The 72,089-nt window shown below is 36.6% G+C and overlaps 4 protein-coding genes across 5 annotated transcripts; 1 reads left to right on the top strand and 3 right to left on the bottom strand.

The window, feature by feature from the left end:
- The first annotated feature begins 1,409 nt into the window (after nucleotides 1-1,409).
- LOC132631807 (uncharacterized) lies at nucleotides 1,410-5,668 on the top strand. Its single transcript, XM_060347505.1, has 5 exons — nucleotides 1,410-1,756; nucleotides 1,982-2,308; nucleotides 2,478-2,599; nucleotides 2,838-4,082; nucleotides 4,767-5,668. Exons 2-5 carry the CDS (start codon nucleotides 2,002-2,004, stop codon nucleotides 5,385-5,387), a joined length of 2,295 nt encoding a protein of 764 aa, XP_060203488.1. The 5' UTR covers nucleotides 1,410-1,756; nucleotides 1,982-2,001; the 3' UTR covers nucleotides 5,388-5,668.
- An 18,289-nt stretch (nucleotides 5,669-23,957) lies between these two features.
- Nucleotides 23,958-40,912, bottom strand: LOC132631806 (uncharacterized). Of its 2 annotated transcripts, XM_060347504.1 has the most exons (8): nucleotides 40,401-40,912; nucleotides 40,273-40,304; nucleotides 38,957-39,054; nucleotides 38,791-38,873; nucleotides 33,323-33,400; nucleotides 33,141-33,239; nucleotides 26,324-26,624; nucleotides 23,958-24,595 (listed from the first exon to the last, which is right to left on the bottom strand). In XM_060347504.1, the coding sequence occupies exons 1-7, from the start codon at nucleotides 40,512-40,514 to the stop codon at nucleotides 26,349-26,351; spliced, it is 780 nt and encodes a 259-aa protein (XP_060203487.1). In that variant the 5' UTR covers nucleotides 40,515-40,912; the 3' UTR covers nucleotides 23,958-24,595; nucleotides 26,324-26,348. The 2 variants fall into 2 exon arrangements, with proteins under 2 accessions (XP_060203487.1, XP_060203486.1); XM_060347503.1 differs by lacking the exon at nucleotides 23,958-24,595 and having other exon boundaries at nucleotides 26,196-26,624; nucleotides 40,401-40,910.
- A 746-nt stretch (nucleotides 40,913-41,658) lies between these two features.
- On the bottom strand, nucleotides 41,659-46,761 carry LOC132631805 (probable fructokinase-7). Its single transcript, XM_060347502.1, has 7 exons — nucleotides 46,422-46,761; nucleotides 45,015-45,232; nucleotides 43,812-44,024; nucleotides 43,521-43,718; nucleotides 43,295-43,435; nucleotides 42,846-42,962; nucleotides 41,659-42,209 (listed from the first exon to the last, which is right to left on the bottom strand). Exons 1-7 carry the CDS (start codon nucleotides 46,441-46,443, stop codon nucleotides 42,075-42,077), a joined length of 1,044 nt encoding a protein of 347 aa, XP_060203485.1. The 5' UTR covers nucleotides 46,444-46,761; the 3' UTR covers nucleotides 41,659-42,074.
- A 2,263-nt stretch (nucleotides 46,762-49,024) lies between these two features.
- On the bottom strand, nucleotides 49,025-54,333 carry LOC132631804 (probable fructokinase-7). Its single transcript, XM_060347501.1, has 7 exons — nucleotides 53,833-54,333; nucleotides 52,402-52,619; nucleotides 51,174-51,386; nucleotides 50,883-51,080; nucleotides 50,657-50,797; nucleotides 50,229-50,345; nucleotides 49,025-49,593 (listed from the first exon to the last, which is right to left on the bottom strand). The coding sequence occupies exons 1-7, from the start codon at nucleotides 53,852-53,854 to the stop codon at nucleotides 49,459-49,461; spliced, it is 1,044 nt and encodes a 347-aa protein (XP_060203484.1). The 5' UTR covers nucleotides 53,855-54,333; the 3' UTR covers nucleotides 49,025-49,458.
- Between the last annotated feature and the right edge of the window lie 17,756 nt (nucleotides 54,334-72,089).

The following is a 72,089-nucleotide window of genomic DNA, read 5'->3' as shown; positions in this document are numbered from 1 at the left end:
ATCTCAACGTAATTTATGAAAAATTATTTTTAAATTTATTAAGATACCGCGTGAAACGCGGTCAAATTCACCAGTATAGAATATATATCACATTAAATACCGAGGGAGATAAGTAGGCCTTTCTCTTTTTTCTGTTTATGTAACTTTTTGGAAGATATATATGTAAATATTTTCAGGAAGTGTAGCCATTCAATTTTAAATCTCAGAGATAAAATTCTTATTTTATTTTGTTGAATATCCTGGCAAGAACAGTGTGGACTTGCTATACTGGCAATTTTATAGTACGTCACTGTTCCGCTGAGTACTCGAAAACTACGCCAAGCAGACGAATATCATTCTTTGTCTATTTAAGGTTTGGATTACTATTCAAATCAAAGAAAAGAAAACTCAGAATAGAACAATAAATGAGCTATAAAGAGTTTAAATTTGTAAATTGATAGTGTAGATACTTTTTACCTCATTAGATAAAAATGACAAGCTACAATATAATAGGTAACTTTTTATAGTATGTGTCACATAGTAACAGTAGCGGACCCAGGATTTTGAGTTCGGGGTGCTGGATCCAGGAATTTTGAGTTCGAGAGTGCTCTATTAACTATTTATATCTGTTTCCTTTATATTTTCTATACAGCTATACACTCCGTGACTGAGTTTAATGGGTGCTGGAGCACCCAAAAGTTATACATGGGTCCGCCACTGCATAGTAACCTAAAAAATTATATATTACAAATCATAGACAAAATTCCCGCTACTCATCTCCAGTAAGTAATTATCCTAAAATAACTATCTACTACTAATAAGGGTCATGGTGGGATGGATAAAATCGCTCCACTTTGAATTAGATGTTTCAGCTTCGGGGCTTGGGTATTAAAATTTTTGTTAGGAAGTATTTTCTCCTTAAATAAGCCTCACGTGACTCGGGTCCAAATTAATCGTGACCCTAATGAGAATACCGAACACCGGTGAAAAAAACCAAAATAAAAATTACTATGCACTTATTATATATGGGTTGAAACTCAGTTCACTTGATGAGCTCCATACCTTTCAAAATTGAGGTGGTGGCAGGGGACTAGAAACCTATATATGTGTTCGACCAAATCCAATAACTTAAATAGTGTATTTATGCTAAAAAAATTCATTAAATATGTACATATATTAAAGTTAGAACCTACTTATCAACAAATTGAAGTTATCGTTATAAAATTGAGAACTTATAAAGTAAAACTTCCCCTCCTAGTGAAAGATTGTTTTCTACTTTCTGCCCCATTAATATATCATTTAATAAAACTTGAAAAGGAGGGTCACAAACCAGGTAGGGGTAGAGGGTGTTTAACCATGGTTAGAGAAAGAGAATCAAAAAAGAGGAGGGAATAAAGAACGTACGTCATGATTCAAAAAAACAGGGAAGGAAGAGGGACTTATAATAGATTAGATATTGCAGATCCCCAATAAACCACATGACCTCGTATTTAAAACCCCACAAAGGGAAGAATAGTGGCCATTATATTTGCCTCGTTATACCAAAAACATAGAGAGATAGAAAGCCTTATTCATAGTGTCATCTCTTCAAATTTCTATTCCCAAGAGTAGTAGTGAGAGAGACACTAGATAAGAGTTAGTTTTCTGGTCTTTGGTCTGCCTATTTCTTGCTTGGGAGTGAGTGACACACTGTAAGCCCCTCCTCTTAAGATAAAAAGAGAGTGGAGGACAAATACAAGACAGATAAAAGCAAATTTTTCTTCAGCAAAATCAAAAGGTATACTGAAATCATCCCTTCCATATTGTATCCGCATTTTTCGCTTCCACTTCTGAAAGCACTATACTCCTATATTTTCGGCACTCAGTACTTCTGGGTCTTCAATAATGACTACTCGTTATAATGCTAAAGCAAGACTAGTACTACTACTTGTGTCATTGTTTCATTCTTGATTTATCTTTTTGAAAAATTTCCTGTTGTTCTTGTGCATTCATCTTTATACAGAGAATTAAAAATCAGAGACAATGGGCAACGAGTGGTTGTACTGGGGTAGCAGTGGCAGTGGTACTAGTAAAAGATCCAGCCAGAAAGGAAGACGAACAAAAGAAGAAGAAGCACAACAAAGACAACATACTCAGTATAATACCACAAAATCAAGAGGAGAAGAAGTACTCAATAATGAAGAAGCTACTCAGCCTGGTGGTTGCATGTGTTTCCAAATCTTTGAATTACCACATCTACAACTGGCTTTGAATCAACAATCTCGTTCTTTGAAGCCTCATCATCATACTTCTTTCATTCAACAAGACCAAGAACCTTCTTTCCTCAAAGGTAACTCTCAACAAAATCACTAGCCAGAAATTTTGTTTCTAGAATATTCATGCTTTAATATGTATGTATGAAATGTAAATTTTAAAATTGGTTCTTTCTCTAGTTTTTTTTTTTTTTTTTTTTGGCTATGTGGGAGTTTTGACTTATTTTAGCTTGTTGATAAATGCAGGAGTTGAAGCACCAAGAAACAGTTTGGAACTAGATGAGCCTGTTGTGGAACGTAAATCTGTGTCAAGTTCCTTGTCGTCATCATCAACCATGAAAATAGACGACCAAAATTTGAATATCCCGGTCAGTCTAATTGTAACCGTTACACTTCATAATCTTGTCACTAATATTATAATAACCTTTTCACTTCCCAACGTTTTAGAGAGAGAAGATATACTTAATTGTTTTTGTTTGTTGGGGGGGGGGGGTCTGTTGGGGGGTGGGGGGTTAGTGTTCATGTTCTCTGAAAGTTGAATAATTTTGAATATTTATTTTAATAAGAAGAAGGGCCACTGATTTTGTTTGTGAATGTATATTTCAGGTGGGTATTCAAATCAGAACAAGCTGTGATTCAAGATCACCCCGCGTATCAACATCTACCACAAGAACAAGGACAGATCATGATATATCATCAGAATGTAGCAGTAGCTCACCAGCGGGGACCAAAACTCCAACACTAGTAGCTAGACTAATGGGCCTTGATCTACTCCCTGAAAATAACTCTCCTCGTATTTCGATTTCCACTACTTGCAATACCAAGTCACATTCAAAGAATGTGGTTAATAATCACCAGTACTCAAACAGTAGTAAAAACAGAAGATTCAGTAACTTTGAAAGTAGTGATACTAATTACATCACAGGTACACTGTCACTCCCTGAGACACCAAGAATATCTTTAGCCAGGAGGTCAGATGTGGAACATCATCATCATCAGCATCAACATCATCACAGGTTATCTCTTCAGATTAATAAAGAGAACATGGGTGACGTATTCGATTTTTCAGATTCTTCTAGTAATGCCAGTGTCGGTAGGAAAATGGCGAGGAGTAGTACTAGGAGGAGAAGTTATCATGATCAAGAAAATGAAAACCAAATAAGAAGTCCAGGGTATTATGCTAGGCAGATTGTGAAGCAAGTTAAAGAAAGTGTCAGCAGGAAAGTTGGTCATGACATTACCAATACTAGTACTGGTAGTACTAGTTTCAGAAGAAAAGATGACCTATTAGCTGCTAAATATGATCAAGTTGTCTTGCTTAAACCAAAGAAAAAATCACATGGAGATCATGATGATTTTATCCCAAGCAAGCAGACAACTCCTTCTTGCTCACCTAGGTTCAGATTCTTGGAGCCCAAGAGCAGCAGTACTAAACATCAACCAGTCAGCTCATGTGTTGCAAAAAGTCAAACTACTTCTCATTCTCCAAGATTTTCACCATTATCTCCACTTGCAGAGAATACAACATTACCAGCTAAAATAGTCACTAAGCCTAAACCTCAAACTTCACCAAAAGAGCAAGTGCAACAGAATAGTACTACTATTCAAAAGAGAAAAGTTGAGAAAGTTGTTCCTAAGAAGCCACCACAAGCTTGTGATGCTATTAGGAGCAAGAAAGAAGAGCCATTCGTTCGTTCAGCAGCAGCAACAAATAAAGCAAACTTTGGGGACAAGAAGTGCAAGAAAACTCCATTGTCAAATCAACTTGTTAACACCACCAGTACTGTTCCAACCATTTTGCCATTAAGGAAAGACCCTTCTCCTCCACCCACCAAGTTATTCATTAAGCAGGTACTAACACAAATCTTATTTCTCAATATCAAGTACTCCCTCCCTTCCATTTTACATGACATTATTAATATTTGGATATTTCAAAAAAAAAAAAAAAAAATCTATGAGCAAGATTTTTCCAAATATTTTTAAATTATTTGCTACTGTGACTTGTACCAATTTACTCCCTTCAGTCCATTTTTGTTGTCGTGCTTGCTAAAAACAATTATCATTTTAGAAAAGGTAAAGATATATTAATTATTTTTCCAATTTTACCCTTAATATGAAATATTCTTGAAAGTAATAAATATTGATTAGTTAGCATAGAAAACCTAAATGTGAAGACTACATTCACATAATGTTATTATTGTTTAGATTAGATCAACCTTGTTTTTATAAGCATTTATCACTTATAAAAGATAAAAATAACGGTATAATACTAAAAAAAAAAATTATCATTAATAGTTTTCTTAAGGAAAGTGCAACACAAAGACACGACAACTAAAATAGACTGGAGGGAGTAGCTTTTAAATACGTATGTAAAAGTTTGAAACATTTATATATATCTTGAATTAAGTAAGTTGACCATAGTGTTAACTTTTCTGGGTTTGCAATTTCAAACTTAATTAATTGGATAGGTAAATCTTTGTATTTTTCAATCAGGAATAAATTTGGTGATGACATTTTTTATGTGTTGTGCGACAGTCAGAGTCATCAGAGGAATCAGATACAATAGCATCGAAAAGGAGCACACAGACGTTATCTAGTAATTCGAGCCATTCGTACAAACTCATATCCACCCTCCAAGACAGATGTAACGGTGCTAATACTATCATTTCCGGTGAATGTAGTATTGGAGCCGAATTTCAGTACATACAGAGAATACTGAAACATACGGGTATCGACAAAAGTACTCCACTGTCCTTAGCCAAATGGTATTCCACTTCTCACCCACTTGACCCCTCTATTTTTCACTACTTCGAACTTTTTACCACTTCCACTTTAACCCTGAGGTGCAACAGAAAGTTGATTTTCCAACTTGTGGATGAGCTCCTTGTTGAAATCTTGAAACCATCTGGTAAGTTCAAGAAACGTGGTCAATTAATGCATGGGAAGGAACTGATTGACATGTTGTGCATGAGAATACGAAGTTTTCCTAAGGCTAATTGTCAAGTTCTTGAAGATATTGATGCGTTGATTGACAATGATATGCAAAAATCAGAGATTGGAATTGGAAGTGGTTTTTTAGAAGAAGAAGTGGAAAGTATAGTGTGTGAGATTGAACGTGACATTATGAAAGAATTGGTGCATGATATTACAGTTTGAAGGGAAAAAAAGAGGAAAAAAGAAATAAAGAGAACAGGGTCTGACTAAGGTCACATGGGATATTCACGTGACGAGATGCCATTGGTTTAAGAGGCTGGGGACCAATTTTCTCAAAGTTGGACTCCTTGTACTTGGAAAGGCCAAAGTTAAGTGGGGTAATTAGAGGGGTACACATGGGGTACTGAAGTGATGATACGTATTGTAGAAGTAGTTGCTTTTTCTACTGTAATTACCAGTAGCATATCTGAATAAACAATTCATATTAAGTTGCTTTCCTTTAATCTTCTTGGGGTTAGTTTAGTCCCATCTCATGGTCTTATTTAACCGTTACGTCCAAACGTATATTATATTACTTATATCTTGATTAAACATCTCTAAGCAGAGACGGCTAATTTAGAATTTGAATTATATGAGTTTTAGATCGAACAATAATTTCAAGTGCCAGCAACTGAATTTTGAAATTAATTTTGTATATATTAAGTGAAATTGTTAACACAAATTTTGAATACGAATATTCAAGCCTACGTCTGCCCTGACGCCAAATCAAAATCCTTTTGAAATAGTTTACTAATAAAGGGTTCGTTTGGTAGAATGTGTTAGAGAAAATAATACATATATGTATTAGCTTTGTATTATTAATTCATTATTCAGTGTGTTTTTCAACAAACACATGTATTGGTTAGGCACCTTAATACATGTATTAGTTATACATAGCAAACAATGATATTAGCAATACAAGGGTTATTAATACATGGATAAGCATGGTTAAAAACAGAACTATTGTTAGTACACCAACCAAACAGTAAATAAGAAATAATACCAACATATCTAATACTAAATTCGATTATTACTAATACAGCATATTCAGTACTATTTTTATACACCTAATCAAATCACCCCGGCCCTAAGAAACTATGAAATTCAAAATGCAGTATCAACTGTCATGTTGTTCACCTTCCAATGACTTACAGCAACTCTAATCAGCTGCATATTCGTTATTCCTTTTTGAACTACACACAAAAAAACCAGGAAAAAAAAAAGGAGGCGAAGTTCATGTTGCTTTCAAATATTACAAGTGATTAACGTGGGACCATTTGTGAATACGTTGATAGTAAAACACTGTAAAATCGTAACTAAAGATGAAAAAAAGTTACGAGTTGCATGATGGGAATTAATGTGGATGTGGCAGTACAATTGAATTGGATGGATTTGAAGACAAAAATAACAAGACAAGGAATAAAAGGTTATGTCATTGCTTTTAGTAAAGCCACTCAGTTTTGCATCCCAAAGAGGTATCAAATCAAAAATCATTATGATATGATTCCTACGCTTTTTTATGAAAAGATGAGCTTAAAGTTTGTCATAATAACACAACAATTGTCAATTAAGCTAGTAATGTTCATTAGACTATACAAGCTGTATTAAGATACCGATTAAAAAATAAAAATAGAACGACGTACTAGTACTACAAAAAGGAAAAGAAAACAAAAGCACTATTCCAAAATCTTTTATCAAAGTTCAGCTGATCACCAAAAAATCGCCTATAATTAAAGAGCACCTCTATTATCTGAATTTTGTATCTTTGATTCTTTTCCATACATCTGATACAAGCAATTTACAAGTATTCAATTTTAACATTTCAATCCACTTACATAACTACATATATTGATCGAATTTAACAACTTATAATTTTCTGCTTTAAAGTTCAAATTGTGTCTGCTTTCCCCAAAAAAGTAGCAAGTACGTAGATTTTTCTTTTAATAGAATATTTTGTTATGGAAAATGTGCTTTTAAATTACATAAAGTCTTCAAAAACTTCAAATTCATCTACACTTTTTTACTCACTTTAACCGAAACACAATATACTCTACTTTCATTTAGACTACTTTTAAGAATAATTTTTTTGGGGAAGGTTATCTTTATCTACCTTTTTTGTGTGTGGAAAAGTTTTACTACAAAAAGGAAAATCATGTGTGTGGCTATTTTTGCTTTCAATAGGGTTTATGAGTGTTCCCAATATTTATTTTAAAAAATTGTCAAGATGCATTTTTTTAAAAACTTCTTCTAAATAAGAACAAACACCCTAGCAAACTTTAGGGTACTTAAATAGAAAGGCGATAGCAGCAAACAATGAAACAAAAAAACTTTCACTAATTATGTCCTGAAGGACCTGCTATATGACCCACACACATTGTCCTATCCTAGCATACCATAAAGGGAAAAGGAGGAAAGCTCTGTCAAAAGTTAAAAAGGAAAGCTCCACATCATATCATACAAGAAAATTTCTTCCTGAAATAGGTCCAATTCACCAGTACACTCTTTTTTCTTTCAAAACGAAATTCCTTAACCAACCATTAGAAGCCAATTCTATACTATCCTAGCTCGTACTCCACCTTTTTCTGTCCTAATTCTGAAGTTATGGTTTTTTTCTTTTCTTTTGGCAAGTACTTTGAGGTTATGCTTTTTCTCCTCCTTTTCAATTTTTCCCTTGCCTCTTTTTAATATTAATTCAAAAAGAATTTAACTTATAATTTGATTTTTATTTAAACCTATCGAAGCATGTAATTTATCTTATTTTTCGAGTTACCAATTTCATTTTTCGTGGATATTTTTTATATAATTATCTTTAAGTTGATGTGAGTGTTAAAAATTCTATTTACACTTATTGGTGTATAAAAATTTGGCTCATTCAAAAAGCAGAAAAAGATCAATAATGAATGTCACGACCCAATCGGAGGGCCATGACGGGCACCCGGTGCTAACCCACACGGGCACCTCTTATCGTACATTTTTATTCACATCTAGGTGAGCCACATGGCTTACTCATAATTTGCATACATCAATAGTGTCTCGTTGGGCAACAACACATTTATATCATCGTCAATAACAATGCCCATATCCATATACACAAGCCAACGAGGCTATCAAAATGATATACAAAATATGAGCCGACAAGGCTACAAGACATCTAACCATACACAACTGTCTACGAGCCTCTAAGAAGAATAGGTGACATAGTATAGGCGGGACAGGACCCCGCCATGCCCATATGTATGTACACAAAAGAATAATACCCAAAAGTTGTAGCTCCGGATGAAATGGAGCTCCTCTATGCAGTCATTGAATAAGAAATCTATGGATCAAGCCTGTCTCCCTGTCCACCTGCGGGCATGACGCAACGTCCACAAATAAAAGGACGTCAGTACGAATAATGTACTGAGTATGTAAAGCATAATCAACATCATAGTGAGAGCATAATAGACAGCGCAAGAAATAACATAAAATGGGAGAATCAGGAGGTAATAGAGTCATTTGTACCTCTAGTGGACTTCATCGTATCTATTTACTTGTCTTTTATAGTGATCTTCCATTTCTAATGCTTACTCGTGTACATACATACATATATAATCGTATTCGTATTCATATTCATATTCATATTCATATTCTTACCCATACCCATACCCATACCATATACATATCATACCCGACCATGAAGGTTCGGTGGTTCACATACCCGGCCATAACAAGGCTCGGTGAGTATACATACCTGGCCCTACCAAGGCTCAGTGTTGTCCGTACCCAACTGCAGTGGTGTACGCACAATAGGTATCATACCCGGCCATATAAGCTCAGTGTTATATAATAGTCATACATACTTAGACACGTATACATAAGAGCCCATAAGTATCATCAACATCATTACCATCATCGTTTTCGTTACGTCTATCCTTGGGGGATCAACTAGAATATAAGGGGTGCAATGGAATCATGAAAGTATCGAGGATCGTGAGCTTTAGTAGCTTTAGAGATAGAATCATTTGGAGGACATTATAGAACTCATGAAAGGATATGTATACATATAGCCAAGGAACCATGCCTTATTGAAAGAAGGGTTAGCCTTACATACCTCTTTGTCTTCTTAACTATTTAACGTTCATTGTTGAAGCTTGAATAATCTACATTTAGAAGGATTCATACCATGGTTAAGGTTTAATGATACTCTTAAATTCAAACTAGAATAATTCATGATCTAAAGAAAATTGAGCAGCATTTCCCCTATTTCATCAACTTCCACCATTTTACAAAACAACTCCCAACAACCACTATAACATCCATAATACACTCATAATATCATAATCAAGCAATCACATTCCATTAAACCTTTAAAATCTATCTGTGTGTTCAACTTATACCAACAACTCCACACCCATTTTAACACATTTTCATTTAACGCTTCTTCATCACCATTATTACCTTCCATACCATGATTATATCCAAATCATACTAAGAATCATGACTCAATATAGTTTACTACTCATAAACATCATAAAAGCTACATTTAGACTTCATTTTCTACTTTCTTCTTCTACCCAAGTTTTGCTACAACTAAACATCCTCATTAACATGAAATAAGCATGGAAACTAACTTTTTTATCCCATAGAAACAAGCTTTGGAGCAGCTATCAACTTGTGCAAAAACCCTAGCTACAATGCCCAAGTATTTCTTGAAATCTACCAACCCTAGGGAACCTTCTAACACATGAACACTTGATTCTTGCTATTTGATCTTTGAAATCTCTTGGGTTTTGGAGTTTTTGGAGAGCTTGGAAGAATGTGGGAAATGAAAATGAGCAAGGTTCGTCCATGTTATAAACTAAAAAATTTGACCCGACCCAATTTATACGGCCTATTATACGGGCCGTATAATATCACCAGGCCACACCCTTCTCTGGAGCAAACCTACATACTATTATACGAGCCGTATAATTTATACGGGCCATATAATTTATACGGTCCGTACAACTGGAAAATTTTGATTTTCATTCTCGTCGACTCGTTTGTCTTTCAATCCTCGTGGAACCTTCTTGGAACTTATATAACACTTCATTAACCATACAATAGGTCCTATAACAGCCCCTCAAGATATTTCTAAATAAACATTAGCTCAATTATAGAGGAAACCTTTCCGAACGCGACTTACATTTTCACTTCCCTCAACGAACTTAGGCTCATATATTCATATAACTTCAAACTCTTATGATATGCACTCTAAGCTATCTAATATCTTCCTTAATCTCGTAAGGGTCACATAGTCACCTCAAGCTCACATTAGCATATCCACAAGGCAATAAGTCCGAAAATATCTGAGGTGTAACATTCCTCCCCCCTTAGGATAGTTGTCACGACCCAAACCGATGAGTCGTGACGGGAGTCTGACCTCTAGGGACCAAACACCCCTAAACACTTATCTGAAACATACTAAACATCAAAGGACCATAAATGGCATAAACTAATCTCATAAGAAAGAAACATCAGAACTCTGTACAATCAACATATATATACACAACAGGCAGAGGAACAGTACAAACCAGCTAAGCTACTACATATACTGTACACAAAATAATAGAAGCCGAGGCTGCATCATCTGACTACTACATACCACTGTCTATAGACCTTTACTGGAATAAAAGTTGTAGAAGGGATGGGACAGGGCCCCGTCATACCCATATGTACACATTAAAAAAGGGGCATACCAAAACTGACTATAGCTCCGGATCAAATGGAGCGTACTGACCACTGCTAGATCTAGAGGTCCCACTGAGCTGGACCACCTGTCTGTCTCCCTGTACCTGCGAGCATGAACGCAGCCCCCCGAGCAACGGGGAGTCGGTACGGATAATGTACCGAGTATGTAAGGCACAAGAACAACATATAAACTTAAGAATCATGGATAAGATCTGAACTCATAACTGAAATGACTGACTGCATGAACTTGTATGAACTAGTATCTGCCTAAATCTGCATAACTGACAATGCCTCTGTGGGCACATAATATGCATGCTCATACCTACTAATGATGGTCGTGCATCTATATGTGTGCGTATATAACGCTTGATGCATGCGCGTATATAACGCCTGTAAGCCTCTATGGCATCTTGTCATATCATATTAGCTCCTCTGTGGCCATAATCAATATCATCATAGTAGTAATGTGTATATAACGCCTATATCTCTTCTCATACTTTACATATATCTAATATTTGCATATATAACGCCTGATATGTGTGCGTATATAACGCCTTCTAGTCATGGGTCAATGTACATAAATATATAATGAACGTATGCATGAATAAACTATATGAACAGAACTGGCTACATAAGACTGGACCCATGAACAGAAGGATTACTCATAAATGTTCGAACAATCCGGTTCGACGAGCGGGTCGACGGCCCGTCGATGGTCCATCGACTTGCTCCGTCGACTTGCGCCTACAGATGCATGGCTGCGGGATCGTCGACCATGTTCACGACCCATCGACGATGACTGGTGTCTTGCAGATTTTTCTGATTCAGTTTAGATCGCGTCGATTCGATTCATTCAACTTCTAACTCTATAAATTGCCAGGAATATCTGTTGGTACCCTCGTACATGGGTAAGACATTTTCTACCTCCAAACTCGGGCTCGGGTCTCTATTCCAAGGGCATACCCGATTAGGAAACCATAGGTTCCACCACTACGAACACGAGAGGTGTAACATTCTCTCCCCCTTAGGAACATTCGTCCTCGAATGTTCAACAATCCTGGGTTATAAAAATTTTGGCAGAGTTTCCCCTGTACTTATACCAATCCACCCTGCACGCAACAACCCAAAATAATGCAACAGAGGGCCATATACTATAACAAACAATGTCATGGCCTCACACGACCAATCAAGACAACTGAAATGAAATAATACCTGGGGGCGGTAATGCCTCAGAGTGAACCTCCTGTACTGCTGGGAACAAATGCGAGTACTCCGTCTTCATTGCCTCTTCCGCTTCCCAAGTCGCTTCCTCAACATTCTTACTCCTCCACAAGACTTTAACCTAAGCTACATCCTTGGTCCGCAACCGACGGACTTGTCTGTCCAATATAGCCACTGGAACTTCCTCGTATGATAACTGCTCGGTCACCTGGATGTCATTCACTGGTATCACTCTTGAAGGATCTCCGATACACTTACGAAGCATTTATACATGAAATACTGGATGTACCCATTCTAACTCAGAAGGAAATTCTAGCTCATATGCCACTGTACCCACTATACGAATAATCTTATATGGCCCAATATATCGAGGGCTCAACTTACCCTTCTTACCAAACCTCATCACTCCCTTCATAGGAGAAACTTTCAGGAACACCCAGTTGCCCATCTCGAACTCTAGCTCACGTCGCCGATTATCCGCATAGGATTTCTGTCGGCTCTGAGCTGTTAGCAACCTCTCTCTAATCACTTTCACCTTATCAACTGATTGTTGAATTAAGTCTGGGCCTAGTAACTGATTCTCCCCGACATCGAACCATCCTATGGGCGAGCTGAATCTCCGCCCATATAAGGCCTCGTAAGGAGCCATCTGAATACTGGAAGGGTAACTGTTGTTATATGCAAACTCGATAAGAGGCAAATGATCATCCCAACTGCCTTGAAAGTCAAGTACACAAGATCTAAGAATATCCTCAAGGGTCTGTATGGTACACTCCGCCTGTCCATCTGTCTGGGGGTGAAACGCCGTACTAAGACTCACCTGAGTCCCCAATCCCTGCTGAAAAGATTTCTAGAATTTAGCTATGAACTGTGCTTCCCTATCTAAAATAATAGCTGAAGGAACACCATGAAGTCGTACAATCTCCTTAAGGTAAAGCTTTGCATAATCCTCGGTTGCATAAGTAGTTCTGACAGGCAGAAAGTGAGCTGACTTTGTGAGCCTATCAACTATGACCCATATCGAATCACACTTCCGCTGAGTACGGGGCAACCTTGTAATAAAGTCCATATTAATTACCTCCCACTTCCATGTCAGAATCTCCATAGTCTGCAATACACCTCCAGGCTTTTGGTGCTCTATTTTGACCTGCTGACAATTTGAACACTGAGCGACAAATTCTGCTATATCTCTTTTCATACCATCCCACCAATAAACTTCCTTGAGATCATGGTACATCTTTGTTGAGCCTGGATGAATAGAATAGCGGGAGTAATGTGCCTCTCCCATAACCTGCTGACGGAGTCCTGCAACACTAGGGACACACAATCTACCTTGATACCTAAGTACTCCATCACCTGTGATCACAAAGGGTATTTTTTCTTTCTAAGGGGCTGTATCTCGGTAATGAACTAGAACAGGATCCTCATACTGACGCTCTTTTATCTCTACTACTAAGGATGATACCGCTGTGTCTTGAACAGTAACTCCTGCATCACCTGAATCTAGCAATCGAACTCCGAGGCTAGTTAATCGATGAACCTCACGGGCCGTTTTTCTTCTCTCTGGCGACACGTGAGACAAGCTACCCATATATTTACGACTGAGGGCATCGGCTACTACATTAGCCTTCCCGGAATGATATAGAATATCCACATCATAATCTTTTAACCTCTCCAACCATCTCCTCTGACACAAGTTCAAGTCCTTCTGCGTAAAGATGTACTGGAGGCTCTTATGATCAGTATAGATATCAATATGGACACCGTATAAGTAGTGCCTCCATATCTTCAAGGCATGAATCACTGCCGCTAACTCAAGATCATGGGTTGGATAATTCTTCTCGTGTTTCTTCAACTGTCTAGAAGCATAAGCGATAACCTTACCGTGCTGAATCAACACACAACCCAATCCAATACCTGAAGCATCACAATATACCACATAGCCATTTGTTTCTTCTGGAAGATTCAAAACTGGTGTTGAAGTTAGCTTATCCTTCAACACCTGAAAACTCTGCTCACAAGCATCTGTCCACTGGAACTTAGCTGATTTCTGAGTCAATTTGGTCAATGGGGCTGAAAGAGAGGAAAATCCTTCTACAAAACTCCTATAATAACCTGCCAAGCCCAAGAAACTACGTATCTCCGTTGGTGCCGTGGGCCTTGGCCAATCCTTCACGGCCGCAATCTTCTGGGCATCCACTCTAATGCCTTCCTCTGAAATAATGTGACCCAGAAAAGCCACAGAGTTCAACCAGAACTCACACTTAGAAAACTTGGCATACCACTTTTTACCTCGAAAAATTCCAAGCACTGTCCGCAGATGTTCTGCATGATCGACCTCCGACGGCGAATAAACCAGAATATCATCTATGAACACAATCACGAACAAATCTAGAAAGGGCCTGAATACACGATTCATCAGATCCATGAATACAGTTGGGGCATTAGTTAGCCTGAACAACATAACACGAAACTCATAGTGGCCATATCTAGTCCGGAATGCCGTCTTCGGAATGTCCTCTTCCTTGACCCTGACCTGGTGATATCCTGATCTCAAGTCTATCTTCGAGAAATATTTAGCGCCTTGCAACTGTTCGAACAAATCATCGATCCTCGAGAGCGGATACTTATTCTTTACAGGCACCTTACTCAATTGCTTGTAATCAATACACATTCGCAAAGAGCCATCCTTATTTCTTACAAATAGTACCGGCGATGCCCACAGCGATGTACTAGGCCTTATAAAGCCCTTCTCGAGCAAATCTTTCAACTGATCCTTCAACTCTTTCAACTCCGAAAGTGTCATCCTATAAGGAGGGATAGATATTGGATGAGTGTCTGGCCATAGGTCAATAGCAAAATCAATCTCCTTCTCTGGGGGAATGCCTGGAAGCTCATCTGGAAACAATTCTGGAAACTCATTAACCACAAGAACAGACTGAAGAGTCGGCGACTCTGCTTGCACATCTTGAACTCGAACTAGGTGAAAAATATACTCTTTTCTGACCATCTTCTTTGCCTTAAGGTAGGAAATAAACCTACCTCTAGGCGAAACAACATTGCCTTTCTACTCTAGGACTGGCTCGACTGGAAACTGGAATCGAACCATCTTTGCTCTACAATCAACATTAGCATAACAAGAAGCTAACCAGTCCATGCCCATGATAACATCAAAATCAATCATATCTAACTCAATTAGATCTGCTATGGTATGGCAGTCACAAACTATAGCAACACAGTCTCGGTATACTCGCCTAGGTATAACTGGACCACCAACTGGCGTAGACACCTCAAAAGTTTTAATCAACTCGGGCTCTATCCCAAACTTGCCGGTAACAAAGGGTGTAACATATGATAAAGTGGAACCTGGGTCAATCATTGCATAAACATCGTGGGAGGAAACTGATAATATACCTATAACAACATCAGGAGACGTCTCACGGTCCTGTTTACCAGCCAATGCATACACGCGGTGCTGAGGATCGCTGGAGCTGGATGCTTCACTCCTCCCCCTACCTCGCCCTGCTGGCATCTGAAAACCTACCCTGGAGGGTGCACTGCAGAAGAAGAGCCAGCCACAGACCCTGTAGGCTGAACCATACCTGAACCAACCCCATCGGGCACTCCCTCATCCTGTGGCCTGGCTGTCTACAAGCATAGCAAACATCTGAACCCAACCGACACTGACCTGCATGTAACTTGCCACACTGAGTACATCGCGACAAAAGGGGCCTCATCTAGCCTGACTTTGGTCAGTACTGAGAACCTGACGCTCTAGAATTCTGGCCTACTCCGGAATAAGAAGACCGGTCAAATCTCGAACCTGGAAACCGCGGAGGTGCACTCCCTGCCGACTGATAAGAATACCTGGGATGCTGCTGTCTCTGTCCTCCCCTGAACTCGCTAACCATATCAAAAGATCTAGCCCTCTTACCACGGCTCCGGTCACGCTCGCGCTCTATCCGCCACTGGCGTTTACGATCCTCCAAATTCTATGCATATGCCTGCATACGGGAGATGTCCATGCCTGGCTGTAATGCAGTAGTCGTGCATTCATCTATCAAGTGTGGCCCTAACCCAGCCACAAAGCGATGAATTCTATCCTCCATCTCAGCCACCATAGATGGGGCATACCTAGCCAAGGAATCGAAGTGTACACAATACTCTTGCACATTCATGCTGCCCTGCTCAATACATAGGAACCTATCTGCTCGGGCCCGTCGAACCTCTGGAGGCAAATAATGGCGAAGAAAAGCATCTGAGAACTCTCGCCACACTGCTGGAGGGGCATTTTCTCCCTTTGATAACTCCCATGTCTGATACCACTGTATCGAAATATCCCGAAGTCTATATGAAGCCAACTCAACCTCATCCACGTGCATAACCCTCAAGGTCCTCTGCATACCATCAATGAAATCCTGGGGGTCCATATTTTGCTTTACCACAGAAAACTCAAGAGGACCTAACCCAAGGAAGGTCTTAACCCTCGAACTACTAGCCTTGTCGGCTGGGTCAACACCAACTCCCTGCCGCTGTGCCTGGGCAGCTACTAATCTGGTTAACAACCGTACAACATCCTATACATCCTGGGCCTCTACATCCGGCTGAGGAACTGGGGCTGGTGCTGGAGGCGGGTTATGCGATGTCTCAGACAGCTCCTCACTCTGAATCTCCTCCTGGGACCTCTTGGCCTATCGAGTACGGCTAGTGGCCTCACCGGCCACCCTCTTGTCCTTCTGGGCAGCTGTAGCTTTCTTGCGAGGCATCACTGAAATCAGAACGGTTCATCAGAAGCGAACACTTAACACAGGGCTCTATCGCACAATCTAAGAGAGAAGGAATGACATCATCCTAAATGTCCTGTAGCCTCCTGTTTATAAGTGTGGTGCACAACACGCCCATAAACAAGACTCTACTAGACACGGTCAGTAGACAACCCTAGGACAAAACTGTGTGCATAACCCTCAAGGTCCTCTGCATACCATCAATGAAATCCTGGGGGTCCATATTTTGCTTTACCACGGAAAACTCAAGAGGACCTAACCCAAGGAAGGTCTTAACCCTCGAACTACTAGCCTTGTCCGCTGGGTCAACACCAACTCCCTACCGCTGTGCCTGGGCGACTACTAATCTGGTCAACAACCGTACAACATCCTGTACATCCTGGGCCTCTGCATCCGGCTGAGGAACTGGGGCTGGTGATGGAGGCGGGGTATGCGATGTCTCAGACGGCTCCTCACTCTGAATCTCCTCCTGGGACCTCTTGGCCTGTCGAGTACGGCTAGTGGCCTCACTGGCCACCCTCTTGCTCTTCTAAGCAGCTGTAGCTTTCTTGCGGGGCATCGCTGAAATCAGAACAGTTCATCAGAAGCGAACGCTTAACACAAGATCTATCGCACAATCTAAGAGAGAAGGAATGACATCATCCTAAATGTCCTGTAGCCTCCGGTTTATAAGTGTGGTGCACAACACACCCATAAACATGACTCTACTAGACACGGTCTGCTGTAGACAACTCTAGGACGAAACTACTCTGATACCACCTCTGTCACGACCTAAACCGATGAGCCGTGACGGGAGTCTGACCTCTAGCGACCAAACACCCCTAAACACTTATCTGAAACATACTAAACATCAAAGGCCCATAAATGGCATAAACTAATCTCATAAGAAGGAAACATCAGAACTCTGTACAATCAACATATATATACACAACAGGCGGAGGAACAGTGCAAGCCAACTAAGCTACTGCATTTACTGTACACAAAAGAATAGAAGCCGACAAGGCTACATCATCTGACTACTACATAACTGTCTATAGACCTCTACTGGAATAAAAGTTGTAGAAGGGACGGGACAGGGCCCCGTCATACCTATATGTACACATCCAAAAAGGGGTATACCAAAACTGACTGTAGCTCCGGATCAAATGGAGCGTACTGACCACTGCTAGATCTAGAGGTCCCACTGAGCTGGACCATATGTCTGTCTCTCTGTACCTGCGAGCATGAACGTAGTCCTCCGAGCAACGGGGAATCAGTACGGATAATGTACCGAGTATGTAAGGCATAAGAACAACATATAAACATAAGAATCATGGATAAGATCTGAACTCATAACTGAAATGACTGACTCTATGAACTTGTATGAACTAGTATCTGCCTAAATCTGCATAAATCTGCGTAACTGACAATGCCTCTGTGGGCACATAATATGCATGCTCATACCTATTAATGATGGTCGTGCATCTATATGTGTGCGTATATAACGCCTGATGTATGTGCGTATATAACGCCTGTAAGCCTCTATGGCATCTCGTCATATCATATTGGCTCCTCTGTGGCCATAATCAATATCATCATCATAGTAGTAATGCGTATATAACACCTATATCTCTTCTCATACTTTACATATATCTAATATTCGCGTATATAATGCCTGATATGTGAGCGTATATAACGCCTTCTAGTCACGGGTCAATGTACATAAATATATAATGAACGTATGCATGAATAAATTGTATGAACAGAACTGGCTACATAAGACTGGACCCATGAACAGAAGGATTACTCATAAATGGGGTACAAGAACATCAAAGACTAAAGTACTCCTAATACTTCTAAGAGTAGAGTAATATGAAATCTCGCTTACTCACTTGTTGGATCATATCACAGGAACATGCCAAAAGAAGAAAGGAATGACCTTAACATGCCTTGGAGTATCTCCAATCGCCCAACCTCTACCTCTTGAACTTGTAAATCTACAATTAAGGTAACATAGGGCTTAATTAGACTATTTACTTTGCTTACTAACCATCCTCAAATACATATGAAGCTCAACGAACTATAGACAATAATTTCCTTTGTGAGCTTACAACTCTCCAACTCCTCATTCGATCCCACATTAACTACAATACTCACATCAACAATGACAACACATATATATATATCAAAATATATTCAAATCCATTCCCAATCATCTCTTAAAATAACCCTAAGTCACTATCTTGTCTTTCATCCACTTACCACTTCCACAACTATCCCCTCTTTGCCTAGAATCACTAAAACTCTTGATACTCAACTTAATATATAAGGGTAGAAATCATGTACATACCTTGAGGGGCCAAGAATCCCAAGAATCACTCCAACTTCAACTCCCCAACTTTACAACCTTGAAGAAACCCTAGAAGCAACCTTCCTCTACACCATCTCGGGTTTACGGGGTCCGGGTCTTGTCAAACCTTCACTAATATGATGGAAAATATTGGAAGAGAATATCTTAGGGTTTTTTCTGATTTTGGAAGGAGGAAAATATGAAATAGGGTCGTGGACCACCTATTTATACTTGGAAGCCAAAAAGGCTACAGCGTCCGGTTCGACGAGCGGGTCGACGGCCCGTCGACATGTCGACGGTCTGTCGACTTGCTCCGTCGTCGACGGTCCATCGACCTGCGCCTGCAGATGCATGGCTGCGGGATCCTGTCGACGATGACTGGTGTCCTGCAGATTTTTCTGATTCAGTTCAGATCGTGTCGATTCGATTCGTTCAACTTCTAACTCTATAAATTGCCAGGAATATCTGCTGGTAACCTCGTACACGGGGTAAGACATTTTCTACCTCCAAACTCGGGCTCGAGTCTCTATTCCAAAGGCATACCCGACTAGGAAACCATAGGTTCTACCCACTACGAACTCGAGGGGTGTAACAATAGTGCTAATCTCGTTGGGCAACAATACATTTATATCATCGTCAATAACAATGCCCATATCCATATACACAAGCCGACGAGGCTATCAAAATGATATACAAATTATGAGTAAGCCATGTGGCTCACCTAGATGTGAATAAAAATGTACGATAAGAGGTGCTCGGGTGGGTTAGCACCAGGTGCCCGTCATGGCCTTCCGGTTGGGTCGTGACAATGAAGCTCCCCCACCCCCTACCCCAACCCCAAACTCATTAACATATACTACCAAAATGGAATTCAATTGAAGCTGCTACCATGCATAAGAAAATAACCATCATATGGACATTTTCCAGTTTCAATTTTGGTGAAGACTCCAAAGAGTGAATTTGCGCATTAAATTTGAGTTATCTATAAAGACTATTTGGACAATTTTTTCCAGTTTCAGATGAAGACAAATCCGAAAGATGGAATAAGCATTTAACATATCCGCATAACTACAGCCAACCAACAATACATTTTAAAAAAAAAAAAAAAACTATTAATGAAATGAGTACAATAAGCGCCAACTGCACTACCAGGTGTCAGTATAATGAAAGAGCTGACATTATTAAATGGAGTAATATTCAGGTAAACACTTTGGTCTAGCACCTCTACGGCTCTACCTCTCAACATACAATCCCAACCCCCTCTCACCTTTTGACGAAATCAAGGAGGGATTCAAAATTTAAAATTTATTTTACTTATTAAGTTTTTATTTATACATATTAAGTGAATTTCTTAATAAAAGTATATAATTTTAATTAAAATTATTGAATTCTGTCAAATCTATAACTTCAACTGTAGATTTGTCGTTGCAGGAAATAATTTCATATGTCTATTTACAATTTGAATAAAAGAAAATATGCCTACAAAGATAAAAAGCATACTCCCTCCATTCCATAGTAACTAAATTTTTGAGACTTTTTCCTTAAACCAAAATAAGTGAATTTTTCAAGTTCAAGAGCTTATCAATTACTCGATCTGTTCATTTTACTTATCCTGTATTGACTTGGCACGCTCCTTAAGAAATCATAAATAGAATGACAATTTTATTTTAACACCCTCATTACTACGAAGTCATCTACTAATTGAAATCAATCAAACATACTTTAAAGTAGTGCACTCACTAAACAACATTGAAGTACGTTCCAACCCAATTATTAATTGTAAGGATAAACTAGGTATGAAATGATAGATTATCTCCTGGTTTTCCAAACTGGACAAGTAAAAATGAAAATCTATTTTTAATATAAAGGACAAGATAAAAGACGAATGAAGTAAATGTTTCCAAAGTTATCCGTCTTTTTAACGGCTTTTCCAAATCTCAACACTCGGTGTTTAAACCTTTAAGAAAAGTTTGGGGAAAGATAAAGGATAATTTAGTCAAATGACTTTTAATTAATGTCATAATTAAATTTCTTAATGGGTGTGCCACACCTTATAAATTCAATTATTTTGGAATGAAGGAAATAGTAATTAAAATGGAGTAATATTTATAATGAACTACTACAAAATTAAATCTCCCCTACCCTTCTCTTGGGGTGTCGGTCCATTTTACTGGGACGGGATTTATACCTTAAAATTTAGCATGGTTAGTCAAAGAGTGGGATACATCATCTATGGGGTTGCAACCCTGTCAGTCAACAAACACCTAGTGAACGTTAGAGCACTGATTCCTCATTAAACAATTAATTAGTCAAATTTTGGATAAAGACGTTGGAGATTTGATAAACCATAAACAAATGTGCACTAAGCGTCTAATTAAATGCAAAATGCAGAAGTGGCAGGATGACAATTGACACCTCATTGAATTTGAGGCACATGACACATAACTATGGTTAATAGTAGGAGTTATAAGAATTGACAACAATATACTGGTTCAATCAGATACCCAAGGCAATGGATTGGTTGTGCCTTTACTCAAATTTAATGAAAGTTGGGGATTTGTGTAGAGAAAAAGACTATTATCCACAAGAAAAGTGTTATCAAAACGTTTTCATGCCTATATCTATGGCTTTAGGGTGAATTTATTAACGTTGTTGGAATAGTATTGGAGAAACAATTGCAGATGTAAATTTCAGTAATGATGTTGATATATTTGCAGTGCACAGGCACTACTGCTAGGGAGGCAATATAACGTGAGTTGCGGGAGATTGGCAGCCACCATAATCGGCAACTAGAGAAGGACGATGTTGAAGTGTCTCCAGTTTGCAGATAAAGCATTAACTATTTCTAGTGATACTGCTATACGAAAACATTGATTTGTTACATCCTTATTAATGTGATTGATGGATGAATTTGAATTTTGAAGGACTGTCATTGAAATATTATTCTACCTGCTAAACAAACCCAAGCGGTGAAGACATATAGTTGTCTAAATTATCATCGTCTCACTTAATTATAACAACATACCCAGAGTAGTCCCACAAGTGAAGTCTGGGGAGGGCAATTTGCACGATTGTCCTTATTCGGGTGTGGTCTTTAATTTTTGTCCCTCAAATTGCTAGTCTTTAATTTTCACCCTTTGCATAAAACTCCTGGGTTCAGGGTTCAAACTCCCGCTCAGTCAAAAATTTTAAAAGAATTCGCAAGGTAGAGTTTGAACTCTACCTTATCAGGCCGAGTTTCAAACTTTACGTTAAAGCAAAATTTGCAGTCAAACTCTACTTAAGGTGGAGTTTTGCCTTTATGCATAAGGCAAAAGTTTGCATTAAGGCAAAAAAATTTATTTATTTTTTTAACCTCAGCTGGAATTTCTAAAAATTCTGCCTTGCGATTTTTTTTTAACTGAGCTGGGATTCGAATCCCAAACCTCGGGTATTAGATGAAGGGTAAAAATTAAAGACCAGTGCCTTTGAAGGACAATCCGCGCCAAAAAATAATCTGGGGAGGATAGGATATACGGAGACCTTACCCCTACCTATTAACACAACTAATTGAAGTAGTAAGACTATCTTAGCAAAAAGCACTCCTAATAAATGTTTCCTTTTTAACGACGTCAATAATGATATGAAATGGAGGTAATACTCTTGACAAGCAGTATACGTAATAATGTTTGTTCCAAGCAGCCTCCTCCTGCCCTGCTAGTAAGAAATCCTAGTAGCTACCTGATATGAGACTATCATGTTGACCAAGATCCACAAATATCAGCAAAAGCGAATTCTCTCGCGTTTCATCTTCCCTCCAAGTATATGCCTTGAACATCTAGCAATCACTAGATCCTACCCAAAGTGTTTATGTTCAGGTCGTAACAGAATGATAACAAGTAGTTCTAACTTCTAAGAAATGAACCCTAGTGTGTACCAACACTGCCTCACTGGCATGTTACGGACTTCTTTAGAGCTTTTGTTTTCTGGAAAAGAATTACTTTGTTCTTCAAAACTAACATGGTTTGCTTTAGAAAAATTAAATCTCGCAAGAAACTTGAAAACAAGTCTTTCAGAAGCAAATCCAAACACTCACCAAAAACAAAAAATGATTCCCTTCAGTCCAAACATGTAACGTTTTGTTAATGACCACGCTAACTAATTTATTGGACCACATGAATTCAGTAGTTTAGGTACTTATTATTATTTTATTTTTGTGTACAAGTAGTTTAGGTACTTATGTCATCATGTAAATGCACAAACCAACCCAACTAAGGCAAACTTTAGTGTCACATCTGACTGACATCTGACTGGGATCACTAAATTACTAGACTGCAAAAACTGCCTGAAACGTCATTAAGCATTTGCATTGCAGTCCCCACTCTACCTATGAGTCATAACTAAGGCAAACCACTTGGGCATCAGAAACAGTGGGCTTGACTATCAGTTAATCAGAAAAAGTAATCAGTTTACTCATGTTATGAGCTTCCAAAAATAGCCTACTGATAGCCAAGATTCTTATTTAGCAATTATCTTGGAGATGCAACTCTTTACTAGGGTTCACCTACAGTCAGGTTACTGACTCAAAAGATAAAGCTTGCTTACAAAATGGTTTCCACAATGCCTGCATTTTGGATGGAATACCAAACTAGGAATTCAATAACTAGTGTAGACAAATAGTAACTAAATTGACGACATTTTGCCTTGCAAGCTGCAGAAAAGAAACCAAAATAATGCAATGTACTTACACTTGACCACTATAATAAATGGCAAATGGACAACAGCAGGAGAGGGTAGCAACAGAGCCTAGTCATGCAATGAAATTCTTAAACAAGAACAACAGTATAGTGTAATATTATAGTACCTCTTTTACCTAAAAAGAAAAAAGAATTGATACTTCAAAATCAACAAAAAACAAGGAGAAGAGATTTGTTGTGCCTTGAGCAAAAGCATGACTACTTATCATCTACTAACAGCATATTATACAGTCTTTACCAGCACTCCTATTTGACACCATATATTACAGCCTCTGTTGGCACAAATACAGCAGTTCTTGCAGTTAGTTTGATGTACGGTCACATGATATTTCCAAGTATAAATGTATCTGTAGATAATGAGCTACGAACAAGAGTCACATCTAAAAGGTTATCTTATTGATCTCGGGAACCATATTTAACAAGGTAGGCGTTCTGTACCACTGAGAAGTAGATGAGTTGATATGTTCATGAAACAAAGCTCCACTCAACCAGTTTATTCCTTATTCCTTCAACAAACCGAACTCGAAATCACAATGTAGCTTTTAAGCTAGTACAATCAGGGAAGCTCGACTAGGCCCATTTAGTCACGACATGGCCTCCAATCTTTTTCCTCTGCAAGTATAAAAAATGTCACTTACTCTCTAACAAAGGTTTCCAATTCCCAACCCTTAAGGACCCTTTTTTTTTTTTCTCTAAAACTAGAACACTTAAATTCTGGAATCAACTATTTTGGTTTTGAAAACAAAAGCAGGTTATGATAGTTTCTGGAAACCAAAACATTGATTTCCTGAGACAAATGAAAATAGCAAAGCGTGTTTTCTCAAGAAAATCAATCGGTACTACTGCTTGTGACGATAGGAAATTCCAATTTGGCCCTCTTTTACTGGAGTTTCCCTTTAATTTTCCTCGACTGATTCTTTTTCTACTATTCAAAAGTATGTTTTATTTCCAAATAAAAGCCTTCGAGTCGGTTTTGCTCTTTTAATTTTAAAGTTCCAATTTTATTTTTTTGAGGAATTTAGTGATCTTATCAGATAACTGTTGGAAAAAAGCAATGTTTCTGAAAACCAAAGCACATATTTTTGTTCTAAGGAAAACCCAACACCAAAACTATTCTGCAATCCAAACACCACCTAAATTATTTAATAGGACAATAATTAGTTGTAGTTGCATCATTTGTATTCAAGAGAGTGGATTAAAAATGGAGCTCGATATTAACTGGCTTCATACATGTGCTCAAACTCGATCAACTTCATAGAAATTTATTCTACCCGAGCTTGAATTCACTCTTGGCTCGTGTAACAAATAGCCGAACTGAGTTTGTACCTCTAGGGCTCAGCTCATCTTGGCTCCATTTTCAGCTCTAATGTTTTATGACTTTACTTGGCCAGAAGATGCAATTATACATTACATCTATGAGATCGAGGACAACGTGTAGTAATCATTCGAATTAATAAAAAAGAAAACGAGGAGGAGATAAAAGTGAAGAGCGCCCTTGTTAAAATAAAATGACAATAATCCACAATACATTACAACTTCTATGCTTTCTCATACCATACAGGTGCAGAATGCCCTAATAACAGGACTTATTAGTACTACAAATATCCGTGCAAGATATGTTTTGAGCTAGATGTATGCAATTATCAGACATTTTACCATAATGCGCTCAGGTTGTCATGTCAAAAAGTTCAAAAAATACTTTTGTTTGCATACCTGCACCAATGTCTTTGCTATATGATTATTAGATTATAATAACATCTGCTTCTTCTTTTATCTAAGTACACTTCAAATGGTGTTCTGTGGTGTAAGCTGCCTAACAATAATTGAATACATCAAAAGCGTGAAATATCAGTGACTAAGAGCTGTATGCAGCGGTTAACCCCTTTCAAACCCAATTCGAAGGACATTTATCACCGATTCATGATTGATGCTACTCTAGTAATCTAGATGGGAGGTCGAGTTCTGTCCACATCCACACTAACCAAACAAAGTCATCCCCAAATGAGAACAACTTACAAAATTCTTCAAATCATTAATCTCCTCTTCCACTCCCACCCGATTGTCGCGAATTACTATTCTAATCTTCTCTTTCTCTTCCTTATCAAGGAAGCTGGACTTCCAAAATGGCTGAACTAGGTCGACAAGGAAACTAAAAAAGTTAGATAACAAAAGGGATTTGATAATGTTATAACTCAAAGCATTAGTCATAAGATGTTAACGAATGTTTCAGATTTCAATGTGTATCATCATTTTACAAACAGTGCATAACAGAAGGAATTAAAGATACTTTAATTCAAAGCTTGGACTAGACATTATACCAATTAAGGTCAGCAAGTGTACCTTTTTTATCAAAACTTAACTGTGATCAACTTCTCCCATCCACATCAAACCCAGCCCCCGTCCAACCAGGTGGTGCTGAAACTCTACCTTTAGGCATTATGCCAATTCCCTTGCCTCTTCCTTGGGCATTAAATTTCTTCTTCCCTCTTGCTTCAGGTTGTTGTTTTTGTCCATTTTCTGCTGCAGCATTTCCTTCTTTCAATGTAGTTTCAGATGATCCATTTGATGATTCTTGTGTACCTTGAACTGAAGAAACATCACGAGTCATACTGCTCGGTGCAGGTCCCACGGGATTCAGATCCTAAGAACATTTTGAGCCATCAATTTTATGCAGCTTTGGTTAGGAAACATTATTAAACAGATAATGCAACAAGCATCATATCATCTCAGATTCTCAGTGCCACTTTTAGTCTTGTAGCTTCAAACAAGATTATGGAAGGAGCAAAAAAGAAGCTAAAGGCATGCTGCTAGTGTTATCTTGAAGGATAAAGGTTCCAATCAAACATTGGGGATCATTTCAGCTTCTAGTTTTGGCTACGTCGTCGTAGACTTGAAGTATGTTATCTGGCCTGCATTGTGCTCATTCTCCCCTCAACATTGTCGTCCCTCTCGCAAGGGAGGGATTGTGTAGGTTACTCACACTTCACATAATTTAAGTATCAAACATAGTCCCACATCTGCAAAGAAGGGGATATTAGAGCTTTCTGATAAAATGGCTTAAAGCATTGGCCAAATTGGGGCATTCTGGAGACTTTTTTTAGGCACAAGCTGATGTATATTCACTGTATATCGGTTGTTTATGGAATAGTAATGGGATATCAACAACAAGGATAGACAATTCTAGGGTTCTAGTCGAAGAATTGTAAGTAGCAGTTCAGGGAATAATCCGAGAGAAAGCTAAAATAGAAATATAGAGAGAGAGAGTTAATCTTGTATATTCATGAATGATTGACTGAAATTGTAGTTACAAGTACTTATAGATTCATGTGAATGCTTAACTCCTAATCTACAAAGCAACAGCTGTCAATAACCACTTCTCACAATTGGACAGCCTGTACTAACCACTAACAATAGGAGTTGTAACTAACTTTTGAATTCTAACTAACTACTGGACATCTGGTTCCTTGCTATCTGATTCCTTGTCATCATACCATCATAACAACACTAGGACCTCCATTTAATAATCTGTAACATTGTAACAATACCCCCCACAAAACTACAGACTTGTCCTCAAGTCTGAAAAGAAGGAAATCTGTGGTGTAACTCAGAGACAAACTCCCAAGTAGCATCAGCTGCATCTAAGTCTGACCACTTCACTAGAACTTGAGCCACAGCCTTATTACCTCTTTTGACAAGTCTTCTATCAAGGACAGCTTCAGGATTAGGACAATAAGGACTAGAAAGTTGAACCACAGGAGGATGAGTAAATGTAGAGAGAATTTCATGGCATTTCTTCAGTTGTGAGACATGAATTGTAGGATGAATGAGCACCTCATGAGGCAATAACAACTTGTAGGCTACAGCCCCCACCTTAGCTTCAACCATATAGGGCCCAAAATACTTAGCAGCTAGCTTGTTGTAGGGTCTGACAGCAGCAGAAACCTGCCTATAAGGCTGGATTTTCAAATAAACCCAATCACCAACTTCAAAATATCTATCGGACCTGTGCTTGTCAGCCAGATCTTTCATCCTCTGTTGAGCTCTTGAAATATGAAACTTCAAGAGAAGTATAATAGCTTCCCTAGCAGTCAAGGATCTGTCCACCATCTCACAAGATGACTCCCCAGCCAAATAAGGAAAGGTGAATAGGAGGCTTTTGACCATACAAAACCTCATAGGGAGTGCACCTTATAGCTGTGTGATATGTGGTATTATACCACCATTCAGCTAAAGGTAAATACTTGGACCAATCAGTAGGACAATCAGAGCAAAAACACCTCAAGTAAGTTTCAAGTGTCCTATTCAAAACCTCAGTCTGACCATCAGTCTGAGGGTGATAAGCAGTAGACCTATGCAGTTAGACACCTTGCAACATGAACAATTCTTGCCAAAAAGTACTGAGGAATATGGGATCCCTATCACGAGTAATAGTAGCAGGCAACCCATGCAGTTTAAAGACATGATCAAGAAAGGATTGTGCCACAGACTGAGCTGTATATGGGTGATGCAAGCATATAAAGTGACCATACTTACTCAACCTGTCAACTACAACCAGAATGACATCCTTGCCTTTAGACTTAGGTAAGCCTTCAATAAAATCCATGCAGATATCAGTCCACACCCCATCAGGTATAGGTAGAGGTTGCAGCAAACCTGTATAAGAAGCCACATCATATTTGTGTCTTTGGCACACATCACATCTCTGAATGAAATCTCTGATGTCAGCAGCAAGAGACTTCCAATAAAAAAGAGATTGAACCCTTCTGATAGTAGCATCCATTCCAGAGTGCCCACCTTGTGTAGAATTATGCCATAGCCCAATAATAGTCTGCTTTAACTGTGAATCATTGCCCACAACAAGTCTGCCCTTCCACCTAAGTTGTTCATTGGACCAGGTGAAGGACTTAAAAGGTTGAGCTTGTAGCTTGATAATTAAGTCCTGCAACACTGAGTCATCTGTCCAAGTTGCTTGAATTTTCTCAAATAGGGAATCATGAGGCACTAGTAGTGAGATTGCCAATAACTCAGAATCAGGTCTTCTTGACAAGGCATCAGCAGCTTTGTTTTCTGCCCCCTTCTTATATTCAATGGAGAAATCAAATGCCATGAGTTTAGAAATACCAGCGACCTGGAAATCAGTGTGAATATGTTGTTCTAACAAGTGCTTTAGTGCCTTCTGATCAGTTTTGACAGTAAATGGTCTTCCTAGCAAGTAATGGGACCATTTGGTGACAGCAAATATGAGAGCCAACAACTCCCTATCATAGACTGACATGGCTTGATGCCTTGGTGCCAAGGATTTACTAATATAGGCAATTGGATGCCCTTGTTGCATCAACACAGCACCAATACTTTTACCACTTGCATCAGTTTCCACCACAAAAGGTTTAGAGTAGTCTGGCATAGCTAGAACAGGTGCAGAAATCAGTGCTAATTTCAGCTTTTCAAATGCTAAAGTAGCTTCCTCAGACCATTTGAACCCTTCCTTCTTGAGGAGATCATGTAAGGGTCTGCATATAAAACCAAAACCTTGAATGAATCCCCTATAATAACCAGCAAGACCTATAAATCCTCTGAGTTGCTTAATATTGCTAGGAATGGGCCAGTTTCCAACTGCAGCAATCTTCTTTGGATCTGTGGAAACACCTTCTTTACTAATGAAATGGCCCAGATATTCAACCTTAGGCACTCCGAAGGCACACTTGGACATCTTGGCATACAGTTGATACCTTTGCATCAAGTCAAAAACCACCTTGACATGCCCAACATGGTCACTTAGGCTCTTGCTATAGATTAGGATATCATCAAAGAAGACCAAGACTGTCTTCCTTAATAGTGGTCTAAAAACTGAATTCATCAAGCTTTGAAATAATGAGGGTGCATTGGTCAGGCCAAAGGGCATGACTAGGAACTCATAATGCCCCTCATGAGTTTTAAAAGCTGTCTTATGAGTGTCATCCTCATGCATTCTTAACTGGTGATAACCAGCTCTTAAATCAATTTTTGAGAACACAACTGCACCACCTAATTCATCCAGTAGATCTTCAATTATTGGTATTGGAAACTTATCTTTTATAGTAAGCTGATTTAACTCTCTGTAATCTACACATAATCTCCAGCTACCATCTTTTTTCCCGACCAACACAACAGGTGAAGCATAAGGACTTGTACTATGCTGTATAACACCTTGATCCAGCATCTCTTGAACAAGTTTTTCAATGATATCCTTCTTAATGCCAGGGTATCTATAAGGCCTCTTACTGACAGGATTAGCAGATTCCATAAGAGGTATTCTATGATCAAATGAGCCTCTATGGGGTGGAAGAGTAGTACGGGGTTCAAAGATGCTAGCATATTGCTTAATTAGGATAGCTATAGCAGGTGTTAGAGATTCACCTTGAGTAGCTTGTATATTATGACACTGCAGATCATCCTCCAATCCAGAAATCAGTGATAGCATAAAGAATTGAGTGTCTTCTCCCTCTATGAGGTTGAGTGACTTAGCTTTGGCTGATTTGACTGAAGTACTTGCCCCCCTTAGAGCATGCTTCTTACCCTGGTACATAAACTCTATGGTTCTATTTCTAAAGTCAAAGAGGATCCTACCAAGGGTGTTTAACCACTGGACTCCCAAGACAATATCAACATTACCCAAGGGCAACAATAAGAAATCTGAACTGAATGTTGTACCCTGTAACAACCATTGCATATTTCTACAAACTGAAGTTGTTTGGACCCTCCTTCCATCTGCTACACTTACTGATTGTTCCACAATAGAACTAGGCTTGCATCCTAGCTTCTAAGCTACTTCTTGATCAATAAAATTGTGGGTACTTCCGGTGTCTATTAAAACCTGCAAAGGTTTCTTCTCATGGTAGCCAGTTACCCTTATAGTTTGATATCCCATGACACCTGTAAAGGCCTGAAGTGAAATGGTCATGAACTCATCAACTTCTTCTGCGTACTCAGTTAGTGATTCTTCTATCCCACCTTCCTTATTATGTTCCTCCTCCACCATATCCACTAGGAATATCTGCTTATTAGTATTACATTTATGCCCAGGGACATATTTTTCATCACAGAAAAAACAAAGTCCCTTAGCTCTTTTCTCATCCATCTCTGCAGGGGTTAACCTTCTTCCAGGAATTTTGTTGGTTTTTGAAGAATTTGGTTCAAAGGGCCTTTTGAAAGTATTTAGTGATTTTTGGAAGGTGTTTGGTCTGTAGTGACTTGGGGTAGGTAGGAGTGCAGGTTTAGTGACAGTTTTCAATCCCCATGTTTTGGCCTGAGCTTCAAACATCTCTTCTTGCAACCTTGCAATTTTGTAAGCTTGCATCAAAGTTCTAGGAGCTTGTATCTTAACAGCTTTATTCAGTTCAGGTTTAAGGCCTCCTAAGAAGCAACTTAGAGTGTTTTCATTTGACAAATTAACAACAGTTAACAATCTATCAAATTCAGCCTGATACTCTTTAACACTACCAGTTTGAGTTAAGTTCTTCAAGGACTCCATATGGTCTTCAAACTCCTCTCCAAACCTTTCATTTAAGGCCAATACATACTCAGTCCAAGTAGGATCTACTCTAGATTTCATAAATGATCTATGCCAAGCAATAGCCTCCCCTTCTAAGTGAATAGAAGTTACCTTTACTCTTTGATCAAAGGGGACCTCATCCATAGCAAAAAACTGATCCACCTTATAAAGCCAAGTTCTCAGATCCTGACCAGAAAATTTGGGAAATTCTAGTCTAGAGAATCTAGTAAAGAAGTTACCACTCTGCTCTTCTCATTTCTTGTTCCTTGCCCCTTCCATTCATGTGATTGATAACAGCTCTCATTTCCATCATCTCCTTATCAGCTGCTACATTGCGTTCATTCATATTGTTCATTCCCTCCATTAATTTTTGTAACTGTTCTTGGATCTGAGTCTATTTATCACCCATTTCTTCACCAGCTTGGTCTTGATTCTTGCTTCTTGTCACAATTTCGTTACTTCTGGTCATTATTTGCAGCCGAGAATCAGTGGCTCTGATACCAATTGATGTATATTTGATGTATATTCACTGTATATCGGTTGTTTATGGAATAGTAATGGGATATCAACAACAAGGATAGACAATTCTAGGGTTCTAGTCGAAGAATTGTAACTAGCAGTTCAGGGAATAATCCGAGAGAAAGCTAAAATAGAAATATAGAGAGAGAAAGAGTTAATCTTGTATATTCATGAATGATTGACTGAAATTAACTCCTAATCTACAAAGCAACAGCTGTCAATAACCACTTCTCACAATTGGACAGCCTGTACTAACAACTAACAATAGGAGTTGTAACTAACTTTTGAATTCTAACTAACTTTCAAACCTCCTAACTAACTACTGGACATCTGGTTCCTTGCTATCTGATTCCTTGTCATCATACCATCATAACAACACTAGGACCTCCATTTAATAATCTGTAACATTGTAACACAAGCTCATCCAATTTTATAGTACATCCAATTTGGCCACTTGGGAACTCTGTCCTTCAAGCCCAAATAAGTTGGACTTGGTTCAATCTTCAGCGCTGCCAAATAGCTCTCTTCAGGTTTAAAAATAAGACTGCTTTCACAGAGTAACCACCGATGACAAGGTTCATTAAGCAACAAAGTAGTAGCAGAAGGTTTAACAAAAACCTATAAGAATCAAACCATAATTCTCCACATTCACTTGAAAAATACAGCAGTATTCATAAGCAACGAGAAAATCAAGTAAAAGAATTTGGATCCAGCCTGAAATTTACTCGAGTTCTACATGTTAAATCTGAGATTACCATATTGATTAAACGCAGAAGCAAGTTACAATTGTTCCAATAAGTCCCTCTTGCACCATTTTCTTGTGGGCAGTCATATATTGAATCGGCAGGTTTTGCACATATACTACTTCTTGTTGCTTGTTGTGAACTCTAGAGTTAGTCGAAGACTTAAGTTACTAAGAGGATAGTAGAAGGTCAAGAACATCATCAGCTCCTAAACTCACACACGTCCAAAAGGAGACAAAATGCAACAGCGTAAAAAAAGTGATATTACATTACTAATAGATCTAGTAGCCATCTAGAAAACAAGCAGAACACAAACAAAGCTAGTGAACTCCTCATAAAGATGCCAAAAAAAAGTAATTCTTACCAAGGTAGGGGACGTGGATTCTCTGCTCGGATTTAAAGCTTCCAGCTTCCTTTTCAGTTCCTCCAATCTAGCGAGCTGACTGCTACTACTTTCACGAACCTATTAAAGGTAATGACACTTGAAATGATTCACACAATCTAACATCGTAAACAAAACCAAGGAAACATACAAAAGCAAAGTACCAGATTATTCAAGTCCTCACAAAGTTTTTGCTTGAAATCCTCCTCATCTTTAACAGCTTTTGATGCTTCTTCCCATGCCTAGAGATATTATCAGTTAAGAAGAAGCAAATCACATACCATATTTAAAAGTTGGTTACAGTTTTCTTTAAGTGACAAATAAAATGCTCTTCTTTCATGTCTCGCTTTAATGTTTTTTCCTTTTTTGCCTGGTGAAAAACACATTCAGAAGAAAGGTTGCTACTATGGAAGCAGAACCATTACAAGAGATATGAAAACAAACAAATTTTCATTAGACTCACTGTAAGAGAAAATGCAAGAAACTGAGAGAAGGATAAGGTCTTCTCTAGGTAACTGATAAGACAGGAAAGTACAGGATATAAAGTAATAAAATGGACCTGAGAAGAGAATTCAGTTGTTATCCTATACGTGATCATCTTGGGAATGAGTAACTAGCTATTTCGAGAAGCTACTATCATCTATTGCTCACAGTATAGATTTGCAGTCTAGTTTCTTCCTTGGCAAACCCAACATGTAGTTCAAGGAAGGAACCACGATTGGAGAAGGAACAAAACGAAACAACATAATATAGCCATTGCCTCACTTTCCTTGTAAACGGACCATAACTTTCTATATGCACGAATTGGGAACACAAAATTTACGCAAAACCAACAAAAAGTGGCAATTGATCCTAAAGTTATTCCAACATAATCGGAAAAACCATAGTCGAGGGGTGATCTACGATGGATGGCAGGATTCTGTAGGTGTTTAGGTGGTTACTGAAGGCTCTGCAAAGCGCTTTCTATTGAGGAGACAGGGGATGACGAGATATGGATGGAGTTTTGGCGAGTGCTAAGTACACGGGCACCCTCAAAGTGGAAGATAGGACAAAGCTATAGAATCTTTGGTCATAACCATGGCATTTATTTGGATATATTTTTTAACTATGTTCTTTCAATGAGTCATAAGATGAGACCAAACGTGTAATGACCCATTAGGTCGTTTTGGTTGTTTTCTCGTTTTTGCCTATTTTTCCCTTGTGAACCCGCTCCTTTGCTTGTTTTGGATTGTTGTGTAGTGGGTGTGGTTGGCGTAACTCCCGAGATAGCGGAAATATCTTAAGTTGGAAAGTTGCTAAGTTCTTATAATCTTTAAGTGTCAGGTTGACTTTAGGCATCATCGGGGGTATTTGTGTCATTTCGGGAATTTCGTCAGTTCCATTAGCTCCGGAACGTCGAATATAGGCTAATTGTGTAGTTGGTTTAATTTTCACGGGCCTTGAGGGCATTTTGGTCATTTGGTTGGAAAGTGAGTTTTTGCCCTTTGGGGTTGACTTGGCCACCGAGACCTCTTTTGAAAATTCCGAGTGCGCGAGTGAGTTCGTAGCGCATTTTTACATGTGTCTACATATTTTGTTTGTATCGGGGAGGTTCTGGGAGAGTCGGGATTTTGGGTTGTGAGAGTCAAAAACCAAATTTTGCTGGTTCTGGTGTACGCGCAGGCGCTTGAGTGGTCCCGCTCCTGCGGACGCGCTCAAGCGAGGGGAGTTCCGTAGGAGCGAGACTCTGGTGATTTAGCCTTGGTTCGCTTCTGCGAAGATTCTCCTGCGGAAGCAAGGTCGCCGCTGCGAAGGGAATTCCACAGCAGCGAGCCTGAGATATTTTGTAAGGGTTCCGCCTCGGCGAGGAATTGTCCGCCGATGCGTGTTCGCTGGTGCGAGCTTGAGTGCGCAGGTGCGCGAATCGCTGAACAGATTGTGGTTTTAGTGTCTTCTTTCCTTAGGCTTTTTCCATTCTAAAACCCTTGAGCTGAGAACGTTTTTGAAGGAGAATTGGAGAGATTTCAAGGAAGAATCTGTCGGTAAGTCCTCGATTTTATGATTATTTCCATGATTAGAATCAAAGCCCATGCTTAGGATGTTGAATTAAAGAGGTAAATTGAAAGGGGTTTTGGAACCCAAGTTGAGAATTAGGGATTTTGATAATTGAGCATGAATTCGTAATTATTTATGGATGATTTTTGGTATATGAGTTATATAAAGCATGAGGATCATGATTCTAGGCTCAATTTACTGTTTTGCCCTCTTGGGGTCTGAATCCTAATTTTAAGGCTTAATTTTTTTTTAGAAGGAAAAAAAAAGGGTGTTGATAGACTCGTATTCTAACATATAATCCCCATTTGACTAGACTTTGATCGTTCGGAGATTGTTTAGCTTGGCAAGAGGGCATTGTGATTCAATAATCGGCATTCTAGGCAAGTTGAGACCTTGCACTGTTTCTTTAACGTATAGTTGGCTAAAATAAATCTAATAAGAGGGTTATGGGATAATTAAGGGGGTTCCGATACTCGTGAGGTGACGAGCACCAGTATCGGATACTGGTCATCATGTTATGGGTATTTGCGCAATTTCAATTGTATAGTTGGTCTGAATGCCATGCTTTGGACAATCTGTGATTGGGTCCGATGCCCGTACTTTATGTCTCTTATTACTATTGCATGTCTTGTCTGTTTGTATGCATATCACTCATATATCCTCGTTGAAATGAAATGGAAGTAAAAGGTGAAGACTTTATGATATTGAGAACATAATGATGGATTTCATGCTTATATGCTTGTTCTGATTTGATGTATGCCATATTCATACTTTATATGTATTCATGCATACGATTTAAGGATATGATTGTGAGTCTGATGAGATCTTGTCCCGGACGAGTGATAATGCTTTAGCGCGTTTCGTTGACAATGGGTCCGACAGGCTAAGTGACAGGTTATTGAGATATGATATGATGAGACCGTGATCCGAGGATTTACCGGAGCGGTGATATATAGGCCTCATGAGCCCCTCATGGGTCACGATTCGTTGACATTCGAACGCATGTATATGGAGAAGTGGAAACAGGCCTTGCATTGCATTGCATTTGCATCTCATCCATCCACACTTTATACTGTTGTTGTGATTATTGGTATCTGACTTATCTTATCTTAGCTTGAAATCTATTTGTTATGTGGGTGTAGCTGTTAATATGATTATCTTGTATTATGGACTAATGGCAGACTAGTATGGTTGTGGTATCGTGAACCAAACCTCATCTCCGTTTCGGAAAGGGTCGGTCGACGATGCTGCTGAGTACCCGTTGTTTATTGTACTCACGCTACACTTGCTGCACCTTTTTGTATGCAGATTCGATCCCCAGTACCAGTAGAGCTCGTGACTATCAGGCTGCCCGCTAGAGCCTCGCTGAGAGATCGAGATGAACACCATGATTCTGGATGGCTCCAGACTCTTTCCTATCCTTCATTTCTTGTCTTTCTTCTTTTCGAACAGTTTCACTTTTGTATTTGAGACGACAGTTTACTCTTTAGAAGTCCTTGTGTTTGGTAACTTCTAAGTATTTCTATTTAAGATTGCTAAGACTTGAAATTGACTTGCATGATTTAATTCTGCTTTTAGTATTTCCTTATATTTTGGGCTGTTAATGGTTTGTGTGGGCTTACTAGTAATGTGGGACTAGTGCCATCACGACTTGGTAATTTGGGTCGTGACAAAACGGAGCGCCGTGGTCGATGAGGATTCATATAGCCGACCACAACTTGCTTTCCATTGAGGCACAGATGTTGTTGTAGTATTCTTTCAACGAGTTAGAAATTGGTCAGCAATTGACAGTGATGGTGAGAGGTTCCTCCGAGATGTGCAATAAACAAGAGGAAAAGCAGATGGATGATATCACTATTTGTCTCTTTCATTATGAGTACACTTTTGCAAACCACGAGCTCATCCCATGAGGTTGGTATCAAGTACATGCAGAGATAATACATCAATACTACTTATGGTGGAGGGCATCTGGCATGTGCTATAGACAAATTCTATAGTAAGAATTTCACTTACAAAAAATGCATCCAGAAGATGCAAAGGGTTACAGAAGGAAGCTTCTATCCAAAACTTAAGTCGTTGACGGTATCCAAAAGCTCAACTACATAATTTAAAGCTTTGAGATTACATCGTAAAAATAGATTCATTAAGCATCTGGCCTTTAAGGAGGGAACCACTGTCGGTAAGGTTATGCTGACCTCTTTCGGAGAAACAAAGATCTTGCAAGGCTACCAAAAAAGAAACAAAGAAGTTTCGACAACAACCTGCTGAAATCCTGTAATTTTTCTATTACTCCAATTGTAGGGTTTGAAGTATGAGAGTCAATCCATTCAGTAGTTTGGTCTCAGTTGGAACATTCATTCTGTTTAGCAAAAATGTACACATCCAAAAACTACATAAAGTTGGTAAGAGTTGAACTAAAAACATGTAAAGCTGTTTGATCCCCAGTAATAACTGTGTCATATGAAATGGAAGAGAGGAATAGTAGCTTTCCAAAGCTAAGTGCCTTTAACAATTTAACAAAAGATTTAAAAGCCCTCATTAGAGAATTGTTGTTTCGTTCACCTTCTCATTTCATGCTTTCACCATTCTAAAACAGATTGTTGAACAACTAAATATCTTTCCTCTGTTGCATTGTTTACATCTGTGGCAATATATAGAAGCCACTCTAATTTACCTCAACAGTCCTTCTCCTTCAGCACCCAAGCCATCAAGCACATAGTCAGTATCAAAGAGCAACTTACTATGTTTTAAAGCCCAACAACATGCCTGAGCATGGCTATTGGCGAAATCATTACATTATAATAGAAATGAAACCTTTGATGAAATCAATTTGGTTCTTAGTCAAAGGCCTTCTGTGCCTCTTACTGGCAATATGTTTAGAAACTTTAGTTTTTTTCTTCTTTTTTTCTGATAAGGAGAAACTTTAGTTAGTATAGTGCTTCAGCGGTTTAGCCTATTTTAGAAGTTGTCATTTCGTTAAGCATTAGCAGAATGTGGAAGGAAGCACTCAAGACAACCAGAAGTTTCAGGTTTTGCCAGTTATAGAAGAAAAGAGGAAAGTGGAGATAATTAGCATGTTAAAGCACCATCTTGCTCCTTCCCCGACCTTTTAGGGAAACAGATAAGAATCCGGCACTAATAAAGCTTTTAGAAACCAAAAGGCACTTTTGATTAAAATGCAAGCTTGAAAAGGAAAGGACTAAAATGCAAGTAACTTAAACATGCCAGGCATTCTTTTGCTTCTTCCCAGACTTATCACGAAAAGGAACACGAAAACTCGGCACTAGTAACACTTTTCAAAACCAAAAATCACTTTTCATACAATCCAACTCCAGGCTTGTTTGGCAAAGCATCGAATACATGCTTATCTTGAAATGACTTCTTCTCAAATGGAGTTTTGGAAGAGTAGAATTTGTGTTTGGCTATCATTTAAGAAGCGCTTCTTTTAGTATTAGGGAAACAGATTGTGTTTGGTTAATATATCTAAAAAGTGCTTTTGAGTGTCGAATATGAAAAAGGAGAAGTAAAGATTCAATTAGTATTATTTAAATAGATAAATAATTATAAAACCAAAAGAACAGAAAGGGAAGAGACAAACCTTTCGTGCTTGTTCTTCCTTCAGCTTAGCAATACGGATTTTCTCTGTTGACATTTCTATTTTCTTTCTCATGTGTTCAAGTGCTGAAGGATACGGGCAAGTTCATAAATCAGCTATATAATTATAAGATACTTATCCACAAATAAGTAGCATAGAAGGCACAGACCTGCTTTCTTAGGCCCAGCTGTAAGTTTCATCTCCATTGTCAGGTTTGCCAGTTCCTTCTCAACATCACGGATCTTGGAGTAATTTTCATCAATATATCTGACAGGATATACCAGGAAGAGCAAAATCATTATGCATCGAAAACTTAGGGAGCATATCTGATGTGAAAAGAACATCAATGCTGGTGATAAATGATCATTACAAGCAAATATACGCTTCCAAGACTTCCACAGAATCTCAGGTCCCTATTCTATTGGTAAATACTTACCCGCACCGGGTGTTTACACCAAACTAGTGCAACTTACCATAGTTAAGTGATTTAATGAAGTAAATATATACATTAATTAACCATGGTTAAGTGATAATTGTGTATAATCATACACATGGCATACATCCATTGATTTGTTGTAAACACCCGGTGTGGGTAAGTTTTTACCCTATTCAGACATTCTGCCCTAAATCAAATACCGCTGACAACGTATTCACTTGATAGAAGGAACTAAGATCATGGATTAAAAACATGCAAAACATTCGAGACAGGGATTTCCCGGAATACAAGAGCTTTCCTGTGCATGGAAACAATAATTTGCAGATCTCTCCATCCTATCATGATGTTCTCATTTGGGATAATGAAGGAAATGCTATTTCACGGTTTCCAATTTGTTGAAACTATATGCAATTGATTTTTAGTGTCATTCTTTTCTTAATGCTCCTTAATTAAAATTCTCTTTGAGAAAGAAGATTTTGGATCATGTTTGTACATAAGTTTATTAGCCATAGATGAGCTTTACACACTAGCCTGTTCCAATATAATTTTTCAATTTTGTTTATATGTTTTCCTTTTCATATTTTATCACCATAATCACTTTCAAATCTACATTAGTAGTTTCCACCGAGTGATACTGGTTACTTCAGATTCGTTAACTAACAATCCTTAATAAACTTTTAACATTGATTAGTATTCACTCATGGGGAGTGATGAATAAGAAACACCACTAACTTATTCTGACAAAGATAACTGGGTATTCCCTCCATCCCAGTAACACACTTTCCTTTTTAGTCAGTCCAGAAGAATAACACATTTCTATATTTATTAACAATTTAACTTTAAACTTCTCATTTTACCCTTACTGAAATGATTTATAGTCACACAAATATTTATAGCTTATTTCAGACCACAAGATTCAAAAGTCTCCCTTAATCTCAGTGCTCAGTCAAAACACATTCACATAAATTGAGACGGAGGGAGTAACATTTAAACGCATAACTGAAGTTGTAGATAAGATCCATAAGAGTAGAAGTAAGAAGTCAACTTACTTTCTTAATTGAAGTTGCTCTTCCATAATTATCTGGAAACAAACGTTGCAACAATCAACAATGTGTGTAGTGTAATTAATTTATTGAAAGCAAGCACACATTATTAAGTGTATAAATTAGAGACTGACCTTCTCGGTGTAAGCAATGACAGGTGATTCTCTAGCAATGCCATCTGGCCCAATCTCCGGTACCAGCACACTTTTGGCTGTGGTATTTTGATCTGAATTTGCGTCGGTAGCCATCGATACAACACTCTAATTTCAGTATTAACCAAAAGACTTGGCCTTTTGCTGAATTGCTTTAGATGGAAATTAGTTGCACATGTCCTTGGCCTTGGCCAAGTTTGTGATCCGATTTAGTGTTTAGTTGGGGGATTGTTGAGCACAAAAAGGAGGAGTAACAATTTTAGCATCATTTTTGATAATTTCCCTATTCAGCAACCGTTGAGTACAAGTTTAAAAGGATGTCATTATCAAATGATTTTACAATAATGAATAGTTACATATATTAAGGGATGCTGGTAGCAAATTTTACCACATGCGGTTGACTCTTAAATAAGTTTCCAAATTTTACCACATGCGGTTGACTATTAGATAACATGATAAGTCTAAAACACTATCTGTGTAACACTTCTTTTTTTTAGTTGAGCACAAGATAGGTTGGAATCATACCCACCGAATGCTGAGAATTTAATTGAACTAAACTAAAGGGGAAACTGTCCAATAGCTTCTTCGTTTTTACTTTTCTTTCTTTGTCAACGAAACTGTCCAATTGTTCATTCGTAATCTTCATTTAGAGCCCGTTTGGATTAACCGGAAAAAAAAAAAAAGTGATTTTTAAGCATAAGTGCGGACTTTTTAAGTGCTGAAAGTTATTTTATAAATAAACAGTTACGTATTTAGATAAAAATGTTAACTTGAAAATAAGTTATTGAAAGAGAAAGATGATAGGTTAGGGTTTTTAGCAACGAGGGTAATATTGGAATTAGAAAGATGTATAAGGCATAAAAGAATAAAATCGTTGGTTAAACCAAAATAACTTTTAAGCCGAAAAGAAAAAATCAGGGTTCCCCAACTTGTTGTTTGGCTTATTTTAAGCGTTTTTCTGTTTTGCCAAACACCCCAAAAAAATTAAAAATGACTTATAAGCTGGTTTGTAAGCCAATCCAAACGGGCTCTTATTTTGTTTTTATTCAATGAAGTGAAATAAGGATCAAATAATGCAAAGTAGTGAAACCCCATGCTTTAAGAGTCGCCTTGGATACTGTAGCTAACTTGCTACCCTTAATCAGGTTCCTTTAAAGGACGTTATCACAATTCAACAGAGTTTCCCTCTCATGAAGTCAGCTTCAAATAAGACACTTTAAAGGAAACAAAAGAAAGCCTCTTGAAAAGGAAATAAATGACATTGGTACAGTGGTACCATTATTTTGGATAACAGCAACAAAAGATGGATAGTCATTCTTTGTTTTTTTACCTTTACACGCAGTTAATGTCAAAAACCAACAGTAATCTTCTCTATCCTGGCTGTTTTAATATCCTCAGTATACCATGATCTGATGGATCCGTAACAAGGATCAGATGTACCGCAGACATCAAAGCTTGTATATGATTGACAGAAGACGCTACGCTATTTTTCTTGTATCTCTTGAATGTCTCTTTGGCTGCAAGTTCTTTCCAAAGAGAGGAACTAACCAGCAGATACCAGAGACGAAAAGGAAAATGAATCGTCCATTGTGAAGATAATAAATCTAGAATAATGCAGATACAACATATGATGAGAACAAAACTTGTTCTGCCTTCTTATGCAGTGACCTCGGAGAGTTTCCGTTGAACTGCATCTTGTGTAGGAAGAGCAGGAATTCCACCTCTTCCTGTAACTGTCAGGGCAGCACAAACATTAGCGAAAAAGATAGCGTCCCTTAACCGCTTCTCATCCTGCCAAGAATAAAAGAAAAAAAAAAGGATTTCTAAAGTTAGGAGCTAGATGTTCAATAAATGAAATCGACTAAAATGCAGGTGAAGCAATGAATCAATCACGCACGGCATTCCACGTCCTAGGACATGCTCATAGAAATAAATACTAATGACAAGAAGTTCCCAGTACAAGGATATAATCAGACTGTCAGAGAAAGACCATTTACACTGGTGAAAGGCAAAACGAATCTTCAGAAAGACCAATTAAACCGGTGAAAGCAAAAACTATCTTTACTTGCTGAGTGTACCATCAAACTATGAGCGAATAAATTACCCATCAATCAAATTACTATTGAAAGCACTGAATTGACAAATTGGTAGTGCCTCAAGCTTTTGCCCTCTCAGGCAGAGGACACAGTTAAAATTGCACATTCTCCCTATTTGGAAATATGTAAATAGACTCTAGAATTGGGGAAAAGGAAAAAAGAAGGCAATTGGGGGAAGATTTCACAATAGGACTTGGAAAGAACATAATTCTTTACCTATCATAACATTGCCAAATAGAAAACCAGGATTAATGCGGGGAAGAAAGTTTGATAAGAGAGAGAAAAATCTTGATTGTGCATGACTTTTTTGCTCATATCCAAATTCACGCACCTGATAAAGATCAGAATCAGAAGCTAGACACTTTAGAATTCCACCGACAAATGCATCACCAGCACCAGTTGTATCAACAACTTTCACTTTAAGTGAATTTACTCTTCCCTTGAATTCCTGCATCAATTGAGTCAGCATCCACAAGCAAATAAAAGTTACTAAGACAACAAAAGCTCAGAAGTTCATGCATGTAACTTCACAAACAGTAACATATAAGTACAAAATGCACTGCATACATAACATAAAATTCTCTATTATGATAAATATACATAACATAAAAATTCTACTCGTTCTATTTGGTCAAACTTTACTGCCTGGGTGGCTGAGATATTTTCATCTTCAGCAAAAACAAAAGATGTTAGCCGTGTGTAGTAAAATTTTCAAAGCATTATATGCTTATTTTCATGCAAAATTAAAGAAAATGTGAGAATAAAATAGGATAAAAATACCTTGGTGTAATATCTGCAACCAGCTGAACCTTCAGTTACAAGCAAAAGCTTCAGATTAGGATGGAAAAGTCTCTTCAACACTACCTCATCATCATTTGGATCATCACCTCCAGTCAAGAACGAAATTTCATCCTCACTTACCTGCACTTTTAAAAATACAGAATGTCATTGCCAAACAGAACTTAGCAGATGATGGATGCACTTGTGAGTTGTGAAGAAGTCATACCTTAATAATCTCAGCTAGGTTCCATACACTCATTATTCCACTTCGGGCAGCATCTTCTGAAGGCCATAAAGGCAATCTCAGGTTCGGATCATACGAGAGTATGCTACCTGATCTTTTGGCAATGTCCATTGCAGCAAGTTGTGTTGACCTACAGGGTTCGTCGATCAAACTAATCGAGCCATAATGGAAGATGGTGGCCTGGACATGATTAATATGCCTTTTCTGAAATATTGCATTGAAGCTGAATGGAAAACACGTCTGTGCATAGAAGCAATAAGAAGGAATTTATACCTTTTTAATTAGATCTATGTTGAGTTCTGACTCCCGAAGAAGCATATCAGCACTAGGATTGCGGAAGAACACAAATTCCCGCTCACCTTCAGCTGTGAGTGTAACAAATGCCAGTGCAGTCCTTGCGTCATGGTCGAACCGTAAGCCAGAATTGTCAACATTGTGTTGCTTCAAAATGTCAGCCAACAAACGGCCGAAATCATCCTCACCGACCTAATTAAAAATGCACAGCTCTTAAAGTCATCGCCAATTAAGGCTTAGCACAAAGGTTTCAATTAAGAATAATGCAATCAGTACAGAAGCAACGACAAAAAGTTCAGTCCGTAAGCTGAACAAGCAAAACAAAATAAGTATATAACATGACTAAGCGGATCCACTGCAGGGCCTTGAAGAAATAAAATTCTCCATCCAAAATTCATTGTATTGATTAATGAACAACATATACAGAAGCTCAACACATATAAATAATAATGCAAGCACTGTCCTAACTTCTCCCCTGAAAACTAGTTGGATGGAAATATAAACATAAAGCATGATGACACCAATAGACTGCACAATCTGTTCTCTGCATGTTCAAGCAGACTGTACACTAGCCTATCCCATGGTATGAAAGATCATTTACACATTTATCCACTCACAGAAAGCAGTACTAGCGATTTAAACATTTTTTATATAAGAATGGTAATAATTCTTAACATTCTCAACAATAGAAAATAGTGAGTCAAACTTTTTCTTTTATGAATTCCTATTTCTTTAGAAAACAACCAAAAAAAAAAAGAACTTAGGATAACGATTTGCATAAAATACTAACAAGGAATCTGTTTTCAGTTTTCTATTTCAGAGTGAGCAAACCTGCATTTTTAGGCGTGATCACTGAAATTCAACAATTGAAAGACAATTATGGATTTGAGTTATAATTAAGTATACAAGTACATGAAGAAGCAACGTCGCACTCATGCTATACATTATACATTACAATTGTACTGCATGGTTATTGTAAATATTTAAGCACCAGGAAATCAAAGAGTTCTTGCTCCGCGTACGCTAAGAAAAAGCACATGGACAGCTTCTACAATCCAAAGTAGGTACCCTCTGTTACGACAAATTTGTATTCCAGAATCAGTCGTGTATTTTTAGAACATTATAAAAAAGTTAGATTAAACATTACTGCATATAATGAAAACAACAGGAAAAAAATTGTACCTTTCCAATAAAAGCAGATGAACCCCCCAACTTGGAGATGCACACAGCAACATTAGCAGGTGCACCACCGGGAGCTTTTTCAAAGGCAGGAGCTTCCGCAAGTGAAACTCCACCGACAGTTGGGATGAAGTCAATTAGCATCTCTCCAAAGCAAACAACTAAATTAGACTTATTTGTTGCCATATCATTACTGTTCAAAGAAAGGTCTTTCAAATTGCCTGCAAACATCCAAATTCTGTTGTCAACGGAGCATACAGCAAAATGATCAAATTATCTTGAAGCAAATCAAATAATGGCAGCTTCTAAATTAAAAGCACTAAATCTTTTATTTTTAAATAAAAAATAGACCCATAATTTACTTTCCTTGTTAAGCCCCACCCGCTTACAAATAATTACTAATTCCATTCAAGACAGGTAGGTGGCAGCTTTCACTTTGAGTGTGTATTAACAAACTGTGGCTAATGAATCCTACTATTCATGAACAATATGGAGTAGTTCAGAATTAGATCAACCAGAAATTGTTTTTCTTTCGTTTTACCAGAAAGCTTCCAAACAGGACTTAATTCCAAAATTCCAAGATTCATACTTAAACTTAAAAAGAAACACTTGAAGAGAACCGCAAACAAAAAAGAATCTACTACCGCAATATGACCCGTTTCACCAATATTCATTGTCACGATTTCTTAATAGCAAGATAGGAAACTCGTTCAAATCTAAAATTTATCTAAAAGAAGAGGTGAAGAAGCAAGTAAAAAGCCACACAGATCAACTACAATTACCGTGTATAGAAAGAAACACTAACTCTTGTGTAAAGTATGATAGTTCCATAATAATCATTACAACAACAACCCGAGAAAGTTACCATCAAGATCAAATATCGAAAACAAGATTCAAGATAGTGTAGAACCCTGAAAAAAATAAGCTACTAAAAACCAAATTTCTGAAAAAAAAAAAAACAGAAAAATCATACATTCATCATTTGTTTATACAAACTATATCGAGTAGTTCAGAATTAGATCAAACAGAAAGCCTTTTCTTTTTACCAAAAAGCTTCCAATATTGTGAATACCTGAATTAACAGGACTTAATTCCAAGATACACAAATTAATTTAAAACAACACACTTTAAGAGCAATATGACCCATTAGGAAGATAGGAAACTCGTCCAAATCAATAATTTATTTAAAAGGCCCTCAGATCAACTAGAATTACAGTGTAAAGAAAGAAGGACTAAGTTTGCTGTAAAGTATGATGCTTCCTTAATAATCATTACCAAAAAACAAAAAACAAAAAAGTAACCATCATGATTAAACAACAAAGATCGAATATATAAACAAGTACCCTGAATACTAAAACCAAAATTCTAAAAGACAAATCATACATTCATTATTTGTACATGTATACTAACCCGAAATGGATTCTTGAGCCATACTGATATTGTCAACGGTGAAATCAGAGTGCTAAAGGTGGCGGCTTTGGAAATATCAACAACTAGAGAGAGAGAGAGAGAGAGAGAGAGAAAATTAAAGAGAGGTAAGAACTAGGCGTTAATTTGTAGGGAAAGAAAGTGAATTAATGAATGTTGAAAGAGAGCAGAGTGGAAGAGGGGTTTATGAAGTTGACAAGAAAGAAAAATCAATAAACGTGCTAGATCTCCTCTTTCTTGCCACCCCTTACTACTTTTTGCTGACACGGCATAAAATGTATCTCAATTTTCTGCTTCTGAAAATTTACTGTACATCAGTCTTTTCTTTACGACATCTTAATGAAATCAGAGTCTTTGCATACTCAATAGTTTAACGGAATAATCTTGTCTTCAATCCAATTCAGAGCCTGTTTGGATGTGCTGCTTTTTTTAAGTTAAGTCAAACGGGTTAATTTATTTTTTTAGGTTTATTTTAAACACAAAATGACTTATAAACTGGTCGGTCAAACACTCAATTACGTCTAATGGAAAAGGGGCAAGTAGGGATTATGGTTAGGATTAAGAAATCTAAATCTAAATATTATTTTTTTTTATCTAAACACTGAATAATTAAGATTAGTTGTTTTTCAACCTAAGAATGTGCATAATTTATTTATATTTAAACATAATAAATGTATTCTTCAATTAAATATTACTCTTCGTTCCAATTTAAGTGTCTTATTCTTCAACCAACAATGGTGGTTCCCTATAGTTGTGATGGCAGAGATGGTTGGTGGTGGTAGCCGGTGGTTGACGACAGAGAATGATGGTTGATAGTGGTTGTGATGATTGTGCACAGAGGTGGTTAATGATAGTGGTTGTTGGTTCTGGACAGAATGGTTGTGAAAATTATCCGCATAAAAATACATTTTAATGATACTACTTTATTCAAGATCTTAATAATTAAGTCTTATTAAGATGAAATAAATATTTAAATCTTAATGTAAATAAATACACGTAAGACCTCCATTAAATACAAGGGAAAATGACCTAATAATACTACTTTAGACCCTATATTATTAAACATAAGGATATTTTTTTCTATTTACAAAACATTTTTTTGCACGGATTGCCCTTCTTTTGGGGTGGTCTTTAAATTTTGCCCCTCATATTTGTGTTCTTTAAGTTTTGTCCTTCGTTTGGATACCTGAGGTTCTGGGTTCGAACCCCCGCTCAGGTATAAAATAAAAAAATAATTTCGCAAGGCAGGGCTGGGGGGAGTGTATGCCGGATCCGGCATACAATCCTTAAGGAAAAACTAAAGTTATGCCGGAGAGGGCAAACTTTGCAATGAGACATATATTTTATTTTATTTTTACTTTTCAAGGCATACTTTTAATTGTGCCTTAAGGAAAAGTTCCGCCTTATGGGGCATACTTTTAGTTATGCCTTAACTAAAAGTGTGCCCCATAAAATATAACTAAAAGTATGCCCCATAAGGCGGAACTTTTCCTTAAGGCATAACTAAAAGTTTGCCAGGAAAAGTTCTGCCTTATGAGGCATACTTTTGGTTATGCCTTAATTAAAAATCTGCCTCATAAGGCATAGTTCCTTAAGGAAAAAGTTTTTTCCCATAAGGCATAACTAAACTATGCCTTGAGGAAAAGTTATGCCCCCTCCGGCATAACTTTAGTTTTTCCTTAAGGACTTTATGCCGGATCCGGCATACACTCCCTCCAGCCCTGCCTTGCGAAATTATTTTTTTTATTTTATGCTTGAGCGGGGGTTCGAACCCAGAACCTCAAGTATCCAAGCTAAGGGAAAAACTTAAAGACCACAAATATGAGGGGCAAAATTTAAAGACCGCAAATATGAGGGGCAAAATTTAAAGACCACCCCAAAAGAAGGGCAATTCTGCGAATTTCCCTTTATAAAGCATACAAACAAAATTACAAAGTATATCATATTTGGGTAATAGGATACCTACGACTTTGGGCCTTTATTGAGGAAGAGGACTTTTTAAAAAAGATTTTTCTCTCTCTCTCTCCCTCTCCCTCTCTCTCCCTCTATGATATACATCATTTCCAGACCTAAAATTCATATTCTCTCCTAGTATGATATGATTTCAGCTTCATCAACGAACAATTCTCCACCAAATTTAACTTTTTTTGTCTGAGAACAACTCTCTTCATTTTCAACTCACGATTTTCAAACCATCTTTCACCATTGTTACTGTTCATCATTATTTTTGTATATTAACACTGTTTTCCGGTCCTACATTGTTAGACTTTAAAAAATTCTTTAATGCAGCATGTAAAAAAGTTGAAACGTGTGAATGAGATGTATGTTGTAATTATGTGTATAAATTATTTATATTTTAATAATAGAAAGATTATGATTACGGATCCATCAAATTTATTTTGTTTTTATTCAATGAAGTGAAATAAGGATCAAATAATGCAAAGTAGTGAAACCCCATGCTTTGAGAGTCGCCTTGGATACTGTAGCTAACTTGCTTCCCTTAATCAGGTTCCTTTAAAGGACGTTATCACAATTCAACAGAGTTTCCCTCTCATGAAGTCAGCTTCAAATAAGACACTTTAAAGGAAACAAAAGAAAGCCTCTTGAAAAGGAAATAAATGGCATTGGTACAGTGGTACCATTATTTTGGATAACAGCAACAAAAGATGGATAGTCATTCTTTGTTTTTTTACCTTTACACGCAGTTAATGTCAAAATCCAACAGTAATCTTCTCTATCCTGGCTGTTTTAATATCCTCAGTATACCATGATCTGATGGATCCGTAACAAGGATCAGATGTATCGCAGACATCAAAGCTTGTATATGATTGACAGAAGACGCTACGCTATTTTTCTTGTATCTCTTGAATGTCTCTTTGGCTGCAAGTTCTTTCCAAAGAGAGGAACTAACCAGCAGATACCAGAGACGAAAAGGAAAATGAATCGCCCATTGTGAAGATAATAAATCTAGAATAATGCAGATACAACATATGATGAGAACAAAACTTGTTCTGCCTTCTTATGCAGTGACCTCGGAGAGTTTCCGTTGAACTGCATCTTGTGTAGGAAGAGCAGGAATTCCACCTCTTCCTGTAACTGCCAGGGCAGCACAAACATTAGCGAAAAAGATAGCGTCCCTTAACCGCTTCTCATCCTGCCAAGAATAAAAGAAAAAAAAAGGATTTCTAAAGTTAGGAGCTAGATGTTCAATAAATGAAATCGACTAAAATGCAGGTGAACCAATGAATCAATCACGCACGGCATTCCACGTCCTAGGACATGCTCATAGAAATAAATACTAATGACAAGAAGTTCCCAGTACAAGGATATAATCAGACTATCAGAGAAAGACCATTTACACTGGTGAAAGGCAAAACGAATCTTCAGAAAGACCAATTAAACCGGTGAAAGCAAAAACTATCTTTACTTGCTGAGTGTACCATCAAACTATGAGCGAATAAATTACCCATCAATCAAATTACTATTGAAAGCACTGAATTGAAAAATTGGTAGTGCCTCAAGCTTTTGCCCTCTCAGGCAGAGGACACAGTTAAAATTGCACATTCTCCCTATTTGGAAATATGTAAATAGACTCTAGAATTGGGGAAAAGGAAAAAAGAAGGCAATTGGGGGAAGATTTCACAATAGGACTTGGAAAGAACATAATTCTTTACCTATCATAACATTGCCAAATAGAAAACCAGGATTAATGCGGGGAAGAAAGTTTGATAAGAGAGAGAAAAATCTTGATTGTGCATGACTTTTTTGCTCATATCCAAATTCACGCACCTGATAAAGATCAGAATCAGAAGCTAGACACTTTAGAATTCCACCGACAAATGCATCACCAGCACCAGTTGTATCAACAACTTTCACTTTAAGTGAATTTACTCTTCCCTTGAATTCCTGCATCAATTGAGTCAGCACCCACAAGCAAATAAAAGTTACTAAGACAACAAAAGCTCAGAAGTTCATGCATTTAACTTCACAAACAGTAACATAACATAACATAAAATTCTCTATTATGATAAATATACATAACATAAAAATTCTACTCGTTCTATTTGGTCAAACTTTACTGCCTGGGTAACTGAGATATTTTCATCTTCAGCAAAAACAAAAGATGTTAGCCGTGTGTGGTAAAATTTTCAAAGCATTATATGCTTATTTTCATGCAAAATTAAAGAAAATGTGAGAATAAAATAGGATAAAAATACCTTGGTGTAATATCTGCAACCAGCTGAACCTTCAGTTACAAGCAAAAGCTTCAGATTAGGATGGAAAAGCTTCTTCAACACTACCTCATCATCATTTGGATCATCACCTCCAGTCAAGAACGAAATTTCATCCTCACTTACCTGCACTTATAAAAATACAGAATGTCATTGCCAAACAGAACTTAGCAGGTGATGGATGCACTTGTGAGTTGTGAAGAAGTCATACCTTAATAATCTCTGCTAGGTTCCATACACTCATTATTCCACTTCGGGCAGCATCTTCTGAAGGCCATAAAGGCAATCTCAGGTTCGGATCATACGAGAGTATGCTACCGGATCTTTTGGCAATGTCCATTGCAGCAAGTTGTGTTGACCTACAGGGTTCGTCAATCAAACTAATCGAGCCATAATGGAAGATGGTGGCCTGGACATGATTAATATGCCTTTTATGAAATATTGCATCGAAGGTAAATGGAAAACACGTCTGTGCATAGAAGCAATAAGAAGGAATTTATACCTTTTTAATTAGATCTATGTTGAGTTCTGACTCCCGAAGAAGCATATCAGCACTAGGATTGCGGAAGAACACAAATTCCCGCTCACCTTCAGCTGTGAGTGAAACAAATGTCAGTGCAGTCCTTGCGTCATGGTCGAACCGTAATCCAGAATTGTCAACATTGTGTTGCTTCAAAATGTCAGCCAACAAACGGCCAAAATCATCCTCACCGACCTAATTAAAAATGCACAGCTCTTAAAGTCATCGCCAATTAAGGCTTAGCACAAAGGTTTCAATTAAGAATAATGCAATCAGTACAGAAGCAACGACAAAAAGTTCAGTCCATAAGCTGAACAAGCAAAAAAAAAACAGGTATATAACATGACTAAGCGGACCCACTGCAGGGCCTTGAAGAAATAAAATTCCCCATTCAAAATTCATTGTATTGATTAATGAACAACATTTACAGAAGCTCAACACATAAATAATAATGCAAGCACTGTCCTAACTTCTCCCCTGAAAACTAGTTGGATGGAAATATATACATAAAGCATGATGACACCAATAGACTGCACAATCTGTTCTCTGCATGATCAAGCAGACTGTACACTAGCCTATCCCATGGTGTGAAAGATCATTTACACATTTATCCACTCACAGAAAGCAGTACTAGCGATTTAAACATTTTTTATATAAGAATGGTAATAATTCTTAACATTCTCAAAAATAGAAAATAGTGAGTCAAACTTTTTCTTTTATGAATTCCTATCTCTTTAGAAAACAACCAAAAAAAAAAAAAGAAGAAGAAGAAGAAGAACTTAGGATAACGATTTGCATAAAATACTAACAAGGAATCTGTTTTCAGTTTTCTATTTCAGAGTGAGCAAACCTGCATTTTTAGGCGTGATCACTGAAATTCAACAATTGAAAGACAATTATGGATTTGAGTTATAATTAAGTATCCATATTATACAAGTACAAGAAGAAGCAACGTCGCACTCATGCTATACATTATACATTACAATTGTACTGCATGGTTATTGTAAATATTTAAGCACCAGGAAATCAAAGAGTTCTTGCTCCGCGTACGCTAAGAAAAAGCACATGGACAACTTCTACAATTCAAAGTAGGCACCCTCTGTTACGACAAATTTGTATTCCAGAATCAGTCGTGTATTTTTAGAACATTATAAAAAAGTTAGATTAAACATTACTGCATATAATGAAAACAACAGGAAAAAAATTGTACCTTTCCAATAAAAGCAGATGAACCCCCCAACTTGGAGATGCACACAGCAACATTAGCAGGTGCACCACCGGGAGCTTTTTCAAAGGCAGGAGCTTCCGCAAGTGAAACTCCACCGACAGTTGGGATGAAGTCAATTAGCATCTCTCCAAAGCAAACAACTAAATTAGACTTATTTGTTGCCATATCATTACTGTTCAAAGAAAGGTCTTTCAAATTGCCTGCAAACATCCAAATTCTGTTGTCAACGGAGCATACAGCCAAATGATCAAATTATCTTGAAGCAAATCAAATAATGGCAGCTTCTAAATTAAAAGCACCAAATCTTTTATTTTTAAATAAAAAATAGACCCATAATTTACTTTCCTTGTTAAGGCCCACCCGCTTACAAATAATTACTAATTCCATTCAAGACAGGTAGGTGGCAGCTTTCACTTTGAGTGTGTATTAACAAACTGTGGCTAATGAATCCTACTATTCATGAACAATATGGAGTAGTTCAGAATTAGATCAACCAGAAATTGTTTTTCTTTCGTTTTACCAGAAAGCTTCCAAACAGGACTTAATTCCAAATTCCAAGATTCATACTTAAACTTAAAAAGAAACACTTGAAGAGAACCGCAAACAAAAAAGAATCTACTGCCGCAATATGACCCGTTTCACCAATATTCATTGTCACAATTTCTTAATAGCAAGATAGGAAACTCGTTCAAATCTAAAATTTATCGAAAAGAAGAGGTCAAGAAGCAAGTAAAAAGCCACACAGATCAACTACAATTACAGTGTATGGAAAGAAACACTAACTCTTGTGTAAAGTATGATGGTTCCATAATAATCATTACAACAACAACCCGCGAAAGTTACCATCAAGATCAAATATCGAAAACAAGATTCAAGATAGTGTAGAACCCTGAAAAAAATAAGCTACTAAAAACCAAATTTCTGAAAAAAAAAAAAAACAGAAAAACCATACATTCATCATTTGTTTATACAAACTATATCGAGTAGTTCAGAATTAGATCAAACAGAAAGCCTTTTCTTTTTACCAAAAAGCTTCCAATATTGTGAATATCTGAATTAACAGGACTTAATTCCAAGATACACAAATTAATTTAAAACAACACACTTTAAGAGCAATATGACCCATTAGGAAGATAGGAAACTCGTCCAAATCTATAATTTATTTAAAAGGCACTCAGATCAACTAGAATTACAGTGTAAAGAAAGAAGGACTAAGTTTGCTGTAAAGTATGATGCTTCCATAATAATCATTACCAAAAAAAAAAAAAAAAAACAAGAAAGCAACCATCATGATTAAACAACAAAGATCGAATATATAAACAAGATTCAAGATAGTGTACAAGTACCCTGAATACTAAAACCAAAATTCTAAAAGACAAATCATACATTCATTATTTGTACATTTATACTAACCCGAAATGGATTCTTGAGCCATACTGATATTGTCAACGGTGAAATCAGAGTGCTAAAGGTGGCGGCTTTGGGAATATCAACAACAAAAGAGAGAGAGAGAATTAAAGAGAGCAGAGTGGAAGAGGGGTTTATGAAGTTGACAAGAAAGAAAAATCAATAAACGTGCTAGATCTCCTCTTTCTTGCCACCCCTTACTACTTTTTGCTGACACGGCATAAAATGTATCTCAATTTTCTGCTTCTGAAAATTTACTGTACGTCAGCATTTTCTTTACCGACATCTTAATGAAATCAGAGTCTTTGCATACTCAATAGTTTAACGGAATAATCTCGTCTTCAATCCAATTCAGAGCCTGTTTGGATGGGAAAATAGATCACCAAGTTTAGCATAGACATATAATATTGACAGGGCAAGTTGCTGTGCGAAGCATGAATAAGGTGTATTTTTCCGTGAGTCCTCGCCATCTGAATCAATTCTGATAATATTTATTATTAATAGAATTTGAAGAATTTGAAATTCTTAGTATAGATCTAAGTATGTATATATCTAAATCTAACTGAGTACGTATAATAAATGCAAAGAATGTAGAACTATAGAACTAAATAAATGGACTTATTCATCCGCTTCAACTTATAAGCTTCTTTTTTTAAGCTAAGTCAAACGGGTCAACTTATTTTTTTGGGCTTATTTTAAGCACAAAATGATTTATAAACTGGTCAGTCAAACATTCAGTTACGTCTAATGGGAAACGGGCAAGTAGGGATTATGGTCAGGATTAAGAAATCTAAATCTAAATATTATTTTTTTTATCTAAACACTGAATAATTAAGATTAGTTGTTTTTCAACCTAAGAATGTGCATAATTTATTTATATTTAAACATAATAAATATATTCTTCAATTAAATATTACTCTTCGTTCCAATTTAAGTGTCTTATTCTTCAACCAACAATGGTGGTTCCCTATAGTTGTGATGACAGAGATGGTTAGTGGTGGTAGCCGGTGGTTGACGACAGAGAATGATGGTTGATAGTGGTTGTGATGATTGTGTACATAGGTGGTTAATGATAGTGGTTGTTGGTTCTGGACAGAATGGTTGTGAAAATTATTCGCATAAAAATACATTTTAATGATACTACTTTATTCAAGATCTTAATAATTAAGTCTTATTAAGATGAAATAAATATTTAAATCTTAATGTATATAAATACACGTAAGACCTCCATTAAATAGAAGGGAAATGACCTAATAATACTACTTTAGACCCTATATTTTAAAACATAAGGATACTTTTTCACATTTACAAAACATACCAACAAAATTACAAAGTATATCATAGTTGGGTAATAGGATACCTACGACTTTGGGCTTTTTTTGAGGAAGAGAACTTTCTTTTGAAAAAGATTTCTCTCTCTCTCTCTCTCTCTCTCTCTCTCTCTCTCTATGATATACATCATTTCCAGACCTAAAATTCATATTCTCTCCTAATATGATATGATTTTAGCTTCATCAACAAATAATTCTCCACCAAATTTAACGTTTTTTGTCTGATAACAATTCTCCGCATTTTCAACTCACGATTTTCAAACCATCTTTCACCATTGTTACTGTTCATCATTATTTTTGTATATTAACACTGTTTTCCGGTCCTACATTGTTAGACTTTAATTGTGCTTCGGCTTTTGTTTGTGGAAATAATGAATAAAAAATCTTATGAATTTAAGCGTGGGGTATTGGAATTGATGATATGTTTAATGCAAAAAAGAAAAAAAATTCTTTAATGCAGCATGTAAAAAAGTTGAAACGTGTGTATGAGATGTATGTTGTAAGTATGTGTATGAAATGTGTATAAATTATTTATATTTTAATAATAGAAAGAATGATTACTGACCTGTGTATTAATTGTATATAAAAATTGGTTTGTATCATTTTGAGATATATATGTGATCATTGTGTATTAGAATTCTATATAAATTATATAAACTGTACTTTTTAAAAATGTTGAAAACTAATATATGTATGCAATGTGTATGGAATCTGCTATATATCATTTTTAAGATATATGCGGGCATAGTGTGTATGAAATGCGAATAAATTCGATATGAATTAGTTTTAAAAATGTTGAAAACTGATATCTGTATGAAATGTGTATGGAATCTGGTTTCTATAAATTAGAAAATTTATTATACATATATACTTTCTCATAATCTATACATATTTTGATCAGATTTTATACAATCTATATGTACTTTATCATAATCCAAATATACATACAAATTTTATACATATTTCATACATAAAAGTTATAACGAATTTATACAGTTATACATATTGCATACAAAAATTTATACATATATATGTTTTCTGATGTGAATTTTGAATGAGAGAATTACCGATTAAAACAGATTTTTTGAGTAAAAGTTGCAGAAATTTAGGGAACAATATCTCTTAAGTTTGAATGGGGAGAGAAAAGTAGATGAAGTAAGGGAGCAAAAGTTGGAGAAAATCAAGGAAAAATATCTCTTAATTTTGAATGGAGAGAGAAAAGTGGATAAAATAAGGAAAGCAGTTTCCTTGCCATATTTACTGTGTTTTATTTGCTTCTTTTTATTTTACATGATTCGTATATATTTTGTAAGAAATCTATTGATATATTTTGTAAACTGAAAAGTATCGTCATGTTTTGTAAATATATCCTCTTGCTATGTACATAAACGTTTTTTGCCTTAAATACAAACGAATGAGGCCTAAATTTCTTTGTTCTTACCAAATTGATAATATAACAAACATTGGAAAAAGAAAACAACACAAAAAAAGGAAGAAAATAAATGCTTAATGTTACGCCCCTTGTTTCTGTCATAGTAAGACTTATGATTTCCTAGTTGAGAGTGCCTTGGGAATTGAGACCCGAGCCTGAGTTTTGGAGATAGAAAGTGTTTTACCCCGTGTGCAATGGTACCAGCAGGCATTTCTGGTGATTTACAGGATTAGGAGTTGAGCGAATTGAATCGACGCGATCTGAACTGAACCAGAAAATCTGCAGGACACCAGTCGTGATTGACGGGTCGTCGAACCTGTCGACGGGCTGTCGTTGTGCGGCGTCGACAGGGTTCAGCAGCCATGCATTCTGTAGGCGCAGGACGACGAGCACGTCGACGGGTTGTCGACCCGCTCGTCGAACCGGACCACTGAAGCATTTAATTCTCCGAGTATTAATACATGGTCCATGACTTTATGTCTAATTTCTCTCATTCCCAGATCAGAAAACCCTAGTATTTTGCTCTCCCAACATTTATGACATATTAGTGAAGATTTGACAAGACCCGGACCCCGTAAACCCGAGCTTGTGAAGAAGAAGGTTGTTTCTAGGGTTTCTCCAAGAATGGGAAGCTTAGGGAGTTGAAGTTAAAGTGATTCTTGGGATTATTGACCCCTCAAGGTATGTAAATGATTCCTACCTTTATATTTAAGTTGACTACCAAGAGTTTTAGTGATTGTAGGTAAAGAGAAGGTATTTGTGAGAGTGATAGATTGATGAAGGGCAAGGTAGTGACATGAGGCTATTTTAAGAAATGATTAGAAATGGATTTACATGTATTTTGATATGTATAGTTGTTATCATTGTATTGTGGGTATTGTAGTTGATATTGGATCGAATGAGAAGTTGAAGAGTGGTAAGCTTATAAAGGGGATAGTTGTCTATAGTTCGTTAAGCTTTATATGTGCTTGAGGATGATTAGTAAGCAAGGCAAGTAGCCTAATTAAGACTTATGTTACCTTAATTGTAGACTTACAAGTTCAAGAGGTAGGAGTTGGGCGACTTGATATACGTCAAGGTATGTTAAGGCTTTTCCTTTCTTTCACTTGGCATGATCCTATGATATGAACCAATAAACGGGTCAGAGAGTTTCCATATTTCTCTATTCTTGTAAGCACTAAGAGAAATACAGTTTTAATGTTTCCATATCCCGACTATGGTATTTCCCCATGTACAGATCTTGTGATTTTCTGTCCTAGTAGTACGAGTTCAGTAAGGCCCATGAGAGGCCAATTGTCATTATATTGTTTGAAAATCCTGTTGTTCAGTTTTATTTGTGCTATGCATTCACTTTCAGTTCTCAGGGGTACATGAGAAAGGCACACTTGACAGAGGGTGAAGGTGTGACCTGCGATATTATATTTCATATGTGAAAGGCACGCAGGTGTGGCCTATGAGTGGTCCATGAGTGGCCTATGATGTAGGAGTATATACATAAGAAAGGCACACTTGACAGGGGGTGAAGGTGTGACATGCGATATTATATTTCATATGTGAAAGGCACGCAAGTGTGGCCTATGAGTGGTCCATGAGTGGCCTATGATGTAGGAGTATATACATGAGAAAGGCACACTTGACAGGGGGTGAAGGTGTGGCCTGTGATGTGACAATGAGGCGTATACCTACTACATATATATATATGCATGTCTATACTTTCCGACATACAGATTTAGTCAGTTGCAGACAGATACTAGTTCATACAGATTCATGCAGATAGTCATTTCAGCTTATGAGTCAGATCTTATTCATGATTTTTATATATATGTTCATACTTGTTGTCTTTATGCCTTACATATTCAGTACATTATCCGTACTGACTCCCGTTGCTCGGGGGGCTGCGTTCATGCCCGCAGTTACAGGTAGACAAGGAGGTGGTCCAGCTTAGTAGGACCTTTATCCAGCAGAGATCAGTGCACTCCATTCGATCCGGAGTTGCAGTCTATTTTTGGTAGGCCATCCTTTTGAGATGTATATAGATGGATATGACGAGGCCCTATCCCGTCCTTTCTAGCTTTCATTCGAGTAGAGGTCTGTAGACAGTTGTATGTAGTAGTCAGATGATGTAGCCTTGTCGGCTTCTATGCCTTTGTGTACAGTTTATGTAGCAGCCTAGCTGGCTTGCACTGTTCTTCTGCATGTTGTGTATGTGTATGCAGATTGTATAGGGTCTTAATGTTCCCTTTTTATGAGATCAGTTTATGCCATTGTGGGCTCTTGATGATTAGTAAGATGCAGTTATGAGAATAGGGGTGTTTGGTCGCTAGAGGTCAGACTCCCGTCACGGCTCATCGGTTTGGGTCGTGACACTTAAATACAGATAACTATTAAAAAAAAAAATGAGGCGGTGGAGACGATACGGAGAGGACAACACCCAAGCTCTTGCAAATAAATACTTTAATTTTACTCTATTTTGAAGTTAATATCTTATATGATCACTTAGCTAAGCAAATTATCTACTAAAATCATTATGTTTATTTTTTGTGAGAATATAATTAAATATTAAAATCGTGCTCTCTCTAACAGCTTAAGCTTTTAGATGAGATGGGCATGCACTTCAATATGGTACCAGAGCAAACCAAAGGTCATGGGATCGAATCTCACGCCATCCATTATTAAAAAGAATTTCCACGTCCTTGGCCATGAAAAAAATTTAGGCCCGCACGTGAGGGGGCGTGTGAGAATATAATTAAATATTAAAAGTGTGCTCTCTCTAATAACTTCTTTTTGTACGAGTCACACGCTTCAATAATTTTATATTAATAAAGTCACTCAAGGTTTTTTTTTTTTTTTTTTAAATACACAGTAATTGTAGTAAAAAAAAATAAAGAGGCAATTATATAATATTGTATATTTTTTTGTATATTTGACTAGTGTATGTAATTATTTTTGGCCGGACCCAATGCGTAGCTTTCCCTACTTAGTTACGTAATAGTACTAAATACGTTTTTCATAGAATTTCAATACAAGAAAAGACCTCTCATCACCTATGTGTAAAAGTCTCTTTATTTTATAAATAACTAGTAGTCTAGATCATTTTTTAAATTATATGGAGGTTATTAATAATCTTTAAAAGGTTATTAATAATCTTTAAAAGGTAGTAAGAAAATTTGTCCAAAGTAATTTTCATAAAAAAAATATTTCCTCCGTGAATGTACAATGGAATATACTTGCAAACTATAAATGATCGTAATGTACATTCGAAACATATGCAGACAAATTTACATTCCCTTTTTCCGGCTAAGAATAAAATTAAGTTCTCAAAGTTAAATTCTACAGCTGTATGCAATTGGCTTTGATTAATTCTTTAAAATTTGCTGATGATGTTTGACATGTTTAGTTTAGTAATTACTCCATAAAAAAGTCATTTTCTTGTACGGATTCATGCATATGTCAAGCTTTTCTCTTTTTGTTTCTCCAATCTCACGGAAACAAGACCGGAAACATGCAACTTTTTGTTCTTGCCAAATATAAACAAACCAGTGCTCTCAAATTAACTAAACTTTCAATCAATATAAGGTAATTGTAATGTTCAACTTGAAATTGACATTCTGAATAAGTGCAAAAATGAATAGATAGTTGGGTCCTGCAAGAATGATAAAATTCGACGTAAGGAGAAAACCAATTGACGGTTAAACTCACAAGCAAAGCATATAATGCTTGATTACGAAATTGTAAAAAACAATAAAAAATAATAAGTTTATAAAATATATAAACATATATAGTGAAACATTCTTACAATTAATGTTTTACTTTTTGTAACTTCTCTCAAAATAACTAATTGTGAATACTCTTATAACACAGTTGGAAAATCACTACAATAAATGCCAAAGTGATTTGTATGTTTAAGTAATATTTAAGTAATTTGGCAATTAAAAAAAAGTAATTTGGCAATTACTTTCCAATAATCTTTACTTAGATTGCAAATAAAACTTGAATACGTAACATTTTGCGGAAGAAGTTCAATAATAGGGTGGTAAAGATGAAATAAAAAATGAGAAAATTTTCTATTTTAATATTCAAATTTCAAACTACATGCACCTCTTCCCGTTGGCCGTTGGTATATGGGCTAGTGAGAACTAGGAAGGCAGGAGAACTACAACTATTCCAACCTTTCCACATAGCCAAAAATTGCTTACGTTGGATCTCATCTTCTTGTGCACCACCGAATAGAATCCTGATTATGGTCCCATTGTCAAAGAATCATCTCATTAATGTTAATTAAAAAGCCATCACAAACTTATCAAACGTGTATATTGTTAAATAATTTGTGATATTGAAGTTAAATAATAGAACTATCATTATTGTCCCATCGTCAAAGAATCATCTCATCAATGTTAATTTAAAAGCCATCACAAACTTATCAAATGTGTATATTGTTCTATAGTTTGTCATATTGAAGTTAAATAATTATATATCTGAAATAATATTATGAGCGAAAATGTACCATAAAGAATTATGTTATGATGGAAAGGTACCGTGCATGTATTGAGAATTGCCTGCTAATATCATTTTTGTTTCTTTTAGGACTCTCAACTATATCACTATTTTCCTCTAAATATACTAAACACTACAAAACCCTGTTAGAATTGTGACTGAGGTTGAAACTCCATTAATGGAGTTGATGAAGCTTCAATGCAAAGCAATTCAAATGAAGAAGAAGAAGAAAGAATTCAGTAAACCTAAACTGAGATGAGAGAAGAGTGAATTGGGGAAATGAAAAGTGATCCACTTCATTGATATGTTTAGTATATATACCCATGTTGTAACGACCCGTCTGGTCATTATTTAATATTTCGTAAACCCGTACTGAATCTAGGCCTAAGACCTTAAATGATAAGTCCTATGGGGTGTCTAAAATGAATAATAGCTAGAAAAATCAATTTCGGAAAGAGTTAAAAGTCGTGGGCCCGGGTAAGCTTCTGTTCACTGCAGCGGATAGGGCGCAGCCATAGCGGTCTCGCCGTAGCGAGCCTGATCTCCGCCGCATCAGACATCGTGGACCAATGAATGCGTTTTCCCACACTAAGTTTTATATTTCACCCTCCTTTTTAATAAAAGACCCTTCAAGGCTGCTATTAGGTTTTACATTAAGAAAAACCCTTGACACCGAGAAAAAGAGGCTCCTCCAATATTCATCACATCTTCTCCATCAATTATCATCTCTCACGGATTTCGGCTGCAGGCTAGGAAGGCGGATACTTCATGGAAGTTCGAATAGCTGCTCATCATCGAGATAGGTTACAGTTTACTTGAGTTAGACTTTGATTAGTGAGTTGTATATACATATCGAATTTGACGGGAGAAAGTATGATTAGGTCTTCAGACATGGGGTTCGGATGGATGTACATATACTTTAAGGCAATAATAGAAAAACTCATATTATATGGGGAATTTCTTGGTGATTTTGAAGAAAAATTCGCAACTAAATAAGTTTCCTGCGGATTTTTCTGCCACACAAAATTCATTGGGAAAAAGCTCGTGGGTAATAATTACCTGCGGATTTAAAATTCTCCAGGTAAATTACCTGGGGATTTTTATTCTGCAGGTAAGTTACTTGCAGAATTTCTTGCCAAAAATACTAATAGTTCGCAAAAAAATTTTGGTAAAAGATCATGAAAAAAAGGAATTTTCTTGTGAATGCTTTCACAAGTAAATCCGCATGAAAAAAATCCCAGAATTTCTTGGCAAAAAATTCATGGAAGACAAGATTAAATATTTTAATTTTATTTATCCATATTTAAGTTATCATATTGATTATTTTAGTTCGTAAATTTTGTTTCACTATATATTTGATTTAGTATATATCCCTATTTATAATGTTTGGTTGATTAGACATCAATCAAATTTCTGGATTTAGCATCAAACTTTACTTGAATGGTAAACACCTTTACTCTGGCAGCAAGTTTTAATTCCTACAAGATCTGCACGCGCTAGTGATCATCTTGCGGTAGTTTTCCTTATAAATGTCAAGTTCTTGTTGTTTGGAGGAAATGGGATGAAATGGCCACTTATGATGTCTGATGTGGTACACCAAGCAACCACATTATTCTCTCCCATCTATTAAATCGAAGATGTAAAAATATTAATATCTTTCTATATAATTTTTGAGTTAATTACACTAAACGTTTTTATAATATAATTTGATTTTGAATACACCTTATGTATTTTAAAATTAAAATTTATTTAATATATTATGAAAATCATATGCTTACATCTCATGTGAGGTGTATCCTTAATTAAGTAAATTAAAATAGATAAATTAGAATTATTATGTATTTATTGTTTATGAAATTAAAAAAAGGATAATTATTTTAGTTGAAAATATTTATTTGATAAAAAAAAGATATTATTTTTAGAATATATATCTTTTGAAACTCTTAAATAAGATAATATTTGACAAAACATGTTTTCTTTCGAAACTCTTAAATATAATGATGTTATTCTTATTTTTAAAAAAATATGTAAACCCCTTATATAATAGAAATCCTGCATAGATGAAACTTCATCAAACTAAGGTCTAAGCAATTGAAGATAATTTTGAAGCAGACAATAAATAAATAAATAAATAAACTAATATACAACAAGAAATTTTTATATTATTAAATACTAAAATTAAATAAGAAAACATATAACTTACATGTTTAAAATTCAAGAAAATAATTATTAATAGTTGGTATATCTTATTAAGTAATTAATCTGAGGTACTTATGAAATAATTATATTTTAATGCACTTAGTGGATGATATACCTCATAGAGGTTTAAGTGTAGGACTCTAAACAGTATAGGAGGTTCAAGTGTTTGATTTTACAAAACTTAAGTATCAGACAATTAAACTTCACGTTAATAATAAATATAAATGAATATTTTATCTACTTAAAAATTATACTAATTACTCATTAACACAAATTTAGTAAAATATAGTAAGTATGGATTCCAAAATTTACAATTCAATTTTTCTTCAAATATAAGCAAGTAAATAAAATTACCTCTAGTTCTTCAATAATTAATGCACTGCTCATACGATGAGTGTTTTACAAGGGAAAAAAAAAAGCAAGAATATAATTTTAGGAATTAGATATTTTAAATAAGTAAATAATTGATAAGGAGACATTTATAACTATACCTTGAATAACACATTAAAGTTTTTATATCATAATTGCCTAAACGAGAATTAATAGTATATAGTAACCGGTAAAGTTATTTCACCAACAGCCGTCCTACCTTGATAGGAGTAAGGTCTGCGTACACTCTACTCTCCCCAGATCCCACGTTGTGGGATTTCATTTGGTTGTTGTTGTTGTTGTTGTAACCACAAATACAAGATCCAGTTACTTCAATAATATTAATCTAGAGGATATTTCAAAATAAAATTAGAAGATTACTCAATACTTAATTCTCACTTATAATATTTAAAAATAAATATACTCTATGTAAGAGATAATTAAATTATATTATGCTTAATATATGTATTATCAAAAAATAAAATTAATATGTAATTAGGATATAACCATTTTAAAAACTAATTTTCGCCTGATATAAATTTATTATTGAAGGAGACAATTAGTCTTCATGTTAATAATAAATATAAATGAATATTTTCTCTACTTAAAAATTATCCTTAATTACCCAGCAATACATATTTTAGTATGGATTCCAAAATTTACAGTTGAATTCTTTTTAGTATATATCCTAATGATATTAGCCGAAAAATGTCAAATGTGATCGTTTCGTAGCTTTTTTATATCAATCATATAAAATTATTAGTTATCAAAAAAATTATGCCAGTTATTAGCTGAAAATTTAGTATATTTTGGTAAAGATAATAGCCGAAAAATGTTAGATGTGATCGTTTCTTAGCTTTGTTATATTTTATATCAATCATTAAATATTAAAAAATTATGAGATTTTTTTTATTGAATACTCCGTTCTTCCCAATTTATGTGCTATGAATTATTTCATTAAGGGTAAAATGAGAAGTTCAAAACTAAATAGTTTTTAAATATAGAAATATGACATTCTTTTTTATACAGAAAAAGGAAAGTGTGTCATGTAAAATGGGACAGAGAAAATAGTGCTGGACGTCCAAAAATATACTAATACCAACCATACAATGCCTAATGACATGTAGAATTCAATCAAAACAAATTTCACATCATTGATAAAATCAATATTGAAGGACTTTATTTGGAGGTTAATTATAAATTATTTAAGTTGCATACAATCACTAATTTTTGTAACTTGTAAAAATATATAATTTTTAAATCTCTAATAAGTAATTTCCAACTAAATTCACGGCAATAAAATCCCCAAATAATTCCCTAGGTAATAAAATCTCCAAGTAAATCTCCAAGAAATAATTCCTAGCTAAATTCGCAGTAACGAAATCCCAAGTAATTTCATAGGTAAAAAAATCCCCATGGAAATCCCCAAATTATAATCCCCAACTACATTCGCAGCAATAAATTCCACAAGTAATTCCCTAGATAATAAAATTCCTAGGTAAATCCCCAAGCAATAATCCTCATCTAAATTCGCTGCAACAAAATCCCCAAGTAATTCCCTAGGTAATAAAATTCTCAAGTAAATCCCCAAGAAATAATCCCTAGCTAAATTCACAAGAACATAATCTCCAAGTAATTGCCTAGGTGATAAAATTCCCAGATAAATTCCCAAGAAATAATCCCCAGGTAAAACCGCAAGTACCAATACCTGGGGATTTTCCTACTAGTTCACAAAGAAAATATTTGTTATAGATTTTTAGCTATTTAGCTGCGGAATTACCAACGAAAATGATACCTGGGATTATTTTTCGACATAAATCCCAAGGTAATAATTTGGCGCAAAATTTTCTTGCAGATTTACCTGGGGAAATCGATCCGCAGGTAAATATTCTAGAAATTAGGAAGTTTTAGATTTTTGCATGAAAATCCGCATGAATTACTTGCGAAAAAAATTCACAGGTAAAATCCCCATGTAATTTGAGCTTTTCTAGTAGTGAGGGAAGTTGTATACATGTAGTAACTAGGATAACAACGAGTGTATAATGGATACTAAGTTCTGAGGCTTGTTGATATCTGTGTGTTATTGATTGGAAGGGATCACTTGTTGGTATTAAGGAAGGTTATCCCTGTAACGACCCGTTTGGTCGTTATAGTCCTTTCGGTGTATTCGCCCGTTCTTGAGCACTGATTAGCTTTCTTTTGACCCGAGGGGACCGTTGACATGCTTCTCGAGGTGTCTAGACCGGAGTCGAGCAATTTTGGTGAAAATATAGGCTTAAAAGTGAAAGTGGTTGACCCAAAGTTGACTTTTGGGCAAACAAACCTTTTTTGGAATTCCGTCAATTCCGAGAGGTCCGGATAGTCATTTAGAACTTGTGTGTGTGTTTGGTTCGGTTCCCAATGCATTCGGATACATTTCGGGACGTTGGATGGGAATTGGGAATTAAGGCATCGGTGGTTGAGTCAGTCAACAAGACCTCCGTTGGAAATTTTGAGGCCGCAGTTGCATTCGTAGCGCATTTTTATGTGGGACTAGGTATCTGGTATGTGAGCAGATAGTCTCGGAAGTTAGTCGAAAAATCGGATCGAAACGAAAAACTTAGGCCAAGTTCTGGTGCCCGCTTTGGCGGCACTAGCACCGCAGCAGCGGTCCTAGCCGTTTTGGCTTGACCGTTGGGTCGGCGCCGCTGGGGTGGTCATAGCACCGCTGTAGCAGGTGACGGGCAGTTAAATCCATTAAATGAGTCTTAGACCCTCATTATTTCATATCTCGATATTGGAGCTTGGGGATACTGTTCTTGGAGTCAAATTGAAGAAATTCTTGGAGGTAAAACTTTGTCTAATCCTTTACTCCTCTTTAATCACAATCAACTTAGATTTTCCCCTTCCCTTTCAATCCTTTAGAAATGAAATTTGAAGGAGGGTTTTGGGAGAATTTTCCCTAGGAATATAATTGATAAATTGATGATGTTGATGTTAAAATGTGATGAATCTAATCTTAGTAACCTCATATATTCCACTTTTAACGTTGAATTTCGGATTTGGAGAATTAGGGCTCATACCCAATTTGGGGGTTTTTTTACTTGAAATCAGATTTGGGACAATTCTTGGGTTAAATCAACAATTAATGGTTGGGTTATGATTACCTAGGATTCAATTTGGTATTTTACCCGTGAATTTCCCGTTTTGCCCTTGTGAGCCCATTTTCCCAATTTCTAGGGTTAAAATGGACCTAGTTGATATCATAGCAATTTTAGTATCATTCTTCATGATTTCTAATATAGAATTCGATTATGCTTAGACTACTTTGGTTATGAGCTTCAGAGGAAGGGCAAGGCAAAAAAGTGACTTGTTGGTGTTACAGTTCGGCAATCCAGGTAGGTTATGGTTTACCTTTAGTGAGACTTCGTATAGTGAATCACATATTTAGATCATGATGTCGGAGACAACATGTGAACCTTCGGGTGTGAAGTTGAGATGAATATTGCCTTAGGCTGGGCCCTGATGTGTGTTGGGACTAGCCACCCTGTTATATGTGTTTGATTGTTCAATTGTGTCGGCTTGATGCCATGTGTAGTTGGTAGATATCGAATTCTGCTTGTTGTCCTGATTCAGATAGGATTGACATACCCGTTGTTGGTAGTTGTACTTGGATATATTGTTGGCGTACCCACTGTTGGTACTTGAGATTATTGATATATTGTTGGCGTACCCACTGTTGGTACTTGATATGATATATATTGGCATACCCACTGTTGGTATTGTGATGTGATGTATTGTTGGCGAACCCTGTTGTGGTATTTGTGATATTGAGCTTGATTGTTGATGATTGACATATGCATTGCATGCATTTCTCATATTTATCATGCATGGCCGATATCCGGTGATGATCCGGTATCGTTGATTGAGCGAAACTGATATTTGATAAACTCTTTTACTTGAGTGTTTGTGAAAAGGCCGATGTCCGAAGATCTATTTCGGAATCGTTGTTTATATGAGATTGATGTTTGATAAACTTTTTTACTTGAGTGATTGTGAGAAGGCCGATGTCCGAGGTTTTATTCCGGAATCGTTGATTTGTGAAACTGATATTTGACAAACTCTTTTGAGTGATTGTGAGGAGGTCGATGTCCGATGGTTATATTTGGGCATCGTTGTTGCATGGCCGATTTCGATGTTATCCTAGATCGTTGTTAGTGCATGGACTCTGCGGGTCCCCTAGGGTGGTGCCGGTGAGACTCCTCCTGTGAGCAATTAGCCAGGATCCCGTCTGTCTGTTGGGCAAAGATTCGGGACGGGTGGCACTTAGACTTCGCGAGTCACGCTGGGTTATGCTACCGAGACGTCGATATTTCCGTCTGGAGTACATGTGTACACCTCATTTACATGCCATGGCATCACATTCATACCATTATTGCACTGCATTGCATTATGACTTGAGTGAGATGTTGTGATGACTGGATTATGGTGATTGTGTTGTGATGATTAGATTGTGATGATTCTATCGTGGTGATTGGTTCGGATCGGATGTACTCAGACTTATTATATTGGGGTTTAGATGGTTACATAGGAGATGACGGATACTCGGTTACGATTATATTGTCTCATGTTGGTTGGTTTATTTGCTTATCTACTTTATTTTTTGAATTGTGTTAACTATGCTTAGTCGGCCGATGATGCCTACCAGTACTATTGTTTTTACTGACCTACACTTGCTGCATTCTTTTATGAATGCAGAGTACCAGGTCGGATCTACTTCTCTGACCCGTGGCTGATCGACTCTGCAGCTTCCACTCGAGTTTCCAGGGAGAGCATGGCATCCGTTGGCCTTGAAGACTCTTCTATTACTTATGTCTTGTTTTCCATTCTGAGACATGATTTGAGACTACTTTTGTATTATTGTTCAGACTTTAGCATTCGAATTTAGATTCTCTTGTATGACTAGACTAGATACTGGGGTGGATTTCCTTTACTTCCGCACTTGGTTATATTGTATCATATTATGAGACTTATGTTATGTTACTTTCTTCCGCGATTTTCTATTAGTTGTCAATGTTGAGTTAAGGGTTCGCCTACCGAGGTGGGAAAGGAATCCCGTAGGTTAGCGTAATTATTCCAAGGTATATTTAGTTTCCGCAATAAATTGTTGAGTTATTTGCAATATTCGTTCTGTTGTTCATTCTTGTCAATAAAAAGGGCTGTATTGGGTGAGTTGAAGCTAAGACATAATAGTGTTGCGTTCATTAAGGGCATATTCCATGATATTGGTTTTATTCATTAGCATCGTTGCATAAAGGTGCTTGTATTTATTGAACACTACATGGAGCGGAAAGTCTGAATAAATATCAGTTGTACTAACCTATTAAAATCTGCCTCACATGAGCACAATTAAATTTTAACTTATGGTACCCTATTAACCAGTGGAGGCACAACCACTGAATTTTCGTCTGAAATTCCAAAATCAGCTTGACAAGTTATGTGCATTGTACTCTTGTTCCAGGAAAATATAACAAAGTAACAGTGACAAATGTGAACGTAAAAAAAGATTTACAGCAACAACTTATTCCTAAAGCTAACCAACTGAATTAGAAACACTAAATCACTAATTTATCAGTAATAGATGATAGAGCACTTTCGTTGAAGTAAATTTGAAATAGTAGAGAATGAAATCACGTGTTAATAGATGATGGATTGGCTTGAGAGTAATCTGGAAGAAAAAACAAAGATATAAGAACTCTACTTTGTTGGTTGTTATTAAGAATGGAGTGGAAGATAAAAATCGAAGAAAGCCATCTAGCCGAGCATTTCCATTACTCACACTCACACACACATAAAGAAAGCAGCTACTTTGTTGATGTAGTAACGTGTTTGGCAAAAGGTGAACATAAATAAAGGTTGGTAGAAGTAAATTTAGTTGGTAAATGATTGGTAAGAGTAAATTTATTATAAATATTCTACCAACTTAGAAATCTTTTTTTTTATATATTTAATATATATAGTAGGTAAATGTGGTTGGTAAATATATCTACCAACTTATAGATTTTTTATTTTTTACCAATAAAAGTTTGAAATTTAGAATCTCAAATCATACCTTTTTGGACAATATTGGGATTTAATATCATGATATGAAGTTGAAGTTAAAATTTTGTGCAAATTTTATAAACAAAATCATACCTTTTTGGACAATTTTGGGATTTGATATCATGATATGAAGTTGAAGTTGAAATTTTGTGCAAATTTTATAAACAAACGTTGATTTGAAATCAAAATACGAAATCATGATTTCATATCACATGGCCAAATGCCTACTAAGTTAGTTTTGATTTGTTGAGGCGGGAGGCTAATCATTAAGCTTTCGTCAAGTGACAACATTGCATTGAAAGGTCTGGTTGCCAGGTCATTTGTGCATCTTCATCAAGAACATTATTTGTTCTTTGATGTTGTGTGGACATATATAATAAATAGAGCAAAATACCTAAATAACATTTCAGACTTGTGATAAATCATTTTTAATCAATCACACATTGAAAAAGTCCTAAAGAAATATGATTTTATTAATTGTAAGCTTGCTATAACTTCTTTTGATTCAAGTGCTCACTTCTTTGTTATTCAATGTAAAAATAATGTGATGGATTAAAATGAGTATGTTAGATTAATTAGAAGCTCGTGATATGTAACTGATTGGACTAGGCCTGATATTGCGTATGCAGTAAGAGTACTTAGCAAGCTTACAAACAAGTCATGTAATGAACACTGTCATGCCATAACAAGAGTTATGAGATATGTGATGGATACAAAAATCTATGGCTTGTTTTTTAAGAAAAATATTTTGTACTCATGTAAAACCTTTATTTGATGCAGATTAGAACATTTTATATGGTGATTTATGTTCTACCAGGATTTATATTTTTACTTTGGGAGGTGGTGCTATTATAGAAAGTCGAAAAAACAAACTATTATTGCTAACTCTACCATGAAAGTCAAACTATGTTTTAGTGTCACGACCCACCAGAGGGCAATGACGGGCACCCGGAACTAACCTACTAAGCACCTCTGAACATATATCTCATAGTCATCTCTAGGTGGACCACAAAGATTGCTCATGGGTATCATGATCTGTAAGGGCATATGTCACAAGATAACGACACATTTCTATATAATCATCAACAATTATGCCCATCATCACAAGCCGACAAGGCTGCCAAAATATTAAACAACAATATGAGCTAATAAGGTTAGGGGACATCTAGCGACATACATCTATCTACGAGCCTCTATATAGAATACAGGAATCCATAAAGACGGGGTAGGACTCCGTCATGCCCAAGTATATACACATAAGAGTAATTCCAATAGACTACGACTCCGAAGCAAATGGAGCGCTTCTGAGACTCCGCTGATGAAGCTCCTAAGGATCCGATCAGTCTCCCTGCTTCCATGCGGGCATGAACGCAACGTCCACAAGAAAAGACGTCAGTACGAACAATGTATTGAGTATGCAAGGCATGGATAGTAACATGATAAAAGCACGAAGAATCATGAAATAAGATCAATAATCTCATAATAGCATCAGATCCATAAGCTTTGGAATCTCTAGAATGGGATCATCATCATCATCATTATCATCATAGAAAACATCTATCTTTGGCATCATAAGAACTTTGAGAATCATGAACTTCTAGCTTTTTGGGAACAAGGATGTTATGGAAAGTATGTATAGGTTTGTAAGAAAGAATCATGCCTTTAGAAAGAAAGGGACAGCCTTAACATACCTTTTTGGTCTCTTACTACTTAATGCTTATCCTCCCAAGCTCGTAGATCTCATTCCCACTAGAGCTGCAATATCTTCAATATCCGCCTTGTATCTAAGCCAAGATTCACCGCAGCACGATACTATAATCACAACTATACGCTATCCAAACCTAAATCCCGAGATTACACTTGATTTGGACTAAAATTTGTGGGTGGAAGTTGAGAGAAAGTTCCAGAGGTTTTAGGATATTTTTGGGGGGTGGTTTTGGATGAAAATAAGGGGTAAACCCCCTTTCATATTGTTCTAGAGTCAGTTTGCACCGACCTAGAATGTTCGCGCACTATAGAAACGCGTTCGCACACTGTATCTGGCGCGTTCGCACACTATAGCTGGCGCGTTCCCGCACTGTAGCTGGGCGCGCCTCTGTTCCGCCGGCCTAATTTGTAATGTCCATAACTCTCTACTCCGATGTCATATCGACGAGCGGTTTGTTGTGTTGGAAGCTAGACTTCATGAACTTAATTTTAGGCTTTTACTTTACTTCAAAACTCTTCATATGCTAGGAGATATACTTCTCTAAATTTGACCCAAAATTTCTGTCCAAAATTCTGTCAAATTTTACCAAATTTTTAACAAACTTATTTTCTTCGATTTGCTTGATCCTAGAACCTTTAGACACTTGCTT

The sequence above is a fragment of the Lycium barbarum genome, chromosome 3 (genome assembly GCF_019175385.1).
Source record: "Lycium barbarum isolate Lr01 chromosome 3, ASM1917538v2, whole genome shotgun sequence".
Taxonomy (NCBI): Eukaryota; Viridiplantae; Streptophyta; class Magnoliopsida; order Solanales; family Solanaceae; genus Lycium; species Lycium barbarum.
Note: the sequence above shows the minus strand (reverse complement) of the source record. Positions and strands in the feature narration are given on the sequence as shown.

Bases quoted from the DNA above. Each gene is read 5' to 3' on its own strand.
- LOC132631806 (XM_060347504.1), bottom strand. From the start codon at position 40,514: ATGGCTACCGACGCAAATTCAGATCAAAATACCACAGCCAAAAGTGTG. The intron at 39,055-40,272 runs GTAAGTTGACTT...ATATCCTGTCAG, and splicing joins GAGCAACTTCAATTAAGAAA to ATATATTGATGAAAATTACT. The intron at 38,874-38,956 runs GTCTGTGCCTTC...CGTATCCTTCAG, and splicing joins AGCTGGGCCTAAGAAAGCAG to CACTTGAACACATGAGAAAG.
- LOC132631804 (XM_060347501.1), bottom strand. From the start codon at position 53,854: ATGGCTCAAGAATCCATTTCGG. The intron at 50,346-50,656 runs GTATTTTTATCC...CAATTGATGCAG, and splicing joins GTTGCAGATATTACACCAAG to GAATTCAAGGGAAGAGTAAA. The intron at 49,594-50,228 runs GTGCGTGAATTT...TATTCTTGGCAG, and splicing joins CTGATTCTGATCTTTATCAG to GATGAGAAGCGGTTAAGGGA.
- LOC132631805 (XM_060347502.1), bottom strand. From the start codon at position 46,443: ATGGCTCAAGAATCCATTTCGG. The intron at 43,436-43,520 runs GTATGACTTCTT...TTAAAAGTGCAG, and splicing joins ACCTAGCTGAGATTATTAAG to GTAAGTGAGGATGAAATTTC. The intron at 42,210-42,845 runs GTGCGTGAATTT...TATTCTTGGCAG, and splicing joins CTGATTCTGATCTTTATCAG to GATGAGAAGCGGTTAAGGGA.
- LOC132631807 (XM_060347505.1), top strand. From the start codon at position 2,002: ATGGGCAACGAGTGGTTGTACTGGGGTAGCAGTGGCAGTGGTACTAGT. The intron at 2,309-2,477 runs GTAACTCTCAAC...TGATAAATGCAG, and splicing joins AGAACCTTCTTTCCTCAAAG to GAGTTGAAGCACCAAGAAAC. The intron at 2,600-2,837 runs GTCAGTCTAATT...TGTATATTTCAG, and splicing joins ACCAAAATTTGAATATCCCG to GTGGGTATTCAAATCAGAAC.